Here is a 70,636-nt window from a genome sequence, read left to right as displayed (position 1 = left end):
TAAATATGGGTTTTACAATCAAATTTCGTACCCGATGATAATTCTCGGAAAAGGTGTTGAGTTGACATATGATGAGACCCCCTATGTTCTGAGACTCATAGATTTCTCAAGTAATAGATTTGAAGGAGAGATTCCAGCAAGTATCATTGGGAGTCTAAGAGCACTTCATTTTCTAAACCTCTCCAACAACGCTCTCTCTGGTCACATCCCTTCATCTCTAGGGAACTTGACCGCTCTTGAATCGTTGGATCTCTCTCAAAACAAGCTCTTAGGAAGGATCCCCAGTAGTTTGGCACAACTCACTTTCCTTGAGTACTTCAATGTGTCGCATAACCATCTTTGGGGGCCTATACCACTTGGCCAACAATTTGGTACATTCCTAGAAGATTCATACCAAGGAAACTCAGGTCTGTGTGGAAAGCCTTTGTCCAAGAAATGTGAGGGTTCTCAGAGCTCGAGGCTGCCGCCACCATCAAGCTTTGAAGAAGATGAAGAGGCTGGATTTCCATTTGAGTTTGACTGGTATGTAGTCTTGCCGGGAGTTATTAGCGGACTAATAGTGGGAGTGCTTGCTGGAAACACATTGGCAGACAAGAAGCATGAATGGTTTGTGGAGACATTCAGCAAGAGGAGGAAGCCAACAACCGCAACGGCGACGAGGGGACGCCGAACTTAGCTTGATGTGCCTACCGGTTGGAGAAATGTTTGGGCCTTCAAGGCCAATGTCATGTTTTATATGATTTCTGGTGCTTTAGCATATGTTGTTATGTTATATTACAATAATGGGGTTCTATAAGTTTGCTTTGTATAATATTTCTACTTGATCAAATTATGTGTTATCAACTAAGTAGTTGGAATTACGTTTCCCGTTTCCATTTCCCAAAAAAAGCTACCAAATAGATACTTCTGAAAATTCCATAAAATTACAAATCAACCCATTCATTTCTAAATATTTCAAAAATTAACAGAACATCTAAACCATCATGGTAAAATAAGTAGTTACATTAGATTTTATTTACTTTGCATCAAGAGCATATGTGCAATCCAAATGGGAGATTTCTAAGTTAAAGTTACATACATTTCCAAAAGTTTCCCACATTGATTAGTCATTCATTCTGCACCTGCATTTTACGAATTCTACATTAAGAGTTCTATGTACAACTCAAAAAAGCAGATTTTAACAACTAAAAGGACGGATGTTTTGATAAAAAAAATGATAAACAACATACTAAACGGAAGTGATGTTTTAAATCTGGAATGAATGCATACCTGAAGAGCTGATTTGAAATTGGCGATCCCCTTCTCATCCTGGTAACATTTATCAATTGGAATCAATAAAAAATTCTTGATGAGGGCAAAGCTAGGAGTCTCAATTTCAAAATCCAAATCAGAAAATAAAACAAAATTGAATGAACCATGAAGAAAATTTAAACTCCAACAGAAAACTCAGCGCTACACAAAATCATTGAATTGGAATGAAACTAATGAGATTAAATTGAACAAAACCCAATCAATTGAAGCTATTCTCTGCAAATCTTCCGAATCAAATTAATAAAACAAAAATAAAAAATTTAAAAAGTTAGAGATCAGAAGAAAGCATATTAAAGCAGGCGAAAAAGACGGAGACAGAGCATCAACTAAGTGCAGATTTCCTCGAGACGTATTCATCAAATTTTGAGTTCTAATGCAAAACCATAAAGTGAGTTCTAATCTAAAGGCTCCTACCTTAAAATTAGACGTATTCATCAAATGCGAAACATATATCATAATCTTCGGTTGAGAAAGTCAGTTTGTTTTATGGGGTTTTCACTATTTTCAAAATTAATATCAAATTTTGTAAGGAAGAGAAAAGAATTTACCTTTGGGAAAGTCTGAGCGGTTGCGGCGGTTGGTAGAATCGAAGAGATTTTAGCAGATGAGGCGAGGAGGAGGACGGGGAGAGTAGAGGCAAGCAGCGCGGTGAGGGTTTTAGCTAGGCCTGGCATTTTGGACCCAACCCGTTAATCCGACCCGACCCAACCCGTTAATATTTGTATTTGGGTTGATGCTTAACGGGTTGGATCGCTAACGGGTGAACCCGTTAAATAACGGGTCACTTTGGGTCAACCCGTTAGACCCGTTAGGACCCGTTAACACCCGTTAGCACCCGTTAATTGAGGATATTTTACTAATTTTAGTAAAATATTAATAACAAAAAATAAACTTTATGCAAAAAAAATAATAATAATAATTGTTAACGGGTGATAACGGGTCGGGTTCGGGTGACCCGTTAGCTTAACGGGTTGGGTTCGGGTCACCCGTTAACTTAACGGGTCGAGTTGAACTCGACCCAAACCCAATAAACCCGACCCGTTTACGGGTCTAGTTTTAACGGTGAGAAAAACAATGTGGGAACTGGGAAGTAACTAGAGAAACGGTGGGTTAACAAATTGGGAAGATTTTTTAATATGCCTGGAACTAGACCTGTGAACGGGTCGGGTTTATTGGGTTTGGATCGGATTCAATCCGACCCATTAAGTTAACGGATCATCCGAACTCAACCCGTTAAGCTAACGGATCATCCGTTTCACCTGTTAAGACCCATTAACAATTATTATTATTATTATTTTTTTTGCATAGAGTTTATATTTTGTTGTTAAGACTTTATTGAAATTACTAAAATATCCTCAACTAAAGGGTGTTAACGGGTGCTAATGGATCTAACGGGTTGACCTAAAGTAACCCGTTATTTAACGGGTTGTTAACGGTTCACCCGTTAACGACCCGACCTGACCCGTTAAGCATCCACCCAAATACTAATATTAACGGGTCGAATCGGGTCGGGTCCAAAATGCCAGGTCTACCTGGAACACGAGATGATTCATCATGTGTTTCTATATAAATAGTAAGATTTTTGTATTAAAAATTTAATGACATAAAAAATAACTTATTTAATAACACGTGGTGTACCACTTGTGTTACGAGCACAAGGAAAAATTTCTCGACAAATTGAAAGGAAAGGGATCCTCTCCGGATCTCTTCCACCTAATCATCCTCATTAAACAATCTAAGCACTTGAAATTTGATCCAACGGCTAAAAACATAGGCCCACTTTAAAATTTATAATAATTTTAACCGTTGGATCAAATTTTAAGGGTTCGGATTATTTGATGAGTAGGATTAGGTGGAAGGGATCCTTTTTGGCCATCTTACTATGCAGCTAAAAAAATAGCACTGAAAAATGATAGTGAAACAGGGGCTTTTTTTGTCCTTTCACTGTACGTAGAAATATTGTTTATTTTCCTTATTGAGCCTTAGTATAGATAATTTATTATGGCTTTTCACGTGTAAACTTTCGATAAGACCAACTTCAAATTTTGGACCCAAATTCAAATGTATTTTTTTAGTACATCGATATTTTACACTAGAGGGAGAGGGAGTTCGGCTAAGTTACACAATGAGCAACCTAATTTGGTATCGAATTCGCCATCTACGAGATTCGAACTTAAGACCTCTCACTTCTAAGTGAAGAGGAATATCACCATACCGTAGTACTGAGTGACCCCAAACTCAAATATTTAAGTTTACTAAAAGACAAAATTTAAGTCTATGAACAATGAATGTTACTCAAACCTCAAGACCTAAATTTCATGACTTAAAATATGTTAATTGTTGTGGAATTGTTTTAACCCTATTTTTTTGGGAAATGATTTTTTTGTAACTTTGAGTTATGTTATCTTAATTTAATTTTACAAATATATTAACATAAAAAAATTTAAATTTCGACAAAAAATTTAAAACCGAACAAATCACACCAATCAACCACTCAACCAACCAAAATATCGATGATAATTCATAACATAAACTAAAAACTTAAACACTAATTGAAAATATAAATAATAGTTCATATAAGCTAAAAGTATTCGCCTTGTCCTGGTGATGGGATTGGAAAATAATTTATTAAAGTGGATCGTCTTAAAGTTTTATTTTATTATTTTGACTTTGAATTTAAATTTCATCCGTTGGATCTTTATTCTATATCGTTGTTTTTGAAGAACTAAAAATATGGACCATTAGATCAAAATAAAAATAAAAAATGCCAAAAAAACGAATTTTAATCTAAAATTTTACTGCGCATGCACCCAAATCCTACCAGAAGGTTTTTGGCAACCTTAATGAGGAAGTTTCCTTTCCAAAAGTACCCTTAATTCCACATGAGGCTTGATAAAAATGGCTAAAATGTCATAAATAAAATTTCAACTATTATATGATAAGCCATGTGCTGATAAGCCATGTGCTGCTGACATGATGAAATGACTATTATAAATGAAACCCATGAAGTCCTGTCGAAGATGCTGATGAAGATGGGCAAAAGAATATTGCATGATCTCACAACTTTATTGTAATTATTTATTGCATGCGTGTGCTATTGTTTATTGCATGCGGGTGTATGTAAAACTGTATAAAGACCATACTGCTATTGAAGCAGTTATAGGTTATTGAGCTAAAGTATATTTCTTTATGGTACTCAAAACACCCAATTTTTTTTTTCCCCGATGGCCTCTGCACATGAATCATCTCCCCCCATTTCTTCTCCAGTTCTTCCCAATGTCTCCAATTTCCTCACTATCAAGTTGGACCGTACCAACTATCCCCTATGGCAAGCACAGATGCTGCCTCTTCTTCGGAGCCGGAACTTGGTCCCTTTTGTCGATGGAACCAGTGTTTGCCCTCCTGCCTTCCTCAAAGACACTGCAGGCAACACTACTACTGAACCTAATTCGGCCTATGAGGCATGGATCCAACAAGACGCCATGGTGATGTCTTGGTTAAATAGTTCTGTTCATCCTACTATTCTTGCCATTCTCATTGGTAAGACGAGCTCCCACTTTATCTGGACCTCTCTTCGGGACAGATATGCTTCTCAGTCTACCGGTCGTCTTCTTCAGCTCCGAAGTGAGTTAATGAACACTCATCGTGGTGACACTTCCATTGCTGATTTTTTGGATCGTGTCAATGGCATTGCCGATACTCTCTCCCTCTCTGGTTCTCCTATATCTGATGAGGACTTGGTGGCCATCGTTCTTAACAATGTTGGCCCGGCTTATGAGAGTACTGTGGCATCTGCACAGGCTCGAGATGAAGCCATTTCATATGCTGCTTTAGAAGCTCTTCTTCTCAGTGCAGAGCGACGCCAAAAAGGTCACTCCATTCTTCCTTCCGACGCTGCACCGACTATTCTTGCTGCTCAGCGTGGAGGACGCTCTGGTGGTGGTTTCCGGGGTCGTGGCTCTTCCTACCGTGGTGGACGTGGATCTTCTTCTGGTGGTCATAATTTCCACACTAGACATTACCACAAACCTGGAGGACCACGCTTTGCTCATCCCTCAGGTCCTCCACATCGCTCCAACAATGATGGAGTTCTTGGTACTGCACCTTCCAATGGTGGTTCTGGAGGTAATGTTTTTTATTCTTCTGGGAGAGTTCAATGCCAAATTTGTCAACGCCACGGACATGCTGCCATTGACTGTTTCAACCGTCTGAATATGGCCTATGAGGGATGTGTTCCTGGCTCTCGTCTTCAAGCCTTTGCTGCAGCTGCTCCATCATCAGGCTCTCGCAGTACCCCTGCTCTTCAAGACTGGCTCTTCGATTCTGGTGCCAACGCCCACATCACCAACGACTTAGCTCAAGTCCCTACTGCCCGTGACTATCATGGAACTGATCATGTGAACGGAGTAGTTGGTGGCACAGGTTTGCATATTTCAAAAGTTGGCCATTCCTATATTCGAACACCTCATCACACCTTTAAATTATCAGACACTCTTTATTGCCCTAATGCTACCACTAATGTCATCTCCATCAATCGTTTTACCACAGATAACAAGTGTTCTCTAACTTTGTCTCCTACCTCTTATCATATTCAGGACATGCAAACGGGGAAGATCCTTTTGCACGGCCAGAGTAGGAATGGCTTCTATCCCTTTTCCAGACTTTCCATCTCAAACAATAATGTCGTTTTTGCATGCATCGGTACTCGTGTATCAGATAGTATTTGGCATTCTCGTTTAGGACATCCATCTAGTTCCATTTTGAAACTTCTTGTCACTAGAAATAAATTGCCCATTTCTGGTAAAGTCAACAGTGAAGTGTGTCACTCATGTCCACTGGGTAAGAGTCATAAATTACCTTTTTCATTGTCTACTTCTGTGTCGTCATTTCCTTTAGAATTGATCCACTCTGATGTATGGACGTCTCCGTCTCATTCTATTAATGGATTCAAATATTATGTTATTTTTATTGATGATTTCTCTAGGTATTCTTGGATTTATCCTTTAAAATTAAAATTTGACGTCTTTGCAACTTTTGTCACTTTTAAAAAATTAGTGGAAAACATGTTTAGTACAACAATAAAATCATTTCAAACAGATGGAGGTGGCGAATATATCAATACTCATTTTAAATAATTTTTGGCAACTCGTGGCATACATCATCGTTTCACTTGCCCACATCATCCGGAACAAAATGGCTTAGCCGAAAGAAAACACCGTCATTTGGTCGAAATTGGACTTACTCTTCTTGCTCATGCATCTTTGCCTGCGTCCTTTTGGGTTGAAGCCTTTCATACGGCTAACTACCTTATCAATCGGTTGCCAACAAAAGTTTTACAAAATGATTCTCCTTATTACAAATTATTTTCAAAATCTCCTCAATTCGATTTTCTTAAAGTATTTGGCTGTGCATGTTTTCCATACTTACGTCCATATAACAATAACAAGTTGCAATTTCGTTCCAAAAAGTGCATATTTCTTGGATATTCATTAAATCAACAAGGATATCGTTGTTTAGATCCCTTTACAGGTCGCATATTTTTATCTCGCCATGTTGTTTTTGATGAAAAGTCTTTTCCATACAAAGACTCCATTCCTACTATCCCCTCTTCTTCCTCTGATGCACTTCCTGCCACGTTAGAATTAGGGCCCCACTATCCTATCACTTCTCTTACTCCTATTATAACCTCTTCTTCCCAACCTACTCCCAATATACTACCTGCTAACACCACTCCCATATCAGATCCATCCCCTTTACGTCCCACACCCATCAGCTCTTTGCTTTACTTGCTATTACTGTTGATGATTTAGTTGAACCTACTTGTTTCAGTCAAGCAAATAAATATCACGAGTGGAGGCAAGCAATGGCAGAGGAGTTTAATGCACTCCAACGCACAGGTACTTGGACACTTGTTCCCTGTCAGCCCCATTTCAATGTTCTTCCAAACAAATGGGTGTATCGCATCAAGCGTAAGTCTGATGGTTCCATTGAACGGTTCAAAGCACAGTCTTGTTGCCAATGGTTTTCATCAACATGAAGGTCTTGATTATGGGGAAACTTTTAGTCCAGTTGTGACTCATGCCACCATTCGCCTCATACTGTCCGTTGCTCTTCACTTTCACTGGCCTATTCGTCAACTTGACGTCCAAAATGCCTTTCTCCATGGCACACTGGCTGAAGACGTTTTTATGAGACAACCATCAGGCTTTGTGGACCCTCAATATCCTACTCATGTTTGCAAGCTTCGTCGTTCTTTATACGGCCTTAAACAAGCACCCCGGGCATGGTTTCAGTGTTTTTCTCATCACTTGGAGGACTTAGGTTTCCTTGCTTCCACTATCGACTCCTCCCTGTTTACATATTTCAATGGTGCCACTATTATTTATCTTTTGATTTATGTAGATGACATTTTAGTCACTCGGAATGATGCAGCTCACATTTCACATCTCATTGCTCAGCTTGGCCTATTATTCTTTATGAAAGATCTTGGGCCCCTTAAATTTTTCCTTGGCATGGAAGTCACTCGTACACCTACTGGCATGTACCTTTCTCAATCCAAATACATTGTGGATCTCCTTCGTCGCACCAAGATGACCGACTGCAAGCCAACTTCAACACTTGCTACTGCCGGTCGTCGTCTTAGTCTTCATGAAGGGGAACCTCTTTCAGATGCCACTGAATTTAGAAGTGTTGTTGGTGCTCTTCAGTACCTTCTCTTCACACGTCCTGACATTGCTTTCGCGGTTAACCAAGTTTGTCAATATATGCATTCACCGACAACCACACATTGGGCTGCTGTCAAACGTATTCTTCGATACTTAAAAGCAACACATGATCATGCCCATGTCTACACTACTAGTTCCCTCACTCTCACTGCGTATGCTGATGCTGATTACGCGGGGGATCTAGATGATCGACGATCCACTGGAGGTTACTGTATTTTCCTCGATAGTAATCTCATTTCGTGGAGTTCCAAGAAACAAAGAGGAGTCTCTCGCTCCAGCACAGAGGCCGAATACCGTCAGCTTGCTTACACCTCCGCCACTCTCTCTTGGTTCCGAAACATTTTTCGTGATCTTCATCTTCATCTTCTTCCTCCACGTCTCTGGTGTGATAATATCAGTGCTATCGTTGTTGCCTCTAATCTAGTCTATCAAGCTCGGATGCGACATGTCGAGGTTGATTACCATTATGTGCGGGAAAAAGTCACTCGAAAAGAAATTGTTGTCGGTTATGTTGCCTCCACTGATCAACTAGCTGATCTTCTCACAAAAGGCTTGTCATTTCCCCGGTTTTTGTTTCTGGTTTCCAAGCTTCCTGTCCGTTCCTGCCCACTCAGCTTGAGGGGCCGTGATAAGCCATGTGCTGCTGACATGCCATGTGTTGATAAGCCATGTGCTGCTGACAATGACATGATGAAATGACTATTCTAAATGAAACCCATGAAGTCCTGTCGAAGATGCTGATGAAGATGGGCAGAAGAATATTGCATGATCTCACAACTAGACAATCACTTTATTGTAATTATTTATTGCATGCGTGTGCTATTGTTTATTGCATGCGGGTGTATATAAAACTGTATAAAGACCATACTGCTATTGAAGCAGTTATAGGTTACTGAGCTAAAGTATATTTCTTTATTATAAACTGATTAAACGTTAAATTTAGACAATACAACGATTGAAGATTGATGGCATAGCATAAGATGAAAATTGATAATTTCATAATGTCATAAGGAAAACCTACCAAGCATTTGTTGCTAAGTTTCCCAGCCTATATCAGACCACATATTCCGCAATGGTTCACTTCTAGCTAAGAGAGCAATTGGCCAAGTATATATGCCATATATTGCACTGATTTTACAACTATGACTGTAAATTAATTGTTAAGGGTTTGAGGAAGCTAAGCAACTTTTTCCATTGGACTCTCCTTCTGCAATAGGGATGGAGATGTGGGTTATTTCTAAGTTTGTTAAGCACACATTTGCTCTCTTGTGTTCAAATTCCAAATAAAAAAAATTCAAATGACGATATAATTGCTTAATAATATGAACCGTTTAATAACATTGAAAATAGATCGTCAAGCAACATTGCATAGCTAAATAATATGAGACGATAGAAGGAAAAACAAGAAAGTCACAAGGCATGAGATAATATTCGGTAAATTATGTGTAACACAACACATTTGAGTGCACATTTATGTTCAGAAGGATTATTTGTAATTCAACTCATATTTTTCACTGAACTTTTCTAATGAAGTTCATGGCTTAAAAATTTATCAAGGCTTCATAGAGAAGCAATAGTTTAGTTTAGATATCAAATGTTGAAACCTAAATTTTGTCAGCACGCACGATGGATAATTTTGAATGCAGCAATGTGTGTGGTAATGATCAATTGCCCATCATCTGGTTTAACTCTCAAAACTTAGATTTTACTGCAGAGGGAGACGACTTGACTTCAAGTCTTGGAGTGATTGAGAATGACAACAAACCTACCCTCTCCCTTCTCTTTCTGTCTGAATTCCTTTCAAATAACAGACAAATACAACCACAACCACCATACATGAAATCACATTTTCGCTTCTCTCAAGCACTAAAGCTGAAAAACAAAGTAGACTTCCAAAATCAAAATAATTGATTTTACCATCCTCAACGTGCTCGAAACCCAAAAGAACAAAAACAAAAATGAAAGCAAAGGGAATAACTTCAATCATAAATGGACTTAAAAGCACTCAATTCAATGAATTCATTAATCTTCTATCCTTTTTTCCCTCAATTTTCTCATAAACCAAATAGAAAATGAGAAATGAGTTAAACGCTATTCAAAAGGGAGAAAAATGTGAATTCCCTATCACTCAATTTCTAATATCAAACAAACAAAATTAATCCAAACCCAAAACAACATTTAACGTAAATATTCAAACTTTACTGCCTTTTAGCTCTCTGAATTTACTCTCAAACCAAACACAGAAGCTAAACCTAGTAAAAAAAATTATCCATTTTTTAAAACCACTTGTCAATTCAACATAAAAAAAAAGGAACAGAAACAATCCTAATTACTCCACGACACTGCGCTTTTTTTGGTCTAGTAATGCTGCATGCATGGAAAACTTAAAGCTCAAAAGTAGACATCCAAGAAAATTAAATCCTTCTACAAGGGATACAACTATTAACAAAGATTTGGGAAATTTCAATTTTCTGAATGAAGCATCTCTTCTGAATGACAAACTCAGATCTTGGAAATAAACAATAATACTACTATAGGCAAAGAAAAAAGAAGAAAAATGTAAGCCAGTATTATAGGTGGTCTGTGGAAATGACAAATTGCACTGCGATAAATCTCTGAACTGCTCATTGTTCACCATCCCCAACTCAAACTCAAATAGAGAGAGACACCACAGGGGTTAGAAATTTAATATTAGCGTTCAACTAAACTTTTAGAATCCCCCCAAAAAATCCTATTTTGCTAAAGATACCCGAAACAATGTACAATGCAATCCAAAACCCAATCAAATTAAAATCCCTATATCAAATTTAAGAATCCCAATTAAACAAAAAATGACCTAATTAATTGGATATCCCGGCGAGTACTATTCAAATGTTTCATTACAAAAAAGAGGTAGCTAAGAAACCTCATATCTGATAACTGATCTGAGAAGTTGGTTTACGCTGTGGAAGTGAACCGAGAAATAACTTCTCTATTTCTAAGCCAATAAATCAGAGTCTGCAGCTGTCGGATTCTCTTGGTCCCAATCAACCAAGTTCTCCATTTCAAACTTCCCATCAAATATTTGACATCAATACAACCAATTACAATAAAAAATTTAAACCAATCCAAAAACTAAAACCCTTTTAATTTTCCATGTGTATTCAATGATTTGGTTCCTATAAAAAATAGGAAATATGGAATAATTATTTGGAGATAGGATCACATATAGAGCTAGCAGAGGAAGCAAAGAAGATATGCAAAAGTAAATTAAGAGATCATCATATTACAAAAGCTACATAAGCAAATTAAGAGATCCTCGAGACAGACACACATATAAAGCTGCAAAAACAAATTATTATTGCTGACAAAATACTTGAAAATCTAAAGGCTAGGGATTTTCACTCTCTCACTAAAAAGAAAAAAAAAATCCCGTTTTTGAGTAATATAACCAAACTCATCTTATACAACAAAGAAGCATAGGACTGAGAAATCAGATCCTGATTCCCAATATCAAAAGAGTATGAATTATTCAACTTAAGCACTAATTTCGTTAACGAAGATTAAAATAGGCGCGAAATCCATACAATTTATACGTTACCATTGATTCAAGTTCTGGTAAGGTGTGCGACAGTGATGAGAAGGCGAGGTGTGCAACGGAGATCAAATATAACTGCCGTCAACCAAAACCAAATGCAAGCAAAACCCATAAGAAAAACCCATCAACTAAAACCCAGCGCAAGGTAAACCATCAACCAAAACCAATAATTTATCAATTGCAATAATTAGGTCAAACCCATATTGACATTTCACCCAGAAAAGTTAAAAAAGAAAAGTTACCTTGCACTAGGCGGCCTCATTGGTTGGTGGAAATACCAACGGATGCAATAAATAATTACAATAAAGTGATTGTTAACGGAGATCCGTTAACTTATATATGTAATAAACAACATACACCCGCATGCAATAAACAATAGCACACGCATATGCAATTTATATATGTACTACCTACTTGCACATTATTATGTACTACCTTGCACTGGGCGGCCTCCTGGGCATTTCATTGGTTGGTGGAAATACCAACGGAGATTGCAAAGCAGGGATTAAAGAGATAACGAAACAGAGTTCACAAAGCAGGAATGCGTGTTTTCATTCTTTGAACCAAGCGGTACGGATAAAAATCGAGGAAAGCAATCAGCTACATATAAGTACCGAAAACATGGAAATTCATAACTCATACACCGAAAACAAAATCGGAAAGAATTCCAACTACATACATTTTTCTGTTTTTAGCTTTTCACTCCAACAAAAAAAAAAACCACGAACGAATATAAATTGTTGCCCAAGTCCAAGATTGTCAGCCTAGAGAGGTTGCCAATGGCAGATGGCATAGGCCCTCGGAAACTGTTTTGATGGAGGTAGAACTGAGTGAGATTAAGAAATGGGGTGAAGTTGAAGTGGGTTAGTGTGGCTGTGATCTGCAAGTTGGAGAGATCTATTTTGGAAACTGTTTTGGTATTGCGGTCGCCGGTTTCAAACAATGGCAGTCCAGTTGCAGAGGTTGTTGAGGTTGGTGAGGGACCATGAATCGAGAGAAGAAGGTCAATCACCGAAGTCGAAGCTGTTCTTCCAGGTTAGCAGAGCTTCTGCCTGCGTCCCAGATGAGGAGGTGGTGGCAATTGATAAACAGTTAAGGTGCACTTAATTGTTGTTTCCAAATAAAGTGAAAAAACGAAAGGAAAAGAAATTGATGTTCCCAAAGGCCGCTCTGAGCGATACAGGCATCCCAAAAGTAAATGTTGCAGCTGGTGCATCAGGCGATGAGCAACCAGAGGTTGATGTAAGCGATGAGGAATTTCTGCAATTTGACGCATCTAAGGTCCCTGTCATAGTTACATTAACAAAGGTGACAAAATTTAACCATCTCTTCTGTCCCTTAGCGAATTGCAAATGCTTTGTTGCCCTGTACTGAATCATGTGCATATGTTTTTCAGAGGTAAGGCACTATACTGTGGATGCCACTTCAGAAGAGGAATCACAAATGAACTCGGCTGTTTCGATTTCCGTCAATAGGCAAGGGCACATCTGCGGGTTGACCAAATGCGGTGGTGCAGGCCTAGATCCAAGCATCATTCTCGACATGGTATCTGTGGCAAAAACAGTAAGTGAGCAGCTGATAAACCAATTCAGTTAGAGAAAAACTACAGTCCAAAATCATATATATATAATCTAAATGTAAACCAATTCTTAGCTAATTAACTGAGTATACCAAAGAATCAAATTAAACACAAATTCTTAAAGTTTGGCATCCCAATAATCAAATAAGGAAAAACAACAATGTGTGTACTGCATGTGTGAGTGTATGTGCTGCATAAGTGTGTGAGTGTATATTGTATTGCCGAGGAAAAACAACAATATCTTCCAAGCGATAAAAAAAGGTGTAAGCAACAACAACAACAACAACAACAACAAAGCCTTTTCCCACTAAGTGGGGTCGGCTATATGAATCCTAGAACGCCATTGCGCTCGGTTTTGTGTCATGTCCTCCGTTAGATCCAAGTACTCTAAGTCTTTTCTTAGAGTCTCTTCCAAAGTTTTCCTAGGTCTTCCTCTACCCCTTCGGCCCTGAACCTCTGTCCCGTAGTCACATCTTCGAACCGGAGCGTCAGTCGGCCTTCTTTGCACATGTCCAAATCACCGGAGCCGATTTTCTCTCATCTTTCCTACAATTTCGGCTACTCCTACTTTACCTCGGATATCCTCATTCCCAATCTTATCCTTTCTCGTGTGCCCACACATCCCACGAAGCATCCTCATCTCCGCTACACCCATTTTGTGTACGTGTTGATGCTTCACCGCCCAACATTCTGTGCCATACAACATTGCTGGCCTTATTGCCGTCCTATAAAATTTTCCCTTGAGCTTCAGTGGCCTACGACGGTCACACAACACGCCGGATGCACTCTTACACTTCATCCATCCAGCTCGTATTCCATGTTTGAGATCTCCATCTAATTCTCCGTTCTCTTGCAAGATAGATCCTAGGTAGCGAAAACGGTCGCTTTTTGTGATCTTCGCTAGATTGCTCCGGTCATTAGTGTGGATAAGTATATAAATGGATAGAGATAGAAAAGCAAACACAAGATGTACGTGGTTCACCCAGATTGGCTACGTCCACGGAATAGAAGAGTTCTCATTAATTGTGAAGGGTTTACACAAGTACATAGGTTCAAGCTCTCCTTTAGTGAGTACAAGTGAATGATTTAGTAAAAATGACATTAGGAAATATTGTGGGAGAATGATCTCGTAATCACGAAACTTCTAAGTATCGGAGTGTGGTGTCGTCTTGACTTGCCTTATCTGTCTCATAGGTAGATGTGGCATCTTCTCTGGAAGTACTCTTCCTCCATCCAGGGGTGGTATCTTCAACTGGTGGAGATGCACAAGGTAATGTATCAATTTCACTTGAAGCTTACTTGTAGTTTCAGGCTTGGTCAAGCGCGATACAAACCATGTAGTAGGAGTCCCCAAGTCGCCGAGCTAGGGGGTCTGCTGAAAGAGGTGACAGACAAGGTAAGCAATCAGAGCTCCGACTGATTGTTCACCTTCTCCCCATCTTGCAGCAGCATGAAGGATAAAGAGAAGAAAAATGAGAAGAGATGATATGAGATACTTTTGCTTTTGAAGAAGTAACTTTCCACAGGCTTATTCTTGAACTAAGCTGGAGGGTTTTCTGGTTTCCTCCAGAGTATAAGGCCGACTGAAGAATTTGAGGGTCAAAACAAGTCCATCAAATCTAGAGTACGTTCCACCCTGCTGATATGTGATACTTTTGCTTTTGACAGAGTAATGGATGTATCGGCACGTGTGTTGTTACGCTTGTCTCCACATGCTTCCTTGTATCCTTCGCACTTGCCCTATCTGTTCCTCAAGCAGATGCGGAATCTTCCCTGGAAACATAAGATGTTGAAGATGAGTACTCGAGAGCAATGCCAGGTAAGTAATCAGGTAAGGGGTTCCAGGCAGTCAGTTCCTGGCTGGAAGCTTGATTCCAAGTGCTGACTGATTCCTCTCTTTCTCCTTGTCTTGCAGGTAAAAACAAGGCCAAAGGAAAAGACAGGGAAAAAGCATGATATGGGATACTCTTGCTTTTAACCCTGATGATATGAGATATTCTTGCTCTAGTATAGCTTGTTTGCAGAGGTATTATCGGGGGGAAAGAAAGCTGAATATTTCGAAAGGCTTCGTTGGGAGTGCCCTCTCAGATATGATGAAGGGTTGAGCATTTTTGCAGGTCTGCCTGTCCGTTGGGGATGGAGGTCGACATATATAGGAGTCTCCCTAACAACAAGTAGTAATGCTATTCCTTTACCCTGCTTGGTCATAGCACGGTAGTGGGAGCTGCCAGTTTCACATGTTTTAACTCTGTCAGAGCACTTTGAAAAAGTGGTCTGTGGTATCTGGCTCTCGAGATTCGGAGAACGATGCCTCTTCGATTTTTGAGAAAGCAATCATGCTGGGGGTCTGGCTCTCGAGATTCGGAGAGCAGTGTCTCTTCGATTTTTGAGGAAGTAATCATGTTGGGAGTCTGGCTCTCGAGATTCGGAGGGCGGTGCCTCTTCGATTTTGGGGCAAGCAATCCTGTTGGGAGTGTTGTCTCGAATGTGAGTAAAGGTTGGGCATGTTTGCTAGTCTACCTTGCCACGAAGCACAAAGGTTGACACACAGGGACTTTCCAATTATCCAGCAATGGTACTGTTCCTTTACCCTCTCTTCGCTTTTGAGAAAGTAGTCATGTTGGGAGTCTGGCTCTCGAGATTCGGAGGACGGTGCCTCTTCGATTTTGGAGCAAGCAATCTTGTTGGGAGTGTTTTCTCGAATGTGAGTAAAGGTTGGGCATGTTTGCTAGTCTACCTTGCCACGAAGCACAGAGGTTGACACACAGGGACTTTCCAATTATCCAGCAGTGGTACTGTTCCTTTACCCTTGTGGGTAATAATATGGTAGCTAGACCTTCAAAATTTATGTGTCTAAACTTTGTTAGTGGTGTTTCTTTGCTATTCTTTTACCTTTCTTGGTCAGAGCGATGTAGTGGGAGCTGCAAGCTTCACGTGCTCAACTTTGGCAGAGAACTTTGGCAAAGTTATCTGTGGTACCCATGAGCTATTGTTGCGTGTGGGAAGTGGGTGATTGAACAGTAAGATTCATGTGCTTTCTACTTCACCAAAAGTCTTCGACAGAATGCCCATAATTTCTGCAAAGCTGAGTGTGCGTGTGACAGGTGCTGACAAGGCTAGAAAAGTAGGTGCCTCTTCGATTTCTGAGATCGGCCCTCGTGGTCTCTGAGCAGCCCAGCTTTTGAGAAAGCGAGCCCCTCTTCGATTGATTCGGAGAACGATGCCTCATCGATTTTTGAGAAAGCAATCATGCTGGGGGTTTGGCTCTCGAAGATTCGGGGAGTAGTGTCTCTTCGATTTTTGAGAAAGTAATCATGTTGAGAGTCTGGCTCTCGAGATTCGGAGGGCGGTGCCTCTTCGATTTTGGAGCAAGCAATCTTGTTGGGAGTGTTTTCTCGAATGTGAGTAAAGGTTGGGCATGTTTGCTAGTCTACCTTGCCACGAAGCACAGAGGTTGACACACAGGGACTTTCCAATTATCCAGCAATGGTACTGTTCCTTTACCCTCTCTTCGATTTTTAAGAAAGTAGTCATGTTGGGAGTCTGGCTCTCGAGATTCGGAGGACGGTGCCTCTTCGATTTTGGAGCAAGCAATCTTATTGGGAGTGTTTTCTCGAATGTGAGTAAAGGTTGGGCATGTTTGCTAGTCTACCTTGCCACGAAGCACAGAGGTTGACACACAGGGACTTTCCAATTATCCAGCAGTGGTACTGTTCCTTTACCCTTGTGGGTAATAATATGGTAGCTAGACCTTCAAAATTTATGGGTCTAAACTTTGTTAGTGCTGTTTCTTTGCTATTCTTTTACCCTTCTTGGTCAGAGCGATGTAGTGGGAGCTGCAAGCTTCACGTGCTCAACTTTGGCAGAGAACTTTGGCAAAATTATCTGTGGTACCCATGAGCTATTGTTGCGTGTGGGAAGTGGGTGATTGAACAGTAAGATTCATGTGTTTTCTACTTCCCCAGAAGTCTTCGACAGAATGCCCATAATTTCCGCAAAGCTGAGTGTGCGTGTGACAGGTGCTGACAAGGCTGGAAAAGTAGGTGCCTGCCTCTTCGATTTCTGAGATCGGCCCTCGTGGTCTCTGGGGAGCCCAGCTTTTGAGAAAGCGAGCGCCTCTTCGATTTCTGAGATCGGCCTTCGTGGTCTTTGAGCAGCCCAACTTTTGAGAAAGCAAACGCCTCTTCGATTTCTGAGCTGGCGCCTCTTCGATTTCTGAAGCTCCGTCGAGTGCAGATTTTTATAGGGGCTGGCTTTAAGTTCCAAAGCACACTTGAATCTCCACCAGTAGAAGCTTCATTCTTGCACTTCTAAGATCTTGATTTGTCCGACCTCTTCTCTCTTCAACACCTTTGAAAATGTCTGGCCCCTCCGACCGTCGTTTTGACTTGAACCTTGTTGAAGAGGCAGCCCCGCCTTCTCCAGACAACATATGGCGCCCATCCTTCGTCTCCCCTACTGGTCCTCTTACCGTTGGGGATTCCGTGATGAAGAATGATATGACCGCTGCGGTGGTGGCCAGGAACCTTCTCACTCCCAAAGATAACAGACTACTTTCCAAACGGTCTGATGAGTTAGCTGTTAAGGATTCGCTGGCTCTCAGTGTTCAGTGTGCAGGTTCTGTGTCTAATATGGCCCAACGCCTATTTGCTCGAACCCGCCAAGTTGAATCATTGGCGGCTGAAGTGATGAGTCTCAAACAGGAGATTAGAGGGCTCAAGCATGAGAATAAACAGTTGCACCGGCTCGCACATGACTATGCTACAAACATGAAGAGGAAGCTTGACCAAATGAAGGAAACTGATGGTCAGGTTTTACTTGATCATCAGAGATTTGTGGGTTTGTTCCAAAGGCATTTATTGCCTTCGTCTTCTGGGGCTGTACCGCGTAATGAAGCTCCGAATGATCAACCTCTGATGCCTCCTCCTTCTAGGGTTCTGTCCAGTACTGAGGCTCCAAATGATCCCCCTCCGGTGCCTTCTCTTTCTGAGGCTCTACCTAGCTGAGACTTCTCCTAAGCAACCTTTGTGAAGGCTCCCTCTTGTGTGTTTATTTTGACTCATGTATATGTACATATTTGTAGCTTATCGGGGATATCAATAAATAAGCTTTCCTTCATTTCAACGTATTGTGTTAAATACACCAAAGCCTTCTTCGCTAAGGTCTTTGAATTTTCTTTTGTTGAAGCTTGTATGTTGAAGCTTTCTGAGTGGAGCATGTGGGTTGGGGTAGTGTTCCCTTAATTTCCCGAGTGAGGAAAACTTCTCGGTTGGAGACTTGGAAAATCCAAGTCACTGAGTGGGATCGGCTATATGAATCTTAGAACGCCATTGTGCTCGATCCTGTGTCATGTCCTTCGTTAGATATAAAAAAAGGTGTAAGCGTGTGAGTATATATTGTATGTGTTGTGTGTGCATAAGTGTATGACAGTGTTTGTGTGACACTGCATGTGTGTGTACTCTGTATGTATATAAAATGTGTAAGTGTAGGTAAGTGTGTGTACTCTGTGTGGATAAGTGTATGTGATGTGTATAAAGATCCCCTTTGTGCCCCAAACCCCCGTCTGTCCTGTCTTTGCCTTCCTCCATCTTTACGTGTGATTTTTTTTTCTGATGTTGGAATTTTGATCTATGGAGTTTAAGGCTCTGAAATATAGTATGATTTCAGAGTATTTGACAATTTAGTTGTAAGCAAGAAAGTTAATAACTATGGCGGGCATATGACATGAGAGAGAGAGAGAGAGAGAGAGAGAGAGAGAGAGAGAGAGAATAGAAGCTCGGGAGGTTGTAGATGGAGACAATGTAACCCATATAACTACATTAAACGTGGATGCGAATGTAAATTTCCGAGGCAATGTTTAAGAAACTTAGAAGATAGATTATTTTCCATTAATTGATTGATGTACACACATTACAAATGGTTAGATTATGACTCTTTTCAAGCGAACAAAGAAATCCCAACAAAAAACAATGGTCCATGACATAGGAAAATGAACTCACCGGCCCAACACAACCCCACAGCGCTAATACTGAAACAACTTTACTTCTTAAACCTTCAATCACTACCTTTGCATGTTCGATTGCTCTCCGGATCGTTCTCTCAGGATCCGTCGGACCAAGCTGTCTTGGCCAATCAAACTTGATCTTGGGGTTGGGAACAAAATATTTTTTTAACTTTCCATTTGATTCTTTCCAGCAGCAGCCATGGAATGGCCATATGCATCTGCATCCATGGCTACGTCTTAGACATCTGCATCGCTCAAGTATTTTTCGAATTCTTGCTGACCACAATTACAATTTCGAATCTGAAGCTCTATGAACTAAATAGAGTTCGTAAACATAACCCTGAAGCACAAAGATTTGAAAACGACTTCTCACCTTTGTAATCAGCTGAGGCAGGCATGGATTTCAAATCTCAGTCGCTCTCTGCAAGCATGGCCTTCTTTCTCAATTTCCGGCCTTCCTGTCTCTGCGGGCGCTCTCTCTCAATCCCCTTCTGTGTCCATCTCTCTGGCAAGTGTTTGGGTTTATAATTAATCTTGGGCTTAATTCAAAGGAAGCCCAGTTGTGCAATGCATTTGTTTTGGGCTAGTGACTGCTTTGGTGAAGCGGCGGCCCACATAATATTAAAATGATGGTGCAGGGCAGCTAAGAATCCGAATCCTCTTTGTGAAGATCCCGGGTATCTGTTAATCGTGTCCATTCATCATATATCGTGCAGTCAGAAATCATTTTAAATATTTTTATTTAAAATTAAATACAAACAGTACCTTACAAAAATTAATCACACGATGTACGATGAACAGTAAGGTCTTAGCAAAAAGGCACCTTTTCAATGGCAAAATTGGTAAATAATGAAGGATCTAAGGTGATTCACCCCATGCGAAGACAGTCATGCGGGATTGAAATTTTGCTAGAAAGGGAAAACTTGGACAATCGAACTAAGAAGTCTATAAAAGCAGCAAGAAAAGCAAGTGAAAAGGACACTCAACTCTCTTAACAAAACAGCAAGACTTCCCAAAAGGCTCTATTATTTCCTGTCATTTCCTTTACATTCCTTTTGCAACAAAGCTATCCTTTGTAATTTTTAGAAGCTCTGCTACATGTTCTTGTGTAGTATTGATTCCCTTTGTAAACATTCAGTACCATTTCCCTTAAAGAAAGTGCTTACATTGTAAACAAAAGAAGAAGTGCTGAAGGGATGTGCAAACCTTGCCCCAATCTCTTCTTTCTTGCAACAATTTGTTTTCTGTTTTACTATCAATTGAGAGTGCTGAAGGGATGTGCAAATAGATGAGAAGAAGTAGAATTCATTTTGATTAAAGAAAGTGAGAATTAACCTTGTTGTTTTATACTTCTTGGTTGTTTTGATGAAGTTGAGAATAAATTAAATGGATTGACTGTAACTACCAGTATATGGAGGAAGGAGGAGAGGAGGAGAAAGGGCATAATAATTCAATTTGGTTTCCATATGTACATTATGCATTTCCAATGGCAATTACGAACCTTTTCTTTTCTGCTTCTAAATTTTTATGCTTTATGGGTTTCTTAATGTGGTCAAATGGTATGCAAATGAGATTGTGTTAAGCTTTTGGGTTTATCTCTCTCTCTCTCTCTCTCTCTCACTCACTCTCTCTCTCTCTCTTTGCGTTTGGGTTCCATTTATGGTTTTCTTTCTTCCTTTCTCTATTTCAGTTCTCCTTTGGTTTTAACCTTTTTCTTTATTTTGTTCATTCATCTTTAACTATTATTGGCATATCACGAGGTTTAGAGAAAACTGAGAAATTGAAAAATTTTGAATACTCAAAGCATGCCCTTCTGTCTAATGCTCTCATAAAAAAGTCTCATGGCCACGAGGGGAGTATATAAGACTGATGAGGGTCAAGTATCCATAAAAACTATAAAAGGATTGTGTGTCCAAGTATTTGGAATCTTAAGAAAGAACAATAATTCTATTATGAAAGGTTTTGACAGTTAGTTTTGATCCGTGGTCTGATTGGTAGTTTTGGACAAGTAACATATTCTCTTTATCAGAACGATGATTGAGATAATATTGTTTAAATCGTTATCTCCTTATCTCTAAATCTTTTAGTGCAATATAATTTCACTGTTAATGAGAACTTTACTTGGGATTTTCTTTTGTATTGTCGCTTTTGATTTTACTGATTAATGTATTTCTTGAAGGTGGTGATGTAATCATAAGAAAAAGTCGAGTTCTTTAGTTCATTGCAAGTCGACCCATTGCCAGGTATCTCTTTCTCAAGATATTACCAATTAGATGTATTTATACTCTTATTGGATGTGAATTTTTAAAATAATGATGTAACTACTTGATAACCTATGCATCGTTTGGAGTTTAAATATACCACTTAAATCGTGGGTAAATGTAAAGGTGAAACTTGTAAACTATAACCACATCCATCATTTATTTTAGACATCACTCAAGTTGTGAGGAAATTTAACTAGCCAATTTATGAAAATTATTAGCACTTAATGTACAATTGTATTTCATAATTTTTGTGAATAAACTATTTATCAGCAGAATTTGCTTTAAGGAAAAAACAGTTCATAGAGTAAGAGAAACAGCCAAGTGCCGCTGAATTGGAATACTCAGAGAAACAATATCCATAAGGATCACTAATAATGTTTTTTGGGTGCATGTATCTCATATGTTGAAGGCACCCTAACATTGAAAACAACACTTCTTTTTGTACAAACTTTGCTTTCTGCTCCTCACGGATGATCCTCAAGATGCTGTGGTGGCACAACAGGTTAAACTTACTTTTATCCTTTAACCAAATATGTGTGTGGATTGATGGTGGACTATGTTTAGTGAATGTGTATTTGAGCTCTGTAGATGACTGCATGTTGTGTTGACTTCAGATTTTTGTTATCAATCACTCTTTCAAGTGCTTATTTGAATCATTTAATCCCAAATTCAAAAACCAGAAATTGCCTGATAATCTCTGTAAGTTCTTATTTTCTATGATCTTTAAGCTTGTACCTTAGATGCTTAACCTCTAAATTGTTTATTTTGTTGAGTTTCTGCGTTTAATTTCTTTTTGTTGCCTACCTTTTTCTTGGTATGTCTTGAGACCTTTCACATATGCTGATGAAATGGTCCATCTTTGATTATGCCTAATTTCGGTTTTAAACTTAAAATGTTCTGGAATTGATATGGGCTTACTGAAATTTTTTTTATAATAAAAAAAATTAAAAATTAAAACAGTAGTCGAAGCTCTCACCAGTCGGCGGGTCCCTACTACCTCCTTTCCCCCGCCTCTTCCATCTCCCTTCTAGTCTTATGCATGGATCCACTTTTAAGGCTTAAAGTCTTGAACCAAATTACACTCTTTCACTGTCACCGCAAACATTCTCGTCATGAGATTAGTGTGAAACCATATTTTTGCTACTAATTGATTAAGGCTTATAGTCTTGAACCAAATTATACGCCTTTGACTATTACCACAAAGTGTTTGACGGTGTTTGTTATAGTTACATTCATGAACAATTGAGACACAAGTTGGACGAAGCTTCAACCAAATTATACGCCCTTGACTATTATCTAATGTGACTTTGTGGTGCCTTGTTTATTGATTTTCCCATCATGTTTTGATGTTCCAAATGTTAGCATGTTTCTAGAGGATTCTCAAGATCAGGGCGTGGCACTAATTCTCCCATTTTTTGGGTGGATTGATTGAAATGGATAAGTTTCTTTAATGAGTAATATATATTCTACCTTCAAGAGTTACATGTTCTAGCGTGGCACTAATTCTCCCATTCTCAAAACTTTCCTATATTGGCTAGGCTAGCTAGAGTTGTTACATCCAAACGACTCAAGGCTGGTTTGGTATTGTTGTGCTTTAAAAAATAAAAAAAATTGATGTGCTATGAGAATAAGCTCATTTTTGCTGCTTCACGTTTTCAGCTTTTTTTTCACCCAAAACTGTGAAAATAAGTTGTTTTTAAGTGTTTACCAAACACCTTTTTGAGCTCAGCTTTTTTTTATACCCACTTTTTTTATAAAAGTACCTCACTACCAAACCAGTACTTACTCTGAGTCAAAATATTTCCAAGAATCTTGAAAAAGAATTCATGACTTCCAAGTCTTCAATTGATCGAGACATCAATTCACCACCCACTCGTCAATTGACTCATGCTTTTTTATTTATTTATGCTTTGCATGGGTTGTGTCTATAAAAGGAGTTAACTTCTCCACTCTTAATTATTCGAGAGCCATAAAACAATATTTCCTATAACCAGAAAAACACACTGCCATGAAAATGGAATCTTGGTTGTCCAAGTTTACCTGTTTGCATTGTCTTCTTTTGCTATTACTCAATGCTACTCACTATTTTTCATTTGTGCAGACTCAGACACAGACACTTTGCCATGTTGACGAGCAATCATTCTTGTTACAATTCAAGGAAAGCTTTACGATAGACAAGTCAGCTTCTTCATCTCCTTTTGCTTATCCGAAGGTTGCATCTTGGGCTCAAGAAGGAGATCAGAATCAGAGTAATTGTTGTTTGTGGGATGGTGTTAAGTGTCATGCGGAGTCTGGCCGTGTCATTGGCCTTGACCTCAAGAGCAGTTGTCTCTATGGTTCTATCAATTCCAACAGCACCCTTTTCCGACTTGTTCACTTGCAGATGCTTGACCTCTCAGATAACAACTTCAATTACTCTGAAGTACCATCGAGATTGGGCCATGACCTTTCGAGTATATCATATCTCAACCTTTCACTGTCTGCATTTTCTGGTCAAATTCCATTTGAAATTTCAAAGCTATCCAAACTGTCTACCCTTGATCTGTATCAAAATAATGGTTTGGAGCTTAGGAAGTCCAACATGAGAATCCTAATCCAAAACTTGACCAGCATAAAACAACTTCATCTTAATGATGTAGGCATATACTCTACTGTGCCTGATATCTTGGTCAATGCATCTTCTCTCACATCTCTCAATCTAAGCTACTGTGGGTTGAATGGGGAATTCCCAGTTGGCATTTTCCACCTACCAAACCTAGAAGAGCTTATATTATACTCAAATACAAACCTAAATGGTTATTTTCCTACTTTTAACAGGACCAATTCCTTCAAAACATTGGATGTTTCATGGACAAATTTCTCTGGTGAACTTCCTAGTTCTATCGGAAACCTTCATTCCTTAAATTACTTTGATATCTCATATTGTGGTTTTGATTCCCATGTTCCATCTTCATTTGGAAACCTTACCCAGCTCAGTTTCCTTGAGATGGCTTCATTTCATGACGTTTCTGCAGGCCAATTCTTAGTTCCTGATTCCTTGTCTTGTTTTGGAAAATTAACCAAGCTCAACTACTTGGATCTTTCGGATATTAACTTACAGGGGAATTTCCCATGTTTTGTGGCTAACCTGACCCAACTTGCGTTTCTAGACTTGTTTGACAATTCAATAACTGGTGAAATCCCATCTTGGTTCGCATTAGAGTTGACCCAATTAACTTTTCTGCGGCTCACCTTCAACGATTTGCAGGGAGTAATTCCTAAATCGCTTTTCCACCTCAGAAATCTTGAATTTCTTGGCCTTTCCTCTAATAATTTAAGTGGATTAGTTGAGTTTGATGAGTTTTCCAACCTCAAAAAGTTGAAGAAACTTGGTTTATCTGACAACAAGTTATCCGTGCGTGTCAAATCTAGTTCGAGTGCTACTCTTCCAAAGTTCGAAGTTCTAAAGTTGGCTGAATGCAACTTGACAGAGTTTCCAGAATTTTTGAAAAATCAATACGAATTGGGAGCCCTAGACCTTTATGATAACAATATTCATGGCCAAATACCAAAATGGCTCTGGAATGCAACTAGAGAAACCTTGGTCAATCTCAACCTCGATTATAACTTATTAACAGGCCTTGAAGAAAATCCAGTCACTCTTCCATGGAAAAATCTGCAGCTTTTTAGTCTTGACACTAATCGGTTACAAGGGTCATTGCCAATTCCACCACAATCTATCATATCTTACAGTGTCGGCAACAATAATTATAGTGGAGAAGTTTCACCATTGTTCTGCAACTTGAATTATCTTCAAGTTCTTAATTTGGGCAACAACAGCCTGAGTGGCATGCTTCCACGGTGTTTGGGGAAGTCCAGTAGCTTGGAAATGCTGGCCTTGACTTATAATTCTTTCCATGGCAATATTCCTCCATTTTGTGCTAACAAAAATAGTTTGAAATTGGTTTTGTTGGGTTACAATCGGTTACAGGGGAAGCTACCAAGATCAATGGCCGATTGCACTCGGTTAGAGTTTCTCGACATTGGCAACAATCAGATCAGTGACATCTTCCCTTCTTGGTTAGGGGTACTTCCAGTATTGAGGGGTCTCATTTTGGGGTCGAATGCATTTCATGGGATAATTGGGAAGCCTCAAACTAATCATGAGTTCCCAAACTTGTGCATCATTGATTTATCCAACAATCTGTTTTCAGGTATGTTCCCTTCTAAGTACATAGAGAACTGGAATTTCATGAAATATGTTGTCGTAAACGATGGAAGTCGGTACTTTGAAGTCTCATCGAACGTCAGCACAAATAAATATGGAAATTACTATCAATTTTCATACGATATGATAATTCCTGTAAAAGGTGTTAAGTTGACATATTATCGGACCCCTTATGATTTGAGACTCATAGATTTCTCAAGTAATAGATTTGAAGGAGAGATTCCAGCAAGTATCATTGGGAGTCTAAGAGAACTTCAGTTGCTAAACCTCTCCAACAACGCTTTCTCTGGTCACATCCCCTCATCTTTAGGGAACTTGACAGCTCTTGAATCGTTGGATCTCTCTCAAAACAAGCTCTCCGGAAGGATCCCCAGTAGCTTGGCACAACTCACTTTCCTTGAGTACTTCAATGTGTCGCATAACCATCTTTGGGGACCTATACCACTTGGCCAACAATTCGGTACATTTCTAGAAGATTCATACCAAGGAAACTCAGGTTTGTGTGGAAAGCCTTTGTCCAAGAAATGTGAGGGTTATGAGAGCTCGAGGCTGGCGCCACCATCAAGCTTTGAAGAAGATGAAGAGGCTGGATTTCCATTTGAGTTTGACTGGTATGTAGTCTTGCCGGGAGTTGTTAGCGGACTAATAGTGGGAGTGGTTGCTGGAAACACGTTGGCAGACAAGAAGCATGAATGGTTTGCGGAGAAATTCAGCAGGAGGAAGCCAACAACCACAAGGGCGAGGAGGGGACGCAGAACCTAGCTTGATGCATCTAGCGGTTAAAAAAGTGTTTGGGCCTTGAAGGCCAATGTCTTGTTTTTATATGATTTCTTCTGGTGCTTCCATTTTTTTTTTTTTTTTTTTTTTTTTTTTGTCGAAGATTTCTGGTGCTTCAGTATATGTTGTTACGTACAATAGTGAGGTTCTAAGTTTGCTTTGTATTGTATTTCTACTTGATCAAATTCAGTGTTATCAATGTACTAAAAAAAATTCAATGTTATCAATAAAGTAGTTGGCATTACATTTTCAATATCCATTTGTTTCTAGGTCAAAATTTATTAGGCTTTTTACGTGTAAGTCCATGATAAGGCCAACTCAAACTTTTAGACCCAAACTCAAATATTCAGGTTCACTAAGAGATAAAATTTAGCTTTGTGAACATTTTCAATAACTTTTTATGTTATCATAATTTAATTTTACAGATGTTTTAACCTAAAAAAATTATATTTTGATTTTTTTTTTTTAAAACCAAACGTATCACGCCAACCAACCATTCAATCAACTAAACTTCAATATAAATGATAGTTCATAAGATAAATTGAAAACTTGAATAGTAATTAAAAACATAAATGATAGTTCATATAAGCTAAAACTATACGCCTTGTCCGGGTGATGGGATTGGAATAATTTTTTAAAGTGGATCTATTTTAAATTTGTTATTTTATTATGATCATTAGATTTAAATTTCAATTGTTGGATTTTTTTTATTGTTGGACTTGAAAAAAAAAAATGGACCATTAGACCATCTTCAAAGGAAATGTTAAATTACAATTCATGGTTGAAGTGACAATTTGAAGCCTTATGTCAAATTTTATACTTCTCCAACCGAATTGTCAAATGTCATTTTCAAATTATTAAATTGATCAAACAATAAATTTCGACGACGCAACAATTGAGGATTGATGACATAGCGATAAGATGAAAATTGAGAATTTCATAATGCCATAGAGAAGACCTACAAGCATTTGTTGCAAAGTTTCCCAGCCTATATCAGACCACAGATTCCGCAAATGGTTCACTTCTGGCTAAGAGAGCAGTTGGCCAAGTATATGTGTCATATATTGCACTGATTTTACAACCATGGCTGTAAATTAATTGTCTGTTTTTCAAGTCTTTCTCGGCTTACCTTTTCTACGCTGGTTTGTTTGGATCACATTGTTTCCAAGTTCTTATCACTATGTGTTTGGGCAAAGAAATGTTTAGTTTATTCTTCTTGACTTTCCTAATCCTACAGAACATATTAACCTTAAAATACATATTCGCACATGTGGATCAAAAAAAATGATTGAGTTTTCACATTTTTCCTCCAATTTACACATACTCAAATTTGAATTTTAAGTTCAAAGTTCAAACCTTGCATTGTAGAAGGAAAATTTTATATTTCGTGTTACATTGGTGCTCCAAAATATAACTTCTGAAACTTATATTTGGTTTTGAATTTGAGAAAAGGGCTTATTTAGGTTATAACTAGAAAATTGCCCACGCGCAACAGCGCGTTCTGATTCCGTAATGCATTTTCAATTGCATTAAAATGCCAAGGGCATATAACTATACACCTCAAAATGCCAAGGGACCAACTTCTCCCTCCAACGATCCAAATTCCTGAAATTCCCAAGCATAGTAAATCCATTAACAATCTATTCATGTTCTGTTTTATTTAGCTAAAGATTGAAATCTAATTAAAGCAGAAGCCAAATAAAACACAAAACACAGAACACACACACACAGTGGATCATTCAAGCATGGCACTTTAATAGGGCAGTGTTGTTTTTTGCCCAAACTATTGAACCAAATAGGCAGCTTTGTTTTTTGCCTAAACCATTGAACCAAAACAGAACAAATTCACTGCAAAAATCCCAATTTTTTCTACTTTTGAATGAATCAAGCATGCCATTTGAAAACCAATGTAACTTTTGTCCATATTGCCCAAACCACTGAACCAAAACAGGACAAATTCACTGCAAAGATCCCATTTTTTCCTACTTTTGAATGAATCAAATTGCAATTTCAAAACAAAAGTAATTTTTGTTCTTAAAACCAAGAACCACATATGCATACCAAAATCACAAACCTTATTCTCCAGACATAGAGGTCAAAATCTAAATGAAGGAAAGTCTACCTTCTCAAGGTGTAATTCTTCACTTGGTATTGCACCCTCCCTAATCATCTGCACATGGTACACCGCAATGCCTACCAACCATTGTAGGTTCAATACACTATGAACCTAGTAATGTCATCAAGTACACCAAGCAAAAAATTCACAGCTCAGATTTTTTTTTTTTTTACCTAATTTGGCAGCTTAGAGAGCAACCATCAATAGTGCCATGATTTCGGAAATTTACACATAAAACGTTCTAAATTGTTGTGTGCAAATTACTTCTGAATGATAGAGAATAGTGCCTAGCACAATAAAAGTAGTGTACTACAAAATAATAAAAAGGCAACACCTTTACACACTAATACCTAGCATTTTCATTTTCTATATAGTTTAGCATGTTTTTTGTTAGATGATCGAGCTACACACACACATACGCATATGTACATGGATATATACAACATAGAAAATAAACACAACTAAGATAAGGACCACCATCAAAATTGAACGGATAACGAAAATTACCTTTGACATATCACCTTCTTTCCCATCTCTAATGCTATGTCATAAGTCCCTAAAGAAGCAACTGCCTGAAACATGAAGAAAACCAGAAACTCATAATAGCCATAGTAGACAAACCCATAAAAAGACAGAAACAAATAAAATCATTCATATTTTGTATACGGTTAGTTTCTCAAGTAGTCTTTACATATTCATTCAGATTATGCATGTATTAGAGCGCTTTAAGATGATCATTGAGGAATTTTTACAAATGAATCTCCCACTATTCTACTTAAAAAACCACATACTCAAAACCAAGTGAAAATTGCGTCGTTTTTATAAAACATTGAAAAACATATGAACTGATGCCCAACTTTTGATTAATCTGACATTAATAGTTGACTAATTCAACATTCAGAGTTGGATAGGAGAGTAAATAACAACATTGGAAAACATATGAACATGCCCACCTATTATCATATCTGACATTGCAGTTGATTAATCTCACATAAATTCGCATCAAAAGAACCCATAAATTTGACTAAGAATTCTCCAAACCCTACAATTTAAATGAAAAAACCCACAAATTTAAACCAAAAATTCTATAAAATCATGAAAACTTTAATAGAATCCAATTACATTAATCACAAATTTGATCATACAAATCTTCACATCCAATAAGTTTAGAAGGTACCTAGCTTAGCTTCCTTGCAAAATTGTATCTCTACAGGCCAAGGCTCAAATTTCCTTGCTGCTGTCTTCATTCAATAAGTCTTGATTAAAGCAGTCACATATATCATATACATATACATATATATATATATGTATAATAAGTTGATGCGTTCAATGGGCATGAACTTATCAGAAATTATGAAACAGATTGAACACGTTTAGTGTAATGTCCGCAATTAAATAATGAGCATGAAAATGACAACAGGGGTAACACAAACTGCTCAATTTATGACTTAAAGCATATAATATTTAGAAAATAATTGACAATTTTCATGGTCAAATTAATAAGGAAAATCATAATTAAATAAACTCGATTGTTTCAACTGCTCATTCTGACAATGCAGCAGTAGTTCGACATATTGCTTCTGATGAAAATTATTACATATCAGTGGTGCAAATTATCAAGGTGATAGTGCCTTCAGACTTAAATTCACCAATTTCATACTCCATCAGTACCTTCACCTTCTCCATCCCCTCCTCCTTCAACACCTACTTCATCAACTCTCAATATCACCAAATTCTAAATGACTATCCAGACTTCATACTAATTTTTTTATTTGGCCTAAAATAGGGGAAAAAAAAACCCAAAACAGAAGATCTACAGAACTTTAGACATGAATATTTCAAGATATGAATTTGAGGCCTCCTGCACATCATTAGAGAGGACTAAGTTTAAATAAAAAGACATGCATCTTTATATTTTCAAGCACACACTTCTTGTACTCAATGCATTTCCAGAGGAGAAGGGAAGGATACCATCTCTTTATCTGTTCTCTTCCAAAATAGTAGCATATCTCTGGCTTTTTCCTTGCACGAATTGTAGCCCCCTCATCAATTTAAGAGATTACTGACCTTCAATTTCACCTACAAAGAATAAAAGAGTCAACAGTTCAATATAAACACTACAAACGCCATCTGATGAAACCTAAACCCAAAGGGTACAAATACAACAAATTCCACGAAAAAGAAACCAAACCCACATCAAAAACCCCAAAATTCGAACCCCAGTTTTTCCTGAAAGCAAAAACCAAATTAAATCCGACAACCAAACACAAATTCTCCCCAAAAAAAAAAATTCAACAACCAAAACCCAATACCGATTTAATCATATACGAAAGAAAAATCTAAACACAGAATCACAGATTAACAAACTGAAAACCCACAAAAAAAAAAAAAAAAGCAACTGACCTTAGAACAAAGAACAAACAGACATAACAGAGAGAGGAATCCCCCAAAACCTGACCTAACGTACTAAAAAATTCGAAAATAATTCACAACAAAAAGGCAGAAATGATGACAATCTAAGCTAATGGTAAAGAATCGAATTAAAAAAAAAACGAACTTATCTTTGGAAATCCAAGCATGCAGCGCGAGATCCGGACGACCCCTATGGTTTTCTCTGACCATCCCCACTCTCCCACTTGTGAAATCCATCACCCCTACCCCTCCCCCTCGCTCTCTTTCCATCGCCATCTACCTCCGTCTCTGTTCCCTTCCTCCCTCCCTCTCTCTCTCTCTCTCTCTCTCTCTCTCATAGCCTCCCCGAAACCCTCATTGAACGACAACAAATGAAAGCCTACCCGGCTACCCCCTAATTCGCTCAAAACCTAGAGGACAAAATTGCCCTTCCAAATACACCATCCTCCCCATATCGGATTGTAATCTTTGATGGGCAGAAATGTAATTAAATCATTAAGGGCCTGACTGAGGGCCGAGCTTCTTACCGAAACCCAACACAAAGCTCATGAAGAGAAAGGGGGAGCCCAAACCCTAGCCCAACACAGATTTGATGGGCCATTGTGTAAATGAAGCAAAATCAAGGGGCAAATAATTGACTGTAGCTAAGCTATTGCCACGTTGCTCCTCAACTTTAGAATCGATAATATTTCAAATGGTGTGATATCTACACACCTCATTTTACTTCTCACACACCTTTTTAATTTTCGGCCGTCGGATCGGATGAATTAAAAAAGATCAACGGACAGAAATTAACAAGGGTGTGTGAGAAGTAATTTGGGGTGTGTGGATAGCACACCCCTATTTCAATCTATACAGAAAGCAAAAAGTTATAAGCTCCAACATCATCGGTACATATTGTGTAAAATCTCAATAGTCATTACGTGAAGTGCATGCATTTGCCTTTTTTCTTCTTTTTTTTCTCTTTTTTGTTGGAAAAGCATTTGCCATTGTTTAGAAAATCTTTCATTGAAGATGGGAGGGACAGAGAGATTCAAATTGGAAAATATGATTTTCACAACTCATTTTTCCAACTACATACACAACGCATTCCAATTGAATAAATTAAAACCAATCTAATGAATATAAATTAACAAAGGTGTGCATAAAAAAAGAGATTTAATGGAAAGGACTTTTCTAAAAAAAATTTCTTAACTGAAAATACCCTAATAAGGATTCGACGTGATCATGGAGTGCCGGCTGTCGACTACCTGACGCCCTCCCCCTCCTCCTTTATCCGGGCTGTCGACTACCTGACGCCCTAATAACTCTATTTAATAAAAAAAACACAAATTACATATATCAAACTCTAAATATTAAAACTCAAGGCTTGGAAGCAAATGCAACCCTCCCATTTTTTTCTTCTTGCCCTTGCCCTTAATGGGCGTTACCCTAGTAAATCCGTTAAACTATTGCAACTATTTTTAGAGCTGAACATTGTAGTGCCACTATTTCTCGAACTGAACATTGTACTGCCATTATTCTCAAACTGAACACTGCAACTATTTCTAGAACTGAACATTGTCACTGCTACTATTTTTAGAACCGAAAACTACCACTACAACTATTTCTAGAACTAAACATTACCGCTATTTTTAGAACTAAATACTGCGATTATTTCCAGAACTAAATGCCGCTACTATTTCTAGAACCAAATCTGAAAGTATCAGTTTTGAGGAGGCATGTACACAAAAAGAAAGTGATAACAGTATAGGATCAATAGATGATGTAGTGCCACATGCCAATAGATTACATATTATTTTATAAGTTTGTTTGAGTGTTTTCTTAGTCTATAACTCTGTTGCTTCACAGGAAGCCTATGAGGACAGGATCTTCTCTCTTGGGTTGAGGACTAATTTCATCAGGTTTGGTCGAAAATTGGCAAAAATCACTGGAAAAACGTCACCTTTGAAGAGCTTGATTTCCATAGACATTAAATTTCAAGGTGTGGGGTCTTGTATTAGAAGAAAGAAGGCATCAACACAAAATCATAATATGTGTCTTTGCGTGATTTCGTTACCGTATGAGAAACTTATGAAGAATTTAAAATTGAAAATAAGAAAACCGGTAGAACGAAAATTGTCAAAGAGCAAAATCGAAACTCGGTCAATTATTTTGGTTGGGCAATCTAATTGGGCTGTTTAATGTTTGATCTTATTCTAATCATTAAATAAAGCTATTAAAATACTTATGGTTAAGATTTAAAGTTTCGAAATATTTTTGTTAATTTTTCGTAAAAAACATATAAGGTGCATGAATTTCATTTCTCATTCTGATTTAACTTTCCAACTATGATATGCTCGACTTATTGGGTCATAGATCTGAGTGCCAATGCAATATTTGGTCAAATAGTAGGGAAATGCAAGATTTGATCAAACCATAGGGGAAAACCTTTCTTCTAATAATAATATACACAAGTATTCATGCTCGCGCGTTATAACAGGTCGAGAAATTTTTCATGTAAATAAAGAATTATACTCAAGTTTTTTAATACCATATATTTGTGCAAGAAAAAAAATTTTGATTTCTGTCCACAAAATGAAATTAAAGCAATATTAGAAAAGGATACATTTGTTTTCAACAACAATACAACTAAGTGTACTTACATATTATAGCATTCAACCCACTATCTATTTGATGAAAATGAACTTGCTCCACTAATAAAACCGTTAACCTTAAAAAGAAACCATATACGTTTAAATAGGCCCTAGCTAATTACATTTACATGCATGGCTCAATTGCAATGTAGCTTAGCTACAGTGCCACCCCTCTCCAAGTTTAGAATAGAGTAATGTTGACCTATTTATGTGGCACATACTTTACAAACAACAAAGTACAAATGACAGACTTCAGGGGAGTGAGTGAAAAACTGTGAAAATTTCATGTGCCTTAAAGGTTTGATCTGCTTGTAGTTTTGCAATTATTTATCAAATTCTTTCTTCACTGCAAGAGAATAGAAAACAGTGCTCTCTCTTTCAAGTGAGTCCAACAACACAATACAAAACACGCAGCTCTCTAAAATGCAGGAAATTGTGTGGGGTAGTAGTCCTCCTCCTATCTTTATAAAATCCAATGTCAAATCTCAAAGCCTTTTATTTTATTGGTATTTTTTTTCTTTCGTTTGTTATATGCTTCCTGTCTAAGAGGACTTTGGGGGGGGGGGGGGGGGGGAGGGGGGGGCTTCCTTTCTGAGCCAAATTCCAACCTCATGAGGACAAGCAGATAGTTGCTGACTCACATCTAAAAAGTCTGCTCTTGCTGTGGTTGGTATCCAATGCCCCTCGTCTCAATTATTTTTCCTGCAGAGGAAACTTGTAAACACATCCTCCTATGTGATATAATATCACTTTTCTGTGTTACATGGAAGAAGAAGAAGAAACCCATCATCTGAATCTGATGCAGCATGCAGTTCCTTTTATCCTTCCATTTGGCCTCCACCACTTAAGCAAATTATAAGTAGTTGAGTCATGAACTTATTAGAGCTCAATTTAGTGAGAGTGGATTATTTTTACTACAACTATGAAATACATACATACATACATACATACATACATACATATATATATATATATATATATATATATATATATATCTTGTTAAGATAATTGTCATATCCCAGCCCGGGCCCCCATCACATCTCGGGCTCAACTCCCCCGTAGCACGATATTGTCTGCTTTGAGCCCCGACCACACCCTTACGGTTTTATTTCTGGGAACTCACACGAGAACTTCCTAATGGGTCATCCATCATAGGAGTGCTCTCGCGCGCTACTCGCTTAACTTCGGAGTTTCGATGAAACCAGAAGCAAGTGAGCTCCAAAAAGATCTCATGCTAGGTAGGGATAAGAATATACATATAAGGCTTATAGGATCCACTTCCCTAGATAATGTGGGATGTTACATAATGGCATAATGCCACCGCTAATCGCATATTGCTGCCTTTATTTTAATAAAAACTATAAAATATATATCATTGGCAATCGTACGCGAGTATGCAAAGAATTAGTGATCGTTGATAATTGTACGGATCCCTTCATAGGGTTTGTTTTTTATATTTAGAGGCTAGGAAGTTATTTGTCCTTAGAATTATTCACACACACGCACGCTACAAAACCCTAGCTGCTACCATACTTACTAGATGGTCCACAACTTGGCTTAACGTAGACGAAGACACGCAGCGAAGCAATAACCATAGACTTTCACACGGGCTTAAAACCAAAGTCTTGAAGTATTCACAGCTGCACACACAATAACAATATACAAAACAACAAAAACAACAAACAACAAATCTAGCTACTTAACCCCAAAAAACAATATTCAAAAGCAGAAAATGAAAGAAAAAAAAAAAGAGACGAGCAATATTCAGCATCGGTTCCAGTTATCTGTGCCTTGGAACTTTTCCTTTGGCCCCTTCTCCCTTCCCTCGATACCCACGCAAGATACACAGACTCTACTAGGCATCCCTCCTCCTTCTCCAACCCAAACCTTCATTTTTCTTTTCTTTATTAATTAAACTTACTCGTTAACAGAACAGTATAGCTAAGAGTACTAGCTATTAGGGAGGGACTTAAGGCACCGTTTGATACATGAGACGGGACGGAACGAAGTGGGACGAGATGTTCCGTCCCACGTTTGGTGCGCCTAAAACGGGTGGAACGCATTGTTCCACGGGACGAATTTTGGATAAATTTTCTTTCCGCCTCACCTCCTGGAACGACTCGTTCCATATTAATGGAACACAAAATTATAACCTCTCCGTCTCCTTCTTCTTCCTTGTTTCCATCCAAGAGCATCTTTGCTCCCTCTTCATTATGTCCCGTCTTATCCCGTCTCGTCCCGTCTGCATACCAAACGATACCTAAATATATTTATCCAACTTATTCATCAAATGACGTGATGTTCAAAGTTTGTGTCCTATATTATTAATAAGTGAACTATTAAAATCATATGTTGTCGATATATAGTAATACAAATTTGATAACTTAAAACATTTGCTAAGATAAACATCCATTTTTAAAATCATATGTTGTCGATATATAGTAATAATTTACAGTAACTTGTGAATATTGACCAGTATTAACGACAGGTTGATCAAACAATCTCAACCCTAACCAAAAACCAAAATAAAACTCTCTCTCTCTCTCTCTCTCTCTCTCTCGTGCACAAGTCAAACCCCCGTAACGGCTAAACCTCACTTTATGACTACAAATTACACCTTCATGCATAAGCCTATATAAATATATAAACCCTTTAGTCTCTCTTCATTATTTATCTCCTCTCTCTCACTCTCTCTCTGTAGTGCAAGTGTAGTTTGCAACTTTGCATCAGCTAGCTAGTTAGCGACACCATATACCACCACCAAAAACCACCATGCATCAAAACCAAAACACATCATCACAAGACAGTAAAGAGAAAAGACCCAAGTTCTTCATCAACGACCACATTGACATCCTCGTCGAGATCCTCAAACGCCTCGACGGCCCCTCCCTTGGCGTCGCCGCCTGCGTCTGCCACCTCTGGTCCACAGTCGCCAGAAACGACACCATCTGGGAACACCTTTGCTTCCGACACGTGTCATCTCCCCCACCCTGCTCCGTGAGACCCGTAGTCGTCGCCCTCGGCGGCTACAAGAGGCTCTACAGGGTCTGCATGCGCCCTGTCCTGAGTCGACTCAGTGACTCGGAAATGGTCAAGCGAGTCTGGACGCGGGACGAGGTCCAGCTCTCGCTGTCGTTGTTCTGTGTTGATTACTACGAGAGAAGCGGGAGGCTCGGCGCCGGTGGTGGCGGGGATGCGTCCGCATCGTCTCTCATGTTCCTCTGCAACACTGTGAATGTGTGATTCGTTGACTTTTTAGCGCTTTTAACTTTAGTGGGTCCCAATGAGTAATAGTAGTATTCATATCGTAAAAAGGTGATTTTTTTATTTTATATATTTTTACTACTAGCCTGCTAGGGTTACTAAATAATTGTGATTTGATTTATTAATTGGGACTTTTAGATCCAGGTCTAAAATCATAGAGTGTTTTTAGGAATGTGTCCAGTTATTTAATTATATGTATTTATTTCTTTTATACTCATTTAATGTTTTCTAAAAATATTAAAAATCAATTAAAATCTTTTAATATTATGCATTTTTCAACTCTAAAATATCTAATTAATATCTTATAACAAAAAAACTAATATAAGAAGCATTCTACCCTAACTCAAGTGACAAATTTATGAATGTATATTATACCTGTAAGTGAGATATGAAACCTAACTAAAATGTAGAAAAAAACATAATATACCTACAAGTAAGACACATTTGACACACCCCGACCTAGATCAGGGCATGTTGGTCGTCACGTGAGAACGACGTAACCATGTGCACAGTTCGGAAGCAATATTGATAAACGGAAATGCGAATAAAGCACTAGATAAGGTAATGTGCAAATTCACAATTAGAGCATAAGTAGTCTAAGTGCAGTCCAGCTGGACGAATACTAATTATACAACAACAAAGATAATCCTATGTTGGCAATAATCTGTTAGAGCTGTCGTGAATTCCTCGTAAGCCACCAACAAGCACACCTAACTAGAACCTATAGGGGCACAAAACAGAAAGTGTGAGTGGACAAAAACAAAGCTTTTCAAAACCATTTCATTTAACAAAAATTCTAACCCCTCGCCGTAAAACCTGTATAATTTCCCAGAAGATAGAATGCATATATATATATATATATATATATATATACAAATCTCAAAACCATGCTCAGAATAGTAATATTCAAAAGTATGACATGTCAAATATCTCAAAATAACATAATAAGTAACTCAGGTGAAATAACATATCAGCCGGATCCACCTAAAGTGGCATGTACGGCTGAATCTATAGCTCAACAAGTATGCCTACACACGAGTCGGAACCACCTAAAGTGGTATGTACGACATGACTAGATGTAAATAAATACGCTCTATTGCTACGATCACGTGAAGACTGTGCGAATAATCGCAGGTCACCTACGAGTCGGAACCACCTAAAGTGGTCTGTATGACAAGACTGCGCACCTAACTTGGATCCAAGGTGAGCGTATGGTGCGGGAGGTGAACATCACGTGAAGGACTATGGCCCTAACCATGGGCGGGATCACTAACACCGGAGTGCAGGTTATGAGCTCTCAACACATCTCACATAATCATCATTTCATATAAACAGTCTACAACTTACCTCATACTTACCTGAGCGCCCACAACGTTAAATCACATTTATGCATACTAAACTAATTCATAGTCTAAGCATGATACCATATGCATGACATTTCAAAACATAAATTTCATTTAAACTCATTTTCTGGGAAAAATACCAACTATATAAGTATATACTGAAAACCAAAAGCCCACTCACTGATATGTGGAAGGGTCGTAACCCCCGAGCCTTTCTTGACTGCGCTCGTCCTCAAGTTAAGTCTCACTTATATGCGAAACAACTATATAAATATTATTTAAAGCACATACACAAAACTAGGTAAAAACTTCTCATACAGTGCTAAATTGGGGTATTTGAATATATCATCGATACCTACTCAACCCCAGGAACATCCCCATATTTTTAGAAAAAAATTCTGAGCACCCACGCGCCGGCAAGGGCATCGCCAGACGCGCCCCCACGAGCGGCCAACCCTGACGGAAACTTAACTGTTGTTTGGAATAATACCATGCCTTAAATGATTTTTCCCGAAAAACGCAATTAAATGATTTATGCTTTAAAAATGCCATGCCTTTTGAATAATACTTAAACAATGAGTTGGATTGTTTGCATATATATAATTGTGGTGCTGTGAACGCTCTGAAGTGCAAAGGTACGCATGACACACATGTAAGTTCAGGTAAGTTTAGGTAAATTCAAGTAAGTTTACTATATTAGTTAATTGATGAGATATGTGATGAGATATCAATATGTCGTGTAGGTCACTAGAGGTGACTCCGACTATTATATGCTAGCCATAACTGATGATATATGTGATGAGAAATCAATATGTCGTATAGGTCACTAGAGGTGACTCCGACTATTATATGCTAGCCATAATTGATGAGATATCAATATGTCGTATATGTGACTAGAGGTGACTCCGACCATTATATGTTAGCCATAACTGATGAGATATGTGATGAGATATGAATATGTCGTATAGGTCACTAGAGGTGACTCCGACTATTATATGCTAGTCATAACTGATGAGATATGTGATGAGATATCAATATGTCGTATAGGTCACTAGAGGTGACTCCGACTATTATATGCTAACCATAACTGATGAGATATGTGATGAGATATGAATATGTCGTATATGTCACTAGAGGTGACTCCGACTATTATATGCTAGCCATAACTGATGAGATATGTGAGGAGATATCAATATGTTGTATAGGTCACTAGAGGTGACTCCGACTTATATGATAGCCATGATTGATGAGATATGTGATGAGTTATGAATATGTCGTATATGTCACTATAGGTGACTCCGACTTACATGCTAGTATATATAATGAATATATGTGATGAGTTAACATATGTGGTGAATACGTGATGAGCTAGTAGACGTAATGAATATGTGATAAGTTAACATATGATTAAATATGTGAAGCATGACTTGTATCAATATATGTGTATAAAAATGTATATTTTTATATTCTAAGTCTGGAAATTATACAGGTGTCGTAGCGATGGGTTATAGCAATTTATATGATTTCTATTAAAATTTTAATTACTAGGCCACTCACCTTTGTCTTGTCTTCACCCCCAGGTCTTCTTAGCTGAGCTTTCTTATCGTTGAGGAATCGTGGTGATTCTTAGTATTGAAGATTATTCAAGGCTACGATTCTTAATTCACTCTTCTGTACTTGCTTATGCTCTAACATCACGTGTGAAGTGGGTTCATTCTCGCTCACCAGTGCACTCTGGTATTTAGGCACTCTTAGGTTTAAATTTATTCACAATATTTCCACATCATCACACTTTATAGCTTCGTCACCTTCCAGGTGTCGACCAACACAGCTCAATTCGGAGTCCTAGTGGACATTCCGGGTTGGGGTGTGTCACAACGTCCAAGGGTAAAATAGACATTTCACACTGTCAATAAAAAAATAATTTGGGACGGGCTGTCACACATTAATCTGTGGTAGGTTGACTATGAAATTTTTTTTGTCATATAGGTAGATAAATACAATTAACCTGTAATATAAGTTGATTATAAAAATTAAAATAAAATCTATAAATAGGATAAAGCAAGAGGAAGAACAAGAAATAACAAAAAATAAAAATAAAAAGAAATAATCAAAGAGATAATTAGGAATAAATTTGATTTTTACATCATTGAAGAGATAATTATTGATAATAAAATAATTAAATTTAAGGAATTGGACTGATTTTATTAAATTGGATTATTCCTACTAATAATTTTGGAAGGGGAAAAAGCGAGATGGTAGAAACCTACCTACTTATTTATTTTTAATTTTTAATTGCTTAATTTTTGGCATTGGTAGTACCTAATTTTTATGTTTATCAACATATTTGTTGTAATTTTATTCAAACAAAATTGGACTCAGAATCTTTGGGAGGCTAAGCACGCCTTGACAAAAAAAAGGGCTAATGCCAAAATTTAGTGGATCCTCTTTTTCCTCTTATTCCTATTGACAAAGAGATTCCTAAATCAAAGCCATTTTTTTTTCAACAAACAATAATATTTATACTAAGAAGGTAAGGGTGTGGACTAATTTTCACAATAGCCTAGTAATAATTTGGTTCAAATTCACCTTTGGCGGAGTTGAACTTGAGATCTCTCACGTATAAGTGAAAAAAAAATACTACTAAACCATAGTACAAAGCCCATTTTTTAATTCCAGTTTTTTTTTTTTTTTTTTTTGCTCTGGAAATTCAATTCCATTTATGAAAAAGAAAAAAAATGGAAAAGATGCATTTCCAAATGGAAACTCAATATGGAAACGATTGTTCTTTAGTTTTTTCTTTATATGGTATTTTATCAAACGTTAAGTCACTAGAATCAGCGCAGTAGTAAGAGTAAGTAGAACGATGAGTAAGATCAATCAAATTCAGAGTTTGAAAGCGTCCAACATAACCATAAAAATATTTAAAGAAAACCCTAGTTGTGCAACGGAATGCTAAAAAGTGTTGAAGTCCCTTTGAGTTCAAAAGACAACCTTGTGAGAAAACATTAAGTTTTAGCATGGTAGGCCACAAAGACCCAGTTCTCCCAATGGCAATTGGGCATTGTGATTCAATTGTTTTAGAGCGTGTGTCTCTTATAAAGTGAGATATGGGCCACAAAAATGGTTGATTGGGACTTAACAGAGCCTAATCTACTGGGTGGTCCAACAAATAGGCGATCATTGACTCACTCCAGGTTCCAACCAGTTTCCTAACCACATTTTCAAATCCGAAGATGACATTCCACAAAAACTTTTTCCTTAGTTTTTCTTTAAATTAATGGGCGAGAAATTTTTCAGTGTATTAGGAATACAACTTAATTTACTAAGTGTTATGATACAAATGATTGAATATTTAAAAGAAAAAAAAATACAACTTCTTGTATTATGATATTTGGTGTATCGGATTTATATTTTCGACAAACTGAAAATTTTCTTGTCATAGGTTAGTGGTGTGGGGTCTATTTTAGTGTCATTGTAATAGTCATGTTGTAGAGAAAAATGCAGGTTATAGATCAAATGACCAGCTTGCTAGTTAGACAGTCTAGTCAATTAAAAAAATGATGTCATATTGTTAGTTACTTATCGTGTGAATTTCTATTAGTGAATTGATGTATTGATAAAATTTATCAATATTGACATGTCGATAAACTATTGATAAGATTTTGATTTTAATTGGTCGGACCAGCCAGTTAGTCGGTCTAAACCAAGTTTGTCTCTATGTTGCGTTACTAATCTACCCATCATCAAACTATTTAATGAAAGAATAGGGTCTTTGCTCTTTGGTATGGTGAATGAGCTGTATCATGATCATCCACGGAAAGTAAAAAACCAAAATATTTAAAGTTTTTTTATTTAGAGTTTTAACAAAACATTCTTGGTATTATTCACTTTTAACGAAAAAGATATTTTTACTTTAAAAAATCATTCTTGATACTATTCACTTACAACATTTTTTTGTTTTTTTAATTAAAACTCAAAGTTTTCAAACATTTTTCATGAATTTTCTTTTTGTTTTTTTTTAATAGAAGATATAATAGTATTTGATGAGATTGGGTATCTGTCCTAGAAGATTTCAATTTAATACCAGACAAAACTTACGGGCCAAAAGAAGAAGAATATAATACCAATTGGAAAAAAGAAAAGAAAAAGAGCACCAGTAATTCATTATTTATTTTGTCTTCCCATACAAAGGTGAAATGTTGAAGAATACTGAAAGTTGTATGGAACGGGTTTATCATCATGTGACTGTTCAGTACAATAATGAAATATCATGTGAAAGTTGTAAACATTCCTAGTTTAAGTATGATTGTGTAAATCCTAGATAAGATTTGATTCTAGTTATCCTTTCCTATTGCAACTTGTATTACTTGGAGGAGAAGGAATATCTTCTCTCCCTTTACTACTATAAATAAAGGCACAATGTAGGAGGGATAACAACACACACATTCCCCTACAATTCTACAAACACACATCTCTCTCCTCTCTCTCTCTGCCGTCGGCTCTAGTCCCTCTGTCAGATAAAATAGACCACAACACGTTATCAGCACGCTCTTCACGCTGTGCTTAGAAGAATTTAAAGAGAATTTATTCGTCTACAATCAGGGGAGTATTACGTTTCAATTATTTTTAATTGATTAAATCTTGATTTTATTGAATTCATATATTGTTATTGATTCAATTTATTTTTCTTCTTATGTTGAACGTGATACAAGCTTGAAGATGAAAGCCGAAATTGAAGAAATAATTTTTCTGCATCAAACCAGTTCATCTATATCATCACGCAATCAGGTTCTTTCTAAACAACGGCTTTTAACTCGATATTTTGCAAGCCCTGATAGCATGAACATTCACCATGATGCATGACCCAACTTTACGTTTAACGTATTTTAGATTCTACATAAATTGTGTATGCTTCATAATCAAAATTGCTACAATTATGTGAATTTGATATTTGTCATGAATTGAATCCTACATATGTACATGCATTGAAACTATTATTTGCATATGCATCAACGTAAATATGTGATTCATTAAAATTATACATGCATATAATATAATTGAATACAAAAAAAAAAAAAACGAATTTTTTTTTTTTAGGGCTGCACACAGCAGCCCATTCCCCTCTTCTCACCCCGTGGGCCTGTAATCCCACCCGAGGGTTCTTGGCCTATATTTTTAGGCCCCGAGATTTTATTATTTAATTTTTTTTTAAATAATATGGGTTTTTATATTTTCACCCACACTTTAATTTGGCCCCGAAGACCAAAAATAAATTAATTCACTTATCATTATACAATATTTCTGCATATATTCTTTGCATATTTGTTTGCATATATATTTGTGTTTGCCTGCAGGAATATATGAACCTGAAGTTCATAATTACTTTGAAACCCGAAGTTTCTTATACACATGCCTTGTTTGAAAACCCGAAGTTTTCACTTAAATATATCACCCATGAAAACCCGAAGTTTTTCATGCAAAATTAAACCAATACATGACTATTAGAACCTGTATGTTCTACTCCTATGTGAATGGATTGATTTTTCTCCATTACACTAACCACATCTTGTTCATCCATTTTGTGATAGGAACATGTCGAATTTGAACAAACTCGACTTCACCGCTTTGGAGGTTTCTGGAAGGAACTACCTCAAGTGGGTTCAAGATGTGAAGCTCCACCTCACTGCAAAGAACTTGCGTCCTGCTATTGAAGAAGCCACAGATAAACCTGTTGGCGAGGCTGAAAAAGCCACTGCTATGATCTTCATTCGAAGACATATCCATGACGCTCTACAAACTGAGTACCTTGCTGAGGAGGATCCACGTGCATTATGGGTCGCTTTGGCTGATCGTTTCGATCACCAAAAGGACATATTCTTGCCTGAAGCAAGACACGACTGGCAGCACTTGCGCTTCCAAGACTTTAAGTCTGTGAATGAATATAATTCTGAAGTTTGTCGAATCCGATCACTTCTCAAGTTTTGCAATGAAACTTTGACTGAAGAGGATCTCCTGGAGAAGACCTACTCGACCTTCTCTGCTTCTAATATTGTCCTGCAGCAACAATATAGAGCTCAGAAGTTCACTAAGTTCTCGGATTTGATCTCTGTTTTACTTCTTGCTGAAAAGCAGAACCAGCTGTTGATGAAGAATCATCAAGCTCGACCTACTGGGGCTACTGCTGTGCCTGAAGCACATTATAGCACTAATCAGCACCCAAAACGCCAAAAGAGGCGTGGTAAGGGCGGCCAGAAACCATCCCACCAAGGTCAACAGAGCCAAGGCCCATCCAAGGGAGGAAACAAAGCCCAGAAGCGCCCAAACCTCGCTCCTAAGGCCCCGAACTTCAAGAATAAGGGCAAAGCACCTGCCACAATGAATGACGATATGTGCTATCGTTGTGGTTCCAAGGACCATTGGTCCCGTATTTGCCGTGCTCCCAAGAAGGTTGTGGATGCATATCATTCTCGTCGTACGAAGTTTGAATCAAACTTCCTGCAAGTGGACGAACCGGAGACTACAAAGATGGAGGTTTCTGATTTTCAGGAGGATACCACTCCTATGGAAGATTAGAATCTTAGACATAGACTTATTTTTCAGTTAAAATAAGACAATTGGGGCCGAATTCCACCTTGTGGCCGAACCCACCTTGTTTTTTTGTTGATTTTGAACAATTTTCCTTTATGTTTTGGATTATTAGTTGGCGATTTATTTTGGATATTAAGTTTTTTCCTTGAATAAATGAAATTATTTTGAATTGATACTTGTTTTTATAAACTTTTATGCATGTGACCGATTCAAATTAATTTTTCATTCTAAGGTATGACTAGTGGGAAAGTTAGTTGTCTGGCAGATAGTGCAACCACGCATACTGTTTTGCGTGAACGCATCTATTTCACTAACTTCGTACCTAAGAATGCACCTCTGACAACCCTCTCAGGCCCATCCAACCTGATCGAAGGATACGGTAAGGCACGTATAATGTTGTCCAATGGTACAATCTTGACCATTGCTGAGGCACTCTATTCTCCACGTTCCGGAAGAACGTTACTAAGTTTCAAGGACATTAGAGATAACAATTATCACGCTGAAACCCACGTAGAAAACGGAGTTGAATTTCTGTGCGTAACTTCCTACGAATATGGCCAGAAGCGTATTCTAGAGAAGATGGAGCGTAACCCGAGTGGTCTGTATACTACGACCATACGCCCCATAGAATGCCACTATGTGGCCGGCCCTACCACAGGGACCGCGCACGAAATTACACTTTGGCATGATCGTTTGGGACATCCTGGACGAATAGCGATGCGCCGTATCCTCAAAACTTCACACGGGCATCCACTAACCCGAAGCTTAAGTTCGATCCATGAAATTGCATGTCAAACATGTTCTATGGGAAAGCTTATTACTAAGCCTTCTTATGACAAGATTCGTTCGAATCCTCCCATTTTTCTACAACGGATTCAGGGGGACATTTGTGGACTGATTCAACCTCCCTGCGGACCATTTAGATATTTTATGGTTTTGGTTGACGCTTCTACACGTTGGTCACACGTGTGCTTGTTGTCCACAAGGAACGCTGCATTCTCCAAACTGTTGGCTCAGGTCGGTTGGGGTTGAAGTTGAACATCCTGTACCCCATGTTCACACCCAGAACGGCCTGGCAGAGGCTTTCATTAAGCGTTTACAAATGATTGCTCGATCGTTGGTCATACGTACCAAGCTCCCGATCGCTGCTTGGGGCCATGCAATATTACACGCATCAAAGTTGGTCCGCCTGAGGCCTGTTGCGACACAACCATTTAGTGCCCTTCAGTTGGTCACCGGATGCGAACCCGACATATCGCATCTGCGCGTTTTTGGTTGTGCGGTCTATGTGCCGATCTCGCCGCCCTTACGTACAAAAATGGGGCCTCAGCGAAGGATGGGAATCTATGTCGGATATGATTCTCCTTCGATTATTCGTTACTTAGAACCTTTGACAGGCGATCTGTTTACCGCTCGTTTCGCGGATTGTCACTTCTATGAGACAGTCTTCCCTTCGTTAGGGGGAGATAAGAACGTCAACGTTCCTAATGAACGACGCGAATTATCGTGGACGACTCCCACTTTGTCTCATTTAGATCCCCGCACCGCTCAGTCTGAAGCTGAAGTGCAGCGCATATTAGATCTCCAGAGCATAGCTCAGAGCATGCCAGATGCTTTCACCGATCTAGCGCGCGTGACAAGATCACATATTCCAGCTGCGAATACGCCTGCAAAGATGGATGTACCAAATGTACGAAGGACTACCCTCCTGGAAGCCCGGGACGCCAATTCTGGTGATCCACGTACATTAGCGGCTAGTCAATCATCTGCCCCTACACAAAAGCGTGGCAGACCCCTTGGTTCAAAGGATTCACACCCCCGGAAGAGGAAAACCACGGCACAAGGTCCTGAAGAGCCTACCGTGAATCCGACTATCGCTTACTCATTTTACCCAACTCATGAGGAAATTCTAGATTATGGAAGCGTCCTTGAAGAGACGAATCCTCCTCCCGAGAATCGTGAGATTTCGGTCTATTATGCTAGCTTAGATGATGTGTGGCGTAGAAATGAGATGATTGTCGACGATGCATTAGCATTTGCAGTAGCTACTGAGATCATGTTGAGCGATGACATTGAACCGCGTTCCGTTGATGAATGTCGACGTAGAGCTGATTGGTCAAACTGGAAACAAGCAATCCAAGTCGAACTTGATTCACTTGCGAAACGTAAGGTGTTTGGACCTGTAGTTCCTACTCCTCCACATGTGAAGCCCGTTGGCTACAAGTGGGTTTTCGTTCGGAAGCGTAATGAGAATAACGAAATTGTGCGTTACAAAGCTCGTCTTGTAGCACAAGGTTTCTCACAACGCCCCGGGATTGACTATGACGAAACTTACTCACCCGTTATGGATGTGATTACTTTTCGATACCTTATCAGTTTGGTAGTTTCCGAAAAACTGGATATGCAGCTGATGGACATAGTAACCGCGTATCTCTATGGGGATCTTGATACGGAAATTTATATGAAAGTTCCCGAAGGACTTACATTGACTGGTTCAAATATTTCCAAACCCCGGAACACGCTCTCAATTCGGCTGAGGCGTTCACTATACGGTTTGAAACAATCCAGAAAAATGTGGTATAACCGTTTAAGTGAGTATTTGACTAGTCAGGGATATGTGAATAACGAACTATGCCCTTGTGTGTTCATTAAGAAGTCACATTCCGGATTTGCGATTGTTGCAGTATATGTCGATGACATGAATCTCATCGGAACTCCTGAAGAGCTCGCGAGAACTGCTTCGCACCTGAAGTCGGAATTTGAGATGAAAGATCTAGGTAAGACTCGATACTGTCTCGACCTCGAGATAGAGCATTGTTCGGATGGAATCCTAGTACATCAATCGAACTACACCCAGAAGGTGTTGCGCCGTTTTAATGAGGATAAAACGAAGTCTTCGAGTACTCCTATGGTCGTTCGTACGCTAGATGCAAAGCGAGATCCCTTCCGTCCGAAGGAGGATGATGAAGAGATTTTGGAGCCTGAAGTTCCTTATCTAAGTGCGATAGGCGTTTTATTGTACTTAGCTCAATGCACTAGACCCGACATCTCTTTCGCTGTTAATCTTTTGGCAAGATACAGCAATGCACCAACACGCAGACATTGGACTGGCGTGAAAGACATCTTCCGTTACCTTAAGGGTACTACGGATTTGGGCTTATTCTATCCCTACGAATCCTCGAGTGATGCCGCACCCTATGCTCATCGGGTTGATTCTCGCCTTGTTGGTTATGCCGACGCTGGATACTTATCTGATCCGCACAAGGCGCGTTCTCAGACGGGTTATGTCTTTACCGTTGGAGGCACCGCAATATCTTGGAGGTCAACTAAACAGACCTTAGTTGCCACTTCGTCTAACCATGCTGAAATTCTCGCCTTACATGAAGCAACTCGGGAATGCTTTTGGTTGAGAGCAGTAGTGGGCCATATTCGAAGCTCCTGTGATCTTCATCCCGCCGTTAATGCCCCGACGACGATTTTTGAAGACAACGCAGCTTGCATCGAACAGCTCAAGAAGGGTTACATCAAAGGAGACAACACCAAGCATATTGCGCCGAAGTTCTTCTTTACACATCAACAACAAGAGCATCAGAAGATTGAAGTCACGCAAATCCGATCACAAGACAATCTGGCCGACCTCTTCACCAAATCACTACCGAAGGCGACGTTTCAGAAGCTTGTTCATGGAATTGGTATGTGTAAACTTTCTGAGTTGTAACTTTGCTATTTCTCTTTGGAATTATGTCAAACTCAGGGGGAGTATCTTCTGGATACTTGCTTGATCTTAATGTACTCTTTTTCCCTACGATTAGGAGCATTTTTCCCACTGGGTTTTTGCTACCTAACTAGGTTTTAACGAGGCACCCACCTTGGGCTGGTCATATCCCTGATGACGTCCTGTAGACGTTTCTTTTGACTTTGCATTTCTCACGCATTTTTCCTTAGACTATGGATTTTGTCCCTACTTGGGTTTTTGCCATAGCCTTAGGGTTTTTTAGTGAGACTTACTACTTATGCAAGTTCCTACCTTATTGAGAATAAGCGTTGTTCCTTGGAATCAATGCCGACGAGTCGACTTCCTCAACTTCTGCATGATGCTGAATCTACCTTGAGTATTTACCCACTCAAGGGGGAGTGTTGTAAACATTCCTAGTTTAAGTATGATTGTGTAAATCCTAGATAAGATTTGATTCTAGTTATCCTTTCCTATTGCAACTTGTATTACTTGGAGGAGAAGGAATATCTTCTCTCCCTTTACTACTATAAATAAAGGCACAATGTAGGAGGGATAACAACACACACATTCCCCTACAATTCTACAAACACACATCTCTCTCCTCTCTCTCTCTGCCGCCGGCTCTAGTCCCTCTGTCAGATAAAATAGACCACAACACTTACAACATTTTTTTGTTTTTTTAATTAAAACTCAAAGTTTTCAAACATTTTTCATGAATTTTCTTTTTGTTTTTTTTTAATAGAAGATATAATAGTATTTGATGAGATTGGGTATCTGTCCTAGAAGATTTCAATTTAATACCAGACAAAACTTACGGGCCAAAAGAAGAAGAATATAATACCAATTGGAAAAAAGAAAAGAAAAAGAGCACCAGTAATTCATTATTTATTTTGTCTTCCCATACAAAGCTGAAATGTTGAAGAATACTGAAAGTTGTATGGAACGGGTTTATCATCATGTGACTGTTCAGTACAATAATGAAATATCATGTGAAGATAAATTTTTATATATTGTATCATTGAACTAAAACGTTACGGTAACAATAAATCTGTTTGATGTAAGTCTTAAAAAATATGAGCGCATGATCCACAAAACTCACACTATACACTCTCCAAGAGCTTTCATCTACTTGTATAATAACATAAGACGTACCGTCTGTTCTTCAGACACATTGAAAAATCTCTCCCTAGAACACACAAGGGAGATAGGTAGTAAAAAATGTTATTTATAGCATAATTCCAATTTTAACCCAGCATGTAAGGTAAAAGTGATGAAGTTAAAGTAGTATATGTCACATCCACACACGGGTGGCAATCTTGTCCAAAGAGACAAGTAAAGAAAACGTTACCAGGAGCTACTTGATATGCTAACTAACATGATATGTGATGGCTGTGGATGCTACAAATAACAAATGGAACACCAACAATGGAATGTGGTTAGGCATTTTCTACTTACATAAGAAAGTTGTGTATTTGGAAAGCGATTGATATGATTCTTGATTTTTGAGGTACTTGATTATAAATTTTATTGTGTAATCAAAACTTGTTTTACTTTTAATACTCACGTTGTAGTAAATGCAAGGTAGTCAAGAATCAGAATAAGACAAGACTTTGAAATCAAGGAAAAATAACTAGAAAGCAAGTCGAAAAAAACTGAATAGGGCTTCGAAAAAGGAAAACCCGGATAGCTACATAAATAACATAAGAGAAATGCTAAGGAGACTCTCAAAGAATGACTTTTCATGGACTCTCTCTGTCACCTTACATTTTAACGTCAATTTATGCGTCAACCTAATAAAATATTGTGCCATAAACATGAGGTGACAAAAAGTATATAAAAAGTTACACTTTTGATAAAATACTTGAAATTTTCGAAATTTTCATTGAAGAAAACATGTCATTCGGGGTCAAAAACAATACTTGGTGCTCAGTGATTTGAATTAAAAGTAATTATTAAAAGTAATTATAACACCAAGGGTAAGGAAAGAACTACAAAGTAGATCCAGGTAAAAGCCCAATAAGGCTTCGGAAATGGAAAGCCCAATACTTACATAAATTAGATAATTTTGCACAATTTCAGAGAACTATTATTGGCACTTCAAAAATTTAATTGTGGACTTTTTATAAAAGTATTTTTCTTACTAAATATAGAAATTTTGGAGTGCACAATTAGATTTTTGGAGTGTCAATAACAATTCCCTTTTCATATATGATTGTTGTAAGATTATTCATAATTCTAGAAAATCCAACTACTTAAGTTATACTATTTATAGACTACACGATGAGACGATTGATGTTGAATTTTTTCATTAAATCATAAAATAAAAATTGAATTTTAACGTCAAAATCTGTGATACAAAATATGATCTAAAAACATGATATCCTTAGCATATTAATTAGTAATAATCAAATGAAGCTATTTACCAAATCTCAGCCAAATAAATTGATTAAACAATTAGCTTAATCCAAGTCCACTTCTTCTGCCCACTACCAAACACTCCCCTAATCCAAACGGAAAAAAAGTAACGCCGTTAACACATGGCAGCGCAGAATAGCAACCCTCACCATTAAATACTATTAACACACTGTTTACTCCCACTGAAAATTAAAAAAAAAAATTCAAACCAACTTTTTACCAAAAAATTAATCCTGTCCAAATCTCCGACACCTATATCGACGGAATCGCCAATTCCACGCCGTCGATCGCCGCACTCGGCCATCGCCAGCACCAAATCCGCCGACCCAACCACCCGATTTCGCAGCAAAAACCCTAAAAATAGAAACTTTACCGTTTGGTAAACCTTCTTTCCACTCTTGGGTTGTTAAAAATGAGTTTCTCTCTCAGTGATTTGTGCTTTAGATACAGTGAGATTTGCAATTAGCTGAGCTTGATTGATTTTGCTCGAGCTCCCAAGCACACGTGGCGATCTGGGTTTTCTTCTTCACCTTCATTCGGCTCGAGTTTCAGTGAGTCAATTTTTTTTACTTTTTACTTTGGTTTCGTGCTGAATTTTTAATCTGGGTTAATAATATTTTGGATTTTAGATTTTGGTTTTCGATCTCTGTGCATAGTTGTGAAGCTGTGGAATTTAGTGGAATTTGGGGCTTGATTTGGAAAATTGAGATGATTTGCATGCTTGTTAGTGGGTTTGAAGTGCTAGATTCTTTGTTTTGATAGCTGGTTTAGGGTGTTTGGCTGCCGAGAAAAAAAACTGAGGAAAATGATGGAAAGTTAAACTCGATTTTCTTCGCATTTATGTTGCATGGATCGTAATTTTTCGCTGTAAAATAGGGTTAATCTGATAATTATAAGCCGTTTTGGTGATTGGATTAATTTTGGATTGATTAGCATTGCTTCTGGGTTGAGATTTGAAATTGAATTTTGTTTTAGCCTGGTAAATGATTTCGGCATTTATGGGTATTAATGTCTTAATGAGAGAAATTTGAATGGCTTAGCCAGTCACAGTGCTAAGTAGAAAATTGAAGTTTGATACTCATAAAGATTCTTGATTTTATCTTTTGCAGAAATGAAAATGTGGTTACATATGAGAATTCAGCTATTTCTACAGTTAAGCACATTGGGTTGGTTGTAGATTTTGTTTCGAGATTTTTGGTTTTCAAGTGATCTCTACTCCTACATGGAAGTTAACATGGAGGAGGCTCTTAAAGCGAAAGAGATCGCTGAGAAGCGATTTTTTGAGAAAGATTTTGCAGGTGCCATCACGTATGCAGTAAAAGCTAAATCACTGTACCCGGAACTGGAGGGCATATCTCATATGCTGGCCACATTTGATGTTTATGTTGCGTCTGAGGCAAAATATTATGGTGAAATGGATCATTATAAAATTCTTGGACTGAAGCCTTCTGCAAGTAAATATGCAGTGAAGAAGCAGTACAAAAAGATGGCTGTTTTGCTCCACCCTGATAAGAACAAATGTGTGGGAGCTGACGGGGCTTTCAAACTTGTTTCTGAAGCAGTTACTGTGTTGTCCGACACTGCTAAGAAAAGATTGTATGATCTTCAGAGAAATAAACACTTGGCAGCCGCAGTTAATCAGCCCAATTTGTCTTCAGTTCACGCTGGTGGGGTTCCAGGTTTCAACAATTGTTCCAGTTCATCAGCATCTCATGGTAGGCTTGACACTTTCTGGACCGTCTGCACTTCTTGCAAGGTTCAGTATGAGTATCTCCGTAAGTATGTGAACAAAAGACTTTCATGTAAAAACTGCCGAGGTATTTTCATTGCTGTGGAATCTGGGGCGGCCCCAGCAAATGGTTCTTTTCCTTATACTCCTTGTCCTTGGTCGTATATGCCTAGCAATGGGTATGCGAATCATGGATTTGATGGGGTTACGTATGTTCCAAGCAATGGCACCTTTTTCCCAGGAAACGGGGTCTCAAGTTTGCATTCTGGACATGGGTATGAATATACTTCAAACATGTCGTTTCAGTGGAACTCATATTCTGGAACCTCTGCTGGTGTTGCAGCTCCTCATGGGTCATCAGCTATATCCCCTGGTACTGTTTATCAGTCAAATGGAAATGTTAAGAAAGCTAGAGAGAAGGTGAAATCAAGAGTGAATGGAAAACGTTCCGTTACAACTGCTGTGGCTAAAGTGGAGCTGAACGTGCCTGCTAGCTTTAATGAGCCGCCTGAATCTAAGAGCAATGGACGGGATAAGAAAAGGAAGCTTACTGTGGGAGCGAGTTTTAGAAATGGGCTTGACGAAAAAGTATCAAAATCTGCTTTAGAAGCAAAACTAGCCAATGGAAATGGGAGCATTGGAAATGATCAGAAAATTCCTAGTTCAGGGGAACTTCCAATTAGACGTTGCTCCATGGCACCGGCTTTTGATACTAAGAGGTTATTGCTTGAAAAGGCAAGAACTGAAATTTTGAAGAAATTAGACGAGTTTAAGTTGGCATCAGAAGCGGCAGCTGCTGCTGCTGCTGTAAAGAACACAAAAAGAGAGGCTGAAGTGCGTCAACCAGAAGTTGCACAAGCACATAAATTAGAGATAAAGAATACTGAGCCTCTCTGCATAACTGTCCCTGACCCCGACTTCCATGATTTTGATAAAGATAGGTCAGAAGAATCTTTCAAGCCAAAGCAAATTTGGGCTTTGTATGATGAAGAAGATGGTATGCCTCGCCTGTACTGTCTGATTCGTGAAGTGGTTTCTGTAAAACCATTCAAGTTGGTCATTACTTACTTGAACTCTAAAACTGATAGTGAATTCGGGTTCGTGAACTGGCTAGATTGTGGGTTTACCAAATCCTGTGGAAATTTTAGGGCACGGAATCTTGATGTCATTGAGCAAGTTAACATTTTCTCTCATGTTTTGAGCCGGGAGAAAGCAGGCAGAGGAGGCTGTGTTCGGATATACCCCAGAAGCGGAGACATTTGGGCTATGTATCGAAACTGGTCAAAAAATTGGGACAGATCAACTCCAGGTGAAGTGAGGCACCAGTACGTAATGGTGGAAGTTCTTGATGATTACTCCGAAGATCTTGGTGTCTGTGTATCCCCCCTTGTGAAACTGTCTGGATTCAAGACAGTATACCAAAGCAATACAGACAAAGCAGCCATTCAATGGATTCCAAAAAGAGAGATGCTACGCTTCTCGCACCAGGTGCCATCGTGGCTACTCATGGGAGAACAGAGTAAGCTGCCGGGTAAGTGCTGGGATCTTGATCCAGCTGCAACTCCCGACGAGCTTCTTCACGCTGCAGTGGAACCTGAGGCTTAAGCGCGACATGCTAAAAGCAGGGAAGCAAGAGTTGCTCGGGAGTTGTTACGTTCTAGCATTCTTTAGACAACATGTAGGTTTTAACTGTACAAATATGTCACCCTTTGGCAAGTGGCCAGAGAAACATAAACCCCAAATGATTTTACGGGGTGCTATGTTTTACCCAGTAAAACTTGTGACAACAGTTTCAGAGTCTAATGACTGCTTTGTTTTACATAATTACCCTCATAGTTGTGACTTATCCAGGAGAGTTGTAACACCTTATTCAGGACAGATTGGGAAATCAACAGTTATTTAATTGGTGCAATTTTTTACTTTTAATCTGAATTTTCTTGCCAATCTGTTGCATTTATCTTATCATATTTTCTGTGTTTATATTTTTGAACGCTTAAACAATATTGCTGATAGGGTTTCCACTTTGGACTGAGCTCCTTGTAGTGCTCTTTCAGTTTGCAGGATGACAAGGCTGGCAAATCTCGGTCTGGGATGACGGTTGCTTCGTTGTTTTCGCTTTTCCGACCATATAGTCGGAGAAAAAATTAGCATGTCGATAACAGACTTTAAATTTTGTTTGTTTTCGAGCGCTCAGAGTTAGCTCAAGTGGCGAGAGAGGGTGAAGCTTTAGATCAAAAGATGTCCCGCACTCATCCAAGTGTTCCAGGGGAGTTGATTTTGTCACTCGAGTTTTTCTGTATTGATTTCATCTCTATTTTTCTCGTCATCAGATTGATTAAATAAAGTTACGAGATAGAAATAATAAGTGAAGGGGCTTAGGAAGGAAATAAGTGAAGGAGCTTAAGAAGGAATAAAAAAACGAGAGCTCGAAAATCATTACCTTTTCTGATCTTCTAATTTCAATAACTAAAAGGACAAAAAGTTAAATACGACGCCGTTTAGGAACAGGGACTCTTACTGGCAAACCTCTTTCCAGTTTCCAGAACCACCGCCAATCCCCATACACCAGAAAGTGAGAGAGGCACTGAAACAGAAGCAGGAGAAGAAACAACAATGGATCCTCAGCTGTGGCATAAAGTAGCCGCGCTCTCTGGTATTTCTAATTTACGCTTTTACTATCCCACACTCGAAAAGTTTTAATCTTTGCTGTTTTTTGGGATCCACAGTCTCCATGAAATCGCAATATTTATTAGCATGTATATATATATATATAAACCCTTAATTTGTATAAATTCAATCTCCTTTTTGTTATTTCTATCAAATCTGAGAAAACCCAATTTGTGAATTTTATGAAAACAGGAATGGCAGCACTGGGGTTGGGCACATATGGCGCCCATGGCTTCAAACCCCAAAACCCAACTTACAAAGAGGTTCATACTCTATTTCCCATTTGATTTTAACTCATATTTTTCATGGTTTTATGTTCAGTTTTTGAATTTTCTGGGATTTGATTGTGTTGCAAATAATGGGTTAGGTTTGGCAGACGGCGTCTCTGTACCATTTGGTTCACACAGCAGCTCTCCTTGCTGCCCCCATCACGAAACGCCCCACCATTGTGAGTTAAAAAGTTTAAAACTTTATCAATTTACTTTGAGTTGAATTCAAACCATCGTCTGCGGGTCTGAATCTTAACATTCGGGCATGTGTGGTGATTGCTCAATTTCAAGTTTTGTGATATTTGTTAATCAGTTGCTCGTCTGCGAATTCGTCTGTGAGTACATATTCTAATTTCATCTTTGTTTTGCAGTTTGGAGGCCTTTTGACTACTGGAATACTCGCATTCTCCGGGACGTAAGTTCCATGCCTCTGCACTTCTTCTTTTTTATCTAATTGCTTGGTTAAGTTTATACTGAAACACTATGTTTATCGTGTTAAAACATTCATTCGCATTTCAAGGTTTCTTTGCTAAATGAAGCTAGTTGAATCTGAAATTCGAGTAAAATCACTTGCCTTGTTATTTGTTAGGATGCAAATGAAGTCACAGAACTAGCCTACGGTTAATATAACTACAAATGCAGTTGGCTTTGTGTATTTTACTTTTCCAGAGAGGGACATCTTTATGTATGATATATGCAAGATTGAGAATCGTTTTTGTTTGTCGGCATGGCATAATCCTATACTCTATGAGTAATGGGGGTTCTGGATGGAAAAATGTATCAAACGGTTAATTGGCACAGTGACATTACGTACGTGCTTATTGCAATGGTAGCGATGTGTAGGGTCAGGGTGTCAATATTTCGTTTCTGGACTCAAGAAATCCTCGTTTGCTAGTCGCTCAAGGCTTGGCATTTGGCAAACTGCACGTTGAGGGTTCTGCCTTGAGTGCGGAGTCTATGCATCTTTCCAGGGGACCTTTTCCGGTTGCTTTTCTGCGAGGAAACAATATTCATGGCAGTGCTTGCACTGTATTCTCATTCTCAGAAGTTAATACTGATTGAAATATTGTGATTTTGCAGGTGTTATACTGTGGCATTCCTTGAGGATAGAAAGTACTCGACATTGGCTCCTTTCGGTGGCTTTGCTTTCATCGCTGCTTGGGGTAGCTTGCTATTCTAAGAACTTCAACTTCTATGGATCCCTGTACAACTTATGTTTTCAGATTCACTATTTATGATCAACACTTTCATCTTCTCAAATAGATCCGACTGCGCCTTTGTTGAATTTCAAAGTTGCCCAAGGACCAAGTAATTGCCTAATGATGTATGATGTATAGCAATGTACTGATTGTGCCACTTCAGCGGTACAAAACCATTTATGATAAAGAGTATCGTGACAGTATTTCAAGTTAATCACGCTTTATCGTTTATTACAATTTTCAAACACTGACACCCCCGTTGCATGAAAGTACATTAGAAAAAAACCCCCACTTCCTAATTTCTACTCTAGCAGTAGTTTTCCTGTTTTTTCAATGTTGTGAAAATTAAAAAGATTTGTTGCGCAGATTGACAAATTTTATATCCATGGATGTATGTTCAAACACGTTAACTTCTCTTCTCGATATTAAAAGAGAATCTAATTTCGAATCATTCCGCCCGTTGAGTGAAAAACAAGATCAAGACCCTTATGTTTTTTTAGGTTAAACGTTGGACCATCGGTGTGCACAATTTTCTGCTCGGTTGTCCCAATTGACAGAAAGCTTTGGAAGAAGAACCAAGTACAAGACGAGAAACAGAGCAGAATCCGTAGACAGTAAACAGCGGAGACGAAGTGCCGTGACTGCTTTCTTGTTGATTAACAAATTCTCTGTTTCACCAATCCGATAGTTTCAATGTAAATGTTTCCCAACAAGCAAGCACAATCATGTGACAAAATAATCAGTGCCACCTAAAAAACCTAATTTGTCTTGGGCTTACATCATGGACCACCTTTGAATTTAATGTGCCAAGGCAGCACCATCTTTGTTGTCGAGAGAATCTGTCTTGTAACTGTGCTATATCCTCGTTTTTCTAGAGTAGGCATCGCATGACAAGTACCACATGAAAAGAGGGACTGATTTCGTGACCGAGGAATATTTGTGGAAGGGGCATTTGGGAACAGAACGCAACCTCAATTGCAACGGTGAACACTCCATTTGAGTTACATGCGCCTTGTCGAGGAAAATTCGATTTTAGAAGATACCCATTCTAGAGTGCTCTAAATTATAAGATACTCTAAGCTTTTTAACCATTAGATATTGACTTTTGTGTTTCTGACCAAAGATCTAACAACTAAAAAGTCTGAAGTATCTAATACTCCGAAGCACCATAGAAAATCGATCTTTTTCTGTGTGAAAAAGGAGGTGATAAGCCTATAGTATCACTTGCAAGTTACAATGACACAGCTTTTCACAACCTTGAAATTTTGTTTCACTTGGGATTTTTAAGCAATTTTGGACTAGAGATTCATGAAGATTAGCTGTATATTACATGACTTCACATAAAATATCAAATTTACAGCTCAATATCTTTTGGTGCCCTAGCTTAACATTGAAGGGTCATATAATTACAGGGTCCTACAAATATCAAACAAATCAAAACCAGGTCCCATTTCTGTCTTCAAGCCAGAAAGAAAGAGAAAGGTGCCATTGCATATTTATCAACCACCAGCCTCAAAATCCTCCTATCACATCCCCTCAACTTTTAGGACATGCAATTTCAAAACCCTAATCACTCATTAAAATAATGATCATTAACAAAAGCTTAATCTACCAATAAATTCCATTGCTTTATAACAACTACACCAAGACAAAGATGTTTATTCTGAAGAAAAGTTAAACTAATTGCAGGAAAAACAAAATGATGCAAGAACCACTAAGCATAATTACCATAATTTAATTATGCCACCTTTTGATTCCCCTAATCATGGGAAGAGAATGAATTATGAATACAAGGTTGGTGGACCAAAATATGGCCTACCCTTCAGTCCAAAATAAAATAAAGTATCATAATATCAACGCTAAGTATAGTTTTTCTATAGTGCGGTTAACCATCTTGTATGGTCGAAGTATCAACAATATTGACAACATATCCGCATTTTAAAAGTGCAGTTAACAGCACTGTAGAAAAATTCTAGATGTATAAATCTCATCATCCATATAGTGCATGGAATTTTGAAACATATTTACTAAGGTAAATAGAAACTTTGTATAAATTATTAGAATTTGTTTATGTCGCAGAGATCTCTACACCTTTTCTTCTTTACTCTGCACACACCTGCATATTTTTACTACTACTTACTTTCTTCTTCTTCTTCTTCAACTAAACCAAACTATATCTCAGTCACTTCTAAAAACCCATCTCTTCCTTGCTGCATCCTCTGTGATTATATTAAAACAAAGAAGAAAAAGAAAAAAAAAGGCTTAAAAAACCTGTCACATATTAGCTTTTATGTCTTTTCTTCTCTGCGATCTCCTTCGCCCGGTGTAACATTGGGGAAGAACATAACTTGTCTACTGTGTCTCTCTCTTCTTCTTCAGTTGGTATGAACTCTCTCTCTACTTAGCTGACGGACCGATGAAATTGAGGTAAAAGTATAATGAAAATAGAAGAATATGAAGGCCTCTCCTGCTGTATCGAAACCACGAATTAGTCTTAGTCTAGGAATCCGGTGCTCTACCTCTCTATAATTTACTGTTTGTTTGAATCCCCTATATAACTGTTGATATGCCACTCGCCATTTGAGTCGCGAATGGGCTCTCTGGAAGGTTAATTCCTTGACCGCTGCATGGCAAGCGTAAACAAAGAAGAGAATGTTAAGAAAATAACCGAGATGAAAAAGAAATTGGTTAAAGTATTACAAGTTCAACGTGAACAAGCAATGGTGTGTATACCTATCCTGACCACTGTAATTAGTATTAATGTGCCTGATTTTGTCCTCACTGGTGGAACCATTATTCAAAACATCCAGAAAATAATTAAATTCCTTTGAGGATGGGAATTCCACTTGCTCTGCATGGGCTACAGTGACATATCCCGGAAGAATATTAGCTCGAAAATGGGCGAAAAAAAACAAGAAATAAGCTAGGCAAAGACAAATCATGAATTGAAAAGTTGCATTTAGTATACCTTCTGGATGCTTAAGCTCATCCATCGAGTAGCCATAATAGAAATGATGGGATAAGGGCTTAGCTGCTAAATGCATCTCCGAGAGGCGCCTTCTCTCAAGTTCGAGTGCTTGCTCATTTTCCTCTATGAACTGCTTCCTTAGAAATCTTGCGCTATCACAAACTCTGGGCACTATATTAAGCACACCATAGATTCTATTAGTTAAGACGTGCTTTCAAAAACCAAAAAGGTTAAAATAGACACTTACTGCATTTATCTGAAGAATTTGCTTACTTGGGTGAAGCTCTGAATCTCCATCCATGAAATGTGAATTGTAGCACGTGGAGTGCTGCATCTTCTCCGAAAACTTCCTGCACATGTGACATAAACTTCAGAAGTTTAAACATTAGTAGAAAACCATAGGGGAGAAGACATGGAACACATAAGCAGATACTTCAGAAACCGTTAATAAAGCATTAAAAGCTAGGCTGCAATTGAGGGGAAAAAGAAAACGAAAAACAATTTTCGAAAGCAGATTAGTATAAAATGGAGGCAAGCAGTTTCAACTTTCTTCGAGGGAGAAGTGCCAGCTGGCCAAACCTACAATGTTGACTATTAAAAGAAATTAAGAGTATGAATTAGTCTTAACTAATTTTAGTGGACATAATTTCTGCTTTTAGAGAACAAAAGCTATATTTGCTTTTAGTTAGGAGAGAAATGAAGCGATAGGTGTATAGATAAGTTTGAAAGCTAAGAATGCTGGTAAGTAATTCATAAGTAAGAGAAACTCTGCTGGAAAAGTTCAGACACACTTAATGGAAACCAACTACAAGTAGCACCCGGTTCCCACCTATAAAAAAATGTATATGAGGAAGCGTCTTATACAACGCTTATACAATACGATGCATAAGTAAGTCATGCTATAGAGGAAAAACAGAACAAAATCAGAGGCTAAGTTCAATGCAGACCACAACAACATCAAGACTTACATAAACATAATTGTAACTACAAGCAGAAATAAGGCTCAGAGATGTTCATTGGTTTCTAAGGACAGACGAAAATAACCACTTTGGTTTGAGTAAAATATAACTAAGCACAGCAAAAATGACAATCACTTTGACTTTGAACGAATAAAAATGTTTTACCTGTCAACAAGCCTAGACTTTTCCCTGTAAGGTTTCACCAGCACACGAGCCCCGCATACAAAATGAGGATTCCCTTTTGACAAAATATGCCTCACCGTCTCTGCATAAACAAAGGTGACAAAACCAAACATCCTCTTCTGTTGACACGGGATGCGTACATCTTGAACTGGCCCATATTTGCTACAAAATACAGATAAACTTAAAAATCAACCAGAAGTTTGTCAACCAATATTCAAAGTATAAGCAAATTCAAATGAACAGTTAAGAAATTGAAAGGGAAATTTCTTTGGTGTCCTTACTTGAAGTAGTTGGAAACATCTTGCTCCGTGAAATTACTCTCGGCTGGAAAGGTCAGATATATCTGTCGAGAACCAGCAATAATCCCACCAGGTTCTGTTTTCTCACCAGCATACTCTAAGTATTTTGGGATATCTTCTGCCAATATAACTGAGTGCTGTCCGTGAGGTCTGCACAACCACTCGAGTCAAGCACTTCTAGCAAGCAAAAAAAATGATGTGAGAAAAAACTTTAGCAATTAACAAAGAGTTACCTGTCAATAAGGCGAATGCTGTTCTTCAATCGAGCAAGAAGCTTTGTCAGGCTGTAGCCAGCTTTACCATGTCTCTGGCTCTCAGTGAGGTATCCCTCGGCCTGAAGAGTTCTCCCATATTTCTCATAGTACATCATCGGCAAAGAGGCAATTGATATTGGGAACCCTCTTCTAGATTTCAAAAGCTCAATTATTTCAATCTCTAGCTTTTCAAGGGAGCCAGGGGAGACAACGTGATCATCGTTTGAAAGCTCATTTGAGTTTTGGCTGCAAAACTGTGAAAAGCTTTCTGGCATGGGATGGCCATGGAAGTACCTGCAGTTGCTTCCATGCTTACAGAACCCCTTATTGAAGTAATGGCATACCTTAAGGGGAAATTCAGGCAAGCTTGGAGACCTTCGACTGGTTCTCACACTCAATGCAGGTTCATGATAACAGTAATTGCTTGAAAACTCGGGCAGAAACTGCATTTGATTTTGGAGGCGATAATCTTCAATCGCTGAATCTGAGTACCCTGGTGGAACAAACTCTATGGCTTGCAGTGGTTGCTGATCACCAGACAGTTCCCTATATGGATTTGCTGCTCCGATGGTTGTGGGAGATGAAACCGGTCGTGGACTGTATGGAGTGAATTGTAAAGGTAAGTCGGAAACAGGAACTTGGTTCACCTGAGGTGAGATTGAAGCAGACACTGCCAGTTTGCATAACCCGAGCTCAGCTTTCGCTTTGTTAATCAAAGACTGGATCAAATTATCAGGGCTGAAAGCCAGTCGGATCATGTCACGCTCACCATGATCTTGCAGCAGAAGATACCCGATAATCTTGGACACATTTTCAGGCTCTATCTTCTGGATCCTATTGTACACAACTTTTGTGGACTCAGAAAAATCCATCTCAGATTGCAACACTGCATAAGACAAGTAAAATACAAGTACATATTGTTATAAAGGCCGAAAATGCGCAAACAGATAGGAATAACAACAGCAGATTAACGCATATAGAAAGTTAGTCATTAATCCAAATATACCCCAAAAATAATTAATGGACGATAGAAGAAATCGATTTCTTCGTCAGCATACACCAGAAAATGATGCAAAGCTAGTGAACAAAAGAAACAAGCCTCTGAGCAGATTTATGTAACCTTCAAGCAGCATTCCAAAACGCTATTTCGGGTAAGAAACCTCTTTATTAAGGGAGACCAATAAAAAGGTCATCTAGCTGGTTCAACCATAAGCAGCTTCTATATTTGTTAGTCACCATATTCAGTCACCACAAATTGCCCCCCATCCATATTTTATACCAACACAACACGAAAATATCGACCTCAAATTCGAAAAGAGGACAAGCTGCAGGCAACATTTCAACAGAAAATGAGGATGGTGAATTTAACCCAAGAAAATCAACACCAAAAACAAACATTTATTTCTCTAATTACCAGCATACGTATTATTTATTTATTTATTATTGTTATTAAATTATTTATCATCATTATTATTAACCACCAAGCCAGGATTTTAAAAAAAAAAGGCAGTAAATTATTTTCCTGACCAAGTCTAGTATTTTTACTTCAATTTTTTCTCTTGACAAAAAAAAAAAAAAAACATGAAGGAGAAGAAGGTGAAGGTTTCAACTTTTGAAAAAAAAAAACTGCAGTGGTTGTGAATTTTGTTCAGATTTGAAGGTCAAATAAAACCCAGAAAACATCTTTTGTCAAATTTTCATATGCTTTGCAGCCAGAAGAGAACCCGACCATTTCAATTTTATTCTAAAATAAATAATAAAAATAGGCAAAAAATAGGTTCTTAATTTCCAAGCAAAAATCACAGAACTCAAGTAAAAACCAACACCCTTTGCCTGCATCAAAATTTTCAGAAACATAAAAACCATACCAGAAGTTGAAGCAACACAGAAATTAAAAAAAAAAAAAAAAAATTACAGGATTGAAGTTGCTATCAATATTTTTCATTTTTTATTTTGATATGCAGTTATAGAAAAACCCAAGTCAAAAGGCCAAAACTTTGGCCATAATTAAGCATACAAAAGGAGCAAAAACAGCAAGAAATGGTAAGTATGCAGCCATTAACGAGCAAAAAAAAAAAAGATCTAAACAAATAAACCCACCAAACCTTTTGAGAAGAAGATGAAACCACCGAAGTCAAAGGAACCACCACCAGTAATCCACCTCCTCCTCCATAGCAGCCATAGATTATTTGATTCTTCTGCTCACTCCCTCCTCCTCCTCCTCCTCCTCTCTCTCTCCTCTCTTTCTCTCTCTAGGTGGTGTTTTCTCTTGCTATTTTTATCTTCTTCTTCTGCAATTATGTTCCAGTTCTTCTCTGAAACAGAAAGGACACATTCTTAAGAAAAGCAAACTGACAGAAGGGATAGAATACAAGAGAGAGGGGCCTTGTCTTTGGTTCAAAATCAGCAAACTATATAAATATATACACAACAAAAAAAAAAAAACACTACAATTTCATTTTTTTAATAATTAATTAAAAAAATATAAAACACCACCACTCTGTCTCTGTACTCTCTCTCTCTCTCTCTCTTTCTCTCTCTTACTGCATCTCACTCTTATCCTAATGGTGTCTTCTTCTTCTTCTCTGTTTTGCTGAATTTTTATAAAAAAAATATGTTTAATTTAATTTTTTTTTAAATTACAGGGTGTAGTGGAACATGTCGTTACAGAAATTTGCGGGAATTTATGGAAAATGAGCCTGGATTTTCGAAACAGACTCCAACTGAAATCCCCAAATTGTCCTCCATGTATATTGAAATAGTCCATTCAGTTAATTTTTTTTTCTTTTTGTTTCCCCAACTAATTTTTTAAAAATTAAAAACAAATTTTCGGAAATACCGATGTGGGTGTACAGAAGACCCACGTGGGACCCCGTACGTTCTGTTTTGTCTTCTTGTCCTGTCGCCAGAGTAGGTGGCTGACATGCAAGTAGAAATGGGCCCCACCTTGTGGACAATCAGCGGTCTAGATTTCATCTCGGCGTTGGAGTTTGGGGTGCGAAAATCTAATCTCCGTATGCATGCTCGCCACGTGGCATGTGGCAGCTAGTTACAGTTTGTTTTTCTCCAGGCGTTGGTGTTTGTGGATAAATAGTGAAATCGTAACCGCAGGACTGAGTGCACTTTAGATTACTAACTTGATGTGGGACCTGCGTCATCATGTGCAGAAATCCTATGTGGCGATACGTGGGTCCCTATTTAAAGACCCAGTTCACCTCTCCGTGATTGGTGGTTGGGTTTTTTCCCTTTTTTATTTTCTTTTTGAAGAAACTTTTTTTACAAAAAGTAATGAATTTGTAACTGTACTTTGTAATATTAAAATCAGCACAAAAGCCAATTTGTATTACTCCAATAATGCAATTTAACCAGTGATTTCGTCATGATAATTCATTATTTTGAAAGTTGATAACTTCTTCTAATAACTATCGTGTAATTCATAAGTGCTAAAATTGAATCCAAAACATGTAGCATAGAATAGAAATCTGAAATAGTGTCGTGTGAAATAAGAGATGTTGAATTGCATATCAATATGTTTTTTTATTTGAGATTAAAATTAACAAAGAAAAATTAGTTGGATAGTAAAACAAAGAACAGGGGTAAAATAGTAACATAAAGTTTTGTTGATCGGGTACGACCTGTTCAAAAGGAGGATACACAAAATATTGTTGTTTGAGTGAAAAACAAAACAAAAAAAAGTGATCTTGTGAATCTAATCTAGATTCAGAAATGGAGAAATTCATGGGAGGTTATTTTTTTTCCGTTTGAATGGGAACTTTCTGTTAATTAAGTCGCCTAATGAGCTTTTAGTAATTTCAATTATTGTTCTTTTATTTTAAAATACTAATTACAATTGTAGAACATTCATAACTACTAAGGGCGAGTGATATAATGAGTGTTGACATATGCAGGCGAGGGCGAGGGTGAGGACAAGGACAAGGAAAGTGAGTATAGAGTGTTAATCACTATATAGAGTGAATAGTAAGAGCAATCCAAAGGCAATTGCTACTAAGACAGTTATGCTAATCGATGAGTGTTAACCACTCTATACAAGTGTGCATGAGCTGATTCTGATCGTTGGTGCTTTGTCAACTTTTTATAGTTATTATAGACATGTTTGAGAAATTATTCTGAACTCATGAGTTGATAGTGTGATTTCTTAAACATGAAGAGGTTTTGTAAAAACACCATAAACTTTATGGGGTTTGGTTTAACTAATTGTATAAAAAGTTAACACTACTATAGTAGTGTCGAGGTCAGTCACATATGCGCACAAGTTGATTTAATAGTTAGAATTAACTAACTAGCTAGTATTATGGTCTATTGATAATTATCTTCATTTGTAAGTAAAATGTCTCAAGTTCGATTCACAAGAATAACGGTGCATATTGTATTTATGTTGAATTTGATATCAAGTTGTGTGGCCTAACCCAACCCCCATCTTCTTAGAGCAAGTCCACCCATTTTAGGAGTGCAAGGGCGGTAAAATTGCTCTGAACAGTAATTGTGTTTGGGCAAGTCCACCCATTTGAGAAGAGCAAGGGCAAAGGTGACTACTACTTACAAATATATGTGTGTGTATATATATATATATATATTTTTTTTTTGTTATGCCTTGTAAGTTTATACTTACTACTTAGTAAGTTTTTTCTTTGAAAATAAAACTCTCAATTTAACTTTGATAATTTAATTTTAAATACAAAGCATAGCATTACAAACAAACATAAGTAATTAAAAATGAAAGGCGAATGAAGAAAATGGTTGATCTTTGTAAGTTTGTTAAGTGTGTTGTTAAAAAAATGAAATTTTTTGGTATTTTGTTGGATTGTTTTACCTTTAGATTAATCATGATTGTCGATTTCTATTTTTTTTTTAATTCAGATGGGCTAGATTGTGTTAGGTGACACAAATCTATAATTTCCAAGAAAAAAAGATTATCGTTCGAAATCAAACAATCAAGATGTGAAAACTGTTGGAAATCCAACAGCGGAGAAACACATGGTGGGCCCCATGTTTGCTCTTTGATGTCATGATGATGTCACTTCTTGCCAACAAGCCCAAGGCTTAACATGAGATGGTTGGGCAGCTCCGTAAGCTTGGTGGAGCCCAGCAATAGCCCTTCATTTTTTGGGCCGTTGGACGTGGGTTTTGGAGGTTGGAGGCAAAGCAACCCAATTCTCTGAGCTTTTAGGTCACCATTGAAGCTGCTCTCAAAGTAAAATATCCCCCTTCCTTTTTATAATAGAATATCATTAAAATTAGGAATAATAAGACACATAAGTGAGTGGGTTGATCGTAACATTCTTCTGGTATTAAGTTGACGATGTGTTTTACACCAATCCTTTAAGTTTGAGACTTAAAAATTTGCACAGAAAACCACTTCACATAGGATATATTTGGTGAAGCTTATAGCCAACACATTTGACTAATGAATAATACAGATTAGGACTAGCTAATATGTTAATTTATCAAAGAGAATATGATAAGTACATGGTACCCTTAATATGATTGAGGTATGTGATATCGACACCCTAGTCGGTATCAGCCAACGTAATTAAATTGAATGAAGCCGATGCTCTTCTGGCTTTATATGGCACTTGCTTGTTCTAATCCATTAATCCCATTAAAGTAATTAAAATAATCAAAATAATCATGCTTATCATGAATATTTAAACGGCACAGCGTACTTATTAGTCTTAATGTCACAATTACATAAATAATTATACCAACATGACATAACCATCATCAACTTACACAATACTTAAATAGTTTCAGGGAGATATAATTTTGTTTTCCTTTGATCATCAGAAAGTGAAGATTTGAGCGTTATAGACTTGAGGCGTGTACTCAATAACTCAACCTATAAACTTAATGTACTGTTTTAAAACCGGAAAACAAGTCTACCATTTAACTTTTCGCCTGCTCTTGTAGAAATGTTTGGGATACCATAATGATTAAAGAAATAGAAGATGAAAAGGACACAAAAATTATGGTTTCTTCACATGCGTTCAACTAATCATCTCTGGTTTTATTTCCCTTGTGTTATTTTCCAGGCAACATGTGGTGTAGGACTACAGAAATACACAACACAGAGGCAAAAGGGATGTGAAAGCATTATATGCAGAAAGTAGAAAAAGTTTGGCCCACTTTTGATCAGATCACAACAACAACTATATCATATCTATCTGTATATCTTCCACTCAACTTGATCAACCTTTGAATTATTTACTGTATTACATATATATATAGTGGCTGACTTTGATGTTTTTTGGCCTTGTTAGCTATTTGCATGGATCATGTTTTGTAGCATCAAGTAATTGAGTGGCAGTCTAGGGCAACCTTATCAGGATGGTACTGGCTGAAACTGAAACATGACTGGTTTCAGGGTTTCAATCTGAGCTAGCTGCAAGGACCCGACAGATCGATAAAATCCAATTGTAATGCATGTTGCAATCTGACCTGGATGTGTTTTTTGTGATTTTGTTGTAAGGTATATAATGGTATATGGTTGCGCTGGTACTCGTAATTGTAAGTGTGAAGTTGTTGGAGAATAAGATCTTATATCGGTCATATGACAAAATAATATACAATTAATATATGAGAGTTTTCACCCCTAATATCATCGAGACATTTTATGATAAAACCTAATACCTACTAATAGGTGGTTAAGTTTGGACAATATTAGTGATATTGGTGGTGGACCATGATGGGCCTAAAAAATTTATCATGTATCAAAGGAGGTTATTCTTTTGACACTTCTTAGCCTGATTTACTGGGTTCGAATTTGCCTCCTTAAGTTGGCTTTCGAAAAGTTGCGCTAGCTCTAGCTTAACTACTTAAGGATATTAAATGACTAGGCCTTCAAAAAGTTGCATTGGCTTTAGTCCCTTAATGATGTCTAGGCTCTCAAAAAATTGTGTTAGCTTCGGTATAATGACTTGACCAGTTCCAGATGTGCGAATTGGTTTCCCTTGTGACCTTGTGTGAGGCTGCTTATGAGGAGGCCGGCATGTTGGAGAATAGGATCCAACATTGATCATGACAAAATAATATACGAGTAATATATGAGAGTTTTCACCCTTAATATCATCGAAACTTTTTGTGATAAAACCCAACACCTAGTAATAGGTGGTTTGGTTGAGACAATATTGACAATATTTGTGATGGACCGTGATGGGCCTAAAAGGTTTGTCAAAAGTGTTCAGGGTTTAATGTAAACCCTAGACCATATATAACTTGCTTAGTTGTGGTGGTGGAGGCATGAATTTGTGATAACGAGGGCGTGTGAAGAGGCTCCTATAACGAACTTCACGGATCATTTCATCAAACATCTTGCTTGTTACTTTAAAGAAAATTTCAAACAGTATGGTTAGCTAGCTCCAATAAAAGCATTATAACTCTACTATTGTTAGGTTGTCAAGATTCTGCCATTCATCTCCTTGGGCTTCTGGTTAGGGCTGGGTTCGGTTCTTATCGGTTCAGTTTTTTGCCAAAACCGAAACCAAACCGAATTTTCGGTTCGGTTCGGTTCGGCCCAATTTTTTTTCGGTTCGGTTTTTTTTTCGGTTCGGTTTTTCCGGTTCGGTTTCAGTTTTTTTTCGGTTTTTTTTTTTTTTTTGTCCCTCCAAAAAATGCAAAACAACCACAACATAAGATAGAAATAGAAAATATGACATGTTTCCATCTCTCCAGGACGGTTTTTCAATATTCATGAGGTAAGATACATCATTGACTAAGAAGCAAAATGCCACTGCTTCGCAACCAGAGTCTGCAATCAAACAATATGAAACATCAAAATCAATGCCAATTGATAAAAACAAATTAAAAATTAATTATTGAAGTTAATTGAACAAATTAAACTTACCGCTTCTCTAATCGCTTTCGATACACGGAAAAGCCGCTTCAAATCATCGTGATCGACTCCACACACAACCTTAATCTGCAATGCACAGAAAGAGAAATGTGATTAGAAACGAATTAAATCGAAACCAATTTTATATTTGATTGTTCAATCGCAAAAAATTGAGAATTTGGGGCTAACCAGAATCTCCTGAGGCAGAGCTTCTAGGGCGGAGGAGGCGGCAGTTTTCGATTCCCAAATCATCTTCCCACTCCGCTGCTTCTTCAATGGAGTATTGGGATACAAATCAGCCGGCGATGCCTCCTCGCCATTGTTAGAAATCCCAATCCTCTTCCTCCCCAAAGCTCGCGTGTACTTCACAAACCCTAACTCCATCATCGGCTCCGCCTCCGCCGCAACAGCACCGCCGCTGCCACGCTTCGCTTTCAAGCAACTCTTGCACTTCTTTCCCAACGCCATCTTCTCCAATCAATAAACAATCTCAAAATCCCTAAACCCAAAAACAAAAATGGAATCAGATTACAAGCAACACTGAAAAAACACAATCGACAGACACTCCCCAACATACCCAAAACAAATTGCGGTGCATAACCAAAATTTCTCACAAATTAATCAAATCTCAACTAATAGTCTAATAGTGTTCAGAAACGAAATTACCCACAACCTTTGCTGCAGTGATCGTCGCAAGCTCTTACAATTCCTCTTTTCGTCGGGTCTCGAAAAGGGGCGAGGGAAAATCATTGTTTGGAAGAAAGAATCCACGAGGAGGACAAGAGAAGACTAGAGAGAGTGATTTGGAGGAAGAGAGGAAGGAGAGGGAGAGAGAGAGACTGAGGAAGCAGAGAGGAAGCCGCGACGGGAAGAGAGAGACTTTGAGATCTGAAAATGAAATGGGAATGGGACACTGAGACGGCTAGGGTTTTAAGCTTAAGAAATTTTATAAAGCATTCAATATAATAAACCTATAAATAATATACTGGTACAATTATAACAATAGAAAGCCTACAGTCAAGTTGGCTGACAGCACCTAAACCCAACCTACAGGTCAGGGGTTCGAACCCATCAGCTAACATATTTTTTGGTATTTATATATATATTTTTTTTTCGGTTCGGTTCGGTCCGGTTCGGTTTCTAGACCTCAAAAACCGAAACCGAACCAGCCAGATTCGGTTCGGTTCGGTTTGGCAGTTTCGGTTCGGTTTTTTTTCGGTTCGGTTTTTTTCGGCCTCGGTTCGGTTTGGTTTTCGGTTTTTTTCGGTTTTCGGTTATTTGAACCCACCCCTACTTCTGGTGA

At 38.1% G+C, this 70,636-nt stretch overlaps 7 protein-coding genes and 3 long non-coding RNA genes across 27 annotated transcripts in view; 5 read left to right on the top strand and 5 right to left on the bottom strand.

Moving 5' to 3' along the window:
- Positions 1-676, top strand: part of LOC114827113 (receptor-like protein 6) — a 1,986-nt gene extending 1,310 nt beyond the window's left edge. The window contains exon 1 of the mRNA XM_029108759.2: positions 1-676. This exon is cut by the window's left edge and continues 1,310 nt beyond it. Within this exon, the coding sequence (XP_028964592.2) occupies positions 1-676 (676 nt within the window).
- Positions 677-989: 313 nt separating this feature from the next.
- Positions 990-1,989, bottom strand: LOC108174113 (uncharacterized). Its single transcript, XR_003776046.2, has 3 exons — positions 1,860-1,989; positions 1,270-1,308; positions 990-1,121 (listed from the first exon to the last, which is right to left on the bottom strand). It is a non-coding gene; the product is annotated as an uncharacterized lncRNA (long non-coding RNA).
- Positions 1,990-12,879: 10,890 nt separating this feature from the next.
- Positions 12,880-19,699, bottom strand: LOC103421699 (uncharacterized). 4 transcript variants are annotated; one of them, XR_011571402.1, is made up of 3 exons: positions 19,570-19,699; positions 19,258-19,468; positions 12,880-13,162 (listed from the first exon to the last, which is right to left on the bottom strand). It is a non-coding gene; the product is annotated as an uncharacterized lncRNA (long non-coding RNA). The 4 variants fall into 4 exon arrangements; XR_011571400.1 differs by having other exon boundaries at positions 19,258-19,414; positions 19,570-19,695; XR_011571399.1 differs by having other exon boundaries at positions 19,258-19,472; positions 19,570-19,689.
- A 2,384-nt stretch (positions 19,700-22,083) lies between these two features.
- Positions 22,084-26,514, top strand: LOC103424865 (receptor-like protein 6). The gene has a single exon (XM_029108756.2). The coding sequence runs from the start codon at positions 23,469-23,471 to the stop codon at positions 26,427-26,429; it is 2,961 nt and encodes a 986-aa protein (XP_028964589.2). The 5' UTR covers positions 22,084-23,468; the 3' UTR covers positions 26,430-26,514.
- Positions 26,515-27,721: 1,207 nt separating this feature from the next.
- On the bottom strand, positions 27,722-31,401 carry LOC103411440 (uncharacterized). Its single transcript, XR_011571189.1, has 5 exons — positions 30,532-31,401; positions 29,738-29,801; positions 29,068-29,132; positions 28,567-28,671; positions 27,722-28,049 (listed from the first exon to the last, which is right to left on the bottom strand). It is a non-coding gene; the product is annotated as an uncharacterized lncRNA (long non-coding RNA).
- Positions 31,402-36,380: 4,979 nt separating this feature from the next.
- LOC103442988 (F-box protein SNE-like) lies at positions 36,381-36,851 on the top strand. Its single transcript, XM_008381769.4, has one exon. It carries the CDS (start codon positions 36,381-36,383, stop codon positions 36,849-36,851), a length of 471 nt encoding a protein of 156 aa, XP_008379991.1.
- Positions 36,852-51,137: 14,286 nt separating this feature from the next.
- Positions 51,138-54,598, top strand: LOC103442986 (uncharacterized). The gene is made up of 2 exons (XM_008381767.4): positions 51,138-51,508; positions 52,067-54,598. The coding sequence occupies exon 2, from the start codon at positions 52,180-52,182 to the stop codon at positions 54,289-54,291; it is 2,112 nt and encodes a 703-aa protein (XP_008379989.3). The 5' UTR covers positions 51,138-51,508; positions 52,067-52,179; the 3' UTR covers positions 54,292-54,598.
- A 131-nt stretch (positions 54,599-54,729) lies between these two features.
- LOC103442987 (uncharacterized) lies at positions 54,730-57,035 on the top strand. Of its 2 annotated transcripts, none has more exons than XM_008381768.4 (5): positions 54,730-55,339; positions 55,546-55,616; positions 55,721-55,801; positions 55,994-56,037; positions 56,703-57,035. In XM_008381768.4, the coding sequence occupies exons 1-5, from the start codon at positions 55,300-55,302 to the stop codon at positions 56,800-56,802; spliced, it is 336 nt and encodes a 111-aa protein (XP_008379990.1). In that variant the 5' UTR covers positions 54,730-55,299; the 3' UTR covers positions 56,803-57,035. The 2 variants fall into 2 exon arrangements, with proteins under 2 accessions (XP_008379990.1, XP_028963868.1); XM_029108035.2 differs by having other exon boundaries at positions 55,122-55,339; positions 55,730-55,801.
- A 1,809-nt stretch (positions 57,036-58,844) lies between these two features.
- LOC103443056 (zinc finger CCCH domain-containing protein 18-like) lies at positions 58,845-64,144 on the bottom strand. 13 transcript variants are annotated; one of them, XR_011571395.1, is made up of 9 exons: positions 63,590-64,050; positions 62,605-62,809; positions 61,464-62,370; positions 61,213-61,380; positions 60,914-61,093; positions 60,037-60,157; positions 59,790-59,960; positions 59,555-59,681; positions 58,845-59,444 (listed from the first exon to the last, which is right to left on the bottom strand). XR_011571395.1 is itself a non-coding variant. In XM_029108030.2 (9 exons), exons 2-9 carry the CDS (start codon positions 62,615-62,617, stop codon positions 59,372-59,374), a joined length of 1,716 nt encoding a protein of 571 aa, XP_028963863.1. In that variant the 5' UTR covers positions 62,618-62,809; positions 63,590-64,142; the 3' UTR covers positions 58,845-59,371. The 13 variants fall into 13 exon arrangements, 9 of the variants coding, with proteins under 9 accessions (XP_028963863.1, XP_070661444.1, XP_028963861.1 ...); XR_011571396.1 differs by having other exon boundaries at positions 60,037-60,139; XM_029108030.2 differs by having other exon boundaries at positions 60,063-60,139; positions 63,590-64,142.
- Positions 64,145-69,119: 4,975 nt separating this feature from the next.
- LOC103408871 (F-box protein SKIP27-like) lies at positions 69,120-70,253 on the bottom strand. 2 transcript variants are annotated; one of them, XM_070805053.1, is made up of 4 exons: positions 70,007-70,253; positions 69,523-69,832; positions 69,346-69,420; positions 69,120-69,249 (listed from the first exon to the last, which is right to left on the bottom strand). In XM_070805053.1, exons 2-4 carry the CDS (start codon positions 69,799-69,801, stop codon positions 69,214-69,216), a joined length of 390 nt encoding a protein of 129 aa, XP_070661154.1. In that variant the 5' UTR covers positions 69,802-69,832; positions 70,007-70,253; the 3' UTR covers positions 69,120-69,213. The 2 variants fall into 2 exon arrangements, with proteins under 2 accessions (XP_070661154.1, XP_070661155.1); XM_070805054.1 differs by having other exon boundaries at positions 70,000-70,138.
- Positions 70,254-70,636: the final 383 nt, after the last annotated feature.

The sequence above is a fragment of the Malus domestica genome, chromosome 09 (assembly GCF_042453785.1).
Source record: "Malus domestica chromosome 09, GDT2T_hap1".
In the NCBI taxonomy this organism is placed as follows: domain Eukaryota; kingdom Viridiplantae; phylum Streptophyta; class Magnoliopsida; order Rosales; family Rosaceae; genus Malus; species Malus domestica.
The sequence above is the reverse complement of the archived record's forward strand: the minus strand, read 5'-3'. Positions and strand labels throughout refer to the sequence as shown.

Bases quoted from the DNA above. Each gene is read 5' to 3' on its own strand.
- LOC103424865 (XM_029108756.2), top strand. From the start codon at position 23,469: ATGAAAATGGAATCTTGGTTGTCCAAGTTTACCTGTTTGCATTGTCTT.
- LOC103442988 (XM_008381769.4), top strand. From the start codon at position 36,381: ATGCATCAAAACCAAAACACATCATCACAAGACAGTAAAGAGAAAAGA.
- LOC103442986 (XM_008381767.4), top strand. From the start codon at position 52,180: ATGGAAGTTAACATGGAGGAGGCTCTTAAAGCGAAAGAGATCGCTGAG.
- LOC103442987 (XM_008381768.4), top strand. From the start codon at position 55,300: ATGGATCCTCAGCTGTGGCATAAAGTAGCCGCGCTCTCTG. The intron at 55,802-55,993 runs GTGAGTTAAAAA...TTTGTTTTGCAG, and splicing joins TCACGAAACGCCCCACCATT to TTTGGAGGCCTTTTGACTAC. The intron at 56,038-56,702 runs GTAAGTTCCATG...GTGATTTTGCAG, and splicing joins ATACTCGCATTCTCCGGGAC to GTGTTATACTGTGGCATTCC.
- LOC103443056 (XM_029108028.2), bottom strand. The intron at 60,158-60,913 runs GTAAAACATTTT...AAACTTCTGAAG, and splicing joins AAGTCTAGGCTTGTTGACAG to TTTATGTCACATGTGCAGGA. The intron at 59,682-59,789 runs GTATACTAAATG...ATGTCACTGTAG, and splicing joins TGAGCTTAAGCATCCAGAAG to CCCATGCAGAGCAAGTGGAA.
- LOC103408871 (XM_070805053.1), bottom strand. From the start codon at position 69,801: ATGGCGTTGGGAAAGAAGTGCAAGAGTTGCTTGAAAGCGAAGCGTGGC. The intron at 69,421-69,522 runs GTTAGCCCCAAA...TGTGCATTGCAG, and splicing joins CTCTGCCTCAGGAGATTCTG to ATTAAGGTTGTGTGTGGAGT. The intron at 69,250-69,345 runs GTAAGTTTAATT...GTTTGATTGCAG, and splicing joins CGAAAGCGATTAGAGAAGCG to ACTCTGGTTGCGAAGCAGTG.